This window comes from Momordica charantia (genome assembly GCF_013281855.1).
Source record: "Momordica charantia cultivar OHB3-1 chromosome 10 unlocalized genomic scaffold, Mcharantia_2.0 BLBB01000010.1, whole genome shotgun sequence".
In the NCBI taxonomy this organism is placed as follows: Eukaryota; Viridiplantae; Streptophyta; class Magnoliopsida; order Cucurbitales; family Cucurbitaceae; genus Momordica; species Momordica charantia.
This window is the reverse complement of record NW_028275158.1, coordinates 17,856,438-17,924,137: the sequence shown is the minus strand read 5'-3', so window position 1 is coordinate 17,924,137 and position 67,700 is coordinate 17,856,438. Positions and strand designations below refer to the sequence as shown.

At 32.9% G+C, this 67,700-nt stretch overlaps 2 protein-coding genes, 1 non-coding gene and 1 pseudogene across 7 annotated transcripts; 3 read left to right on the top strand and 1 right to left on the bottom strand.

Annotated features, from left to right (window-relative positions):
- Positions 1–2,047, top strand: part of LOC148208721 (uncharacterized) — a 2,997-nt pseudogene extending 950 nt beyond the window's left edge.
- A 5,564-nt stretch (positions 2,048–7,611) lies between these two features.
- Positions 7,612–17,778, top strand: LOC111013383 (DHHC-type zinc finger family protein). Of its 5 annotated transcripts, XM_088118860.1 has the most exons (13): positions 8,744–8,837; positions 9,641–9,870; positions 9,988–10,055; positions 10,485–10,609; positions 10,685–10,979; positions 11,854–11,948; positions 12,034–12,201; positions 12,291–12,363; positions 12,453–12,505; positions 13,164–13,255; positions 13,348–13,400; positions 13,568–13,693; positions 17,194–17,778. In XM_088118860.1, exons 5-13 carry the CDS (start codon positions 10,854–10,856, stop codon positions 17,467–17,469), a joined length of 1,062 nt encoding a protein of 353 aa, XP_087974986.1. In that variant the 5' UTR covers positions 8,744–8,837; positions 9,641–9,870; positions 9,988–10,055; positions 10,485–10,609; positions 10,685–10,853; the 3' UTR covers positions 17,470–17,778. The 5 variants fall into 5 exon arrangements, with proteins under 5 accessions (XP_087974983.1, XP_022143508.1, XP_087974986.1 ...); XM_088118858.1 differs by having other exon boundaries at positions 10,485–10,979; XM_022287816.2 differs by lacking the exons at positions 9,641–9,870; positions 9,988–10,055; positions 10,485–10,609; positions 10,685–10,979 and adding exons at positions 7,613–7,836; positions 8,163–8,373.
- A 3,714-nt stretch (positions 17,779–21,492) lies between these two features.
- Positions 21,493–21,564, bottom strand: TRNAL-AAG (transfer RNA leucine (anticodon AAG)). The gene has a single exon. It is a non-coding gene; the product is annotated as a tRNA-Leu (tRNA).
- Positions 21,565–64,996: 43,432 nt separating this feature from the next.
- LOC148208720 (uncharacterized) lies at positions 64,997–65,848 on the top strand. Its single transcript, XM_088118924.1, has one exon. The coding sequence runs from the start codon at positions 65,090–65,092 to the stop codon at positions 65,666–65,668; it is 579 nt and encodes a 192-aa protein (XP_087975050.1). The 5' UTR covers positions 64,997–65,089; the 3' UTR covers positions 65,669–65,848.
- The last annotated feature ends 1,852 nt before the right edge of the window (positions 65,849–67,700 follow it).

Here is a 67,700-nt window from a genome sequence, read left to right as displayed (position 1 = left end):
CTCGATACAAGATTGGGTAAATCAACCTTCTATCATTGAGTTGGAAAATTTGCTATCAAATCAGGAAGCCTTGGTGAAACAAATGTTTGGTGACAACAAGCGGTCTTCTCCCGACGTAGAAGGTATTCTTTATACAAGAGACAAAATTAAAGGAAGTTATGTTTCTGAATGTTCTTCAGATGATAGCAAGCATTCTAGAAATGGAAGGCAGTCCAAAGGTAATTCAAAAGGATGTTTTAGATGCGAAAAGTCGAGACATATCAAGGGTGACTGTCGAGTGAAGGTGGTATATAGTCGATGTGGGAAACCAGGTCAGATTAAACAAAATTGTCGAGTGAAACTTAAAGAAGCAGAAGCATATATTGTACAGGAAATTAACAAGCTGAACAACTCAATTGGGAACATTGTTTATCAATTAAAGCTATTGATCAACTCGTTAATTGTTGTATTAACGCTTATTTTAATTACAATGAGGATTGGTTTGTTGATTCTGGTTGTTTTCATCATACTACTAGAGATGTTTCTCTTCTCTCTGATGTTTGTACTTATCATGGAAGAAGAGTCAATGCGGCGGCTGGTAATTCCTTACATCCTGATGTGGTAGGACATGTCAATGTTGAAAATTGTGAATTAGGCAATGTTCCTTGTAGAGGTGGTTGCTACCGTCTAAATTTGAAGGATAATTTTATTTTAGTCTCGCAGGTTGCTGATACTAGGAGTGTTTCTAGAAACAAGTTGAATTGTGGCAGAAATTCTACTCATTCTTGTGCTAAAGATGGTACAAGCTTAAGTTGTTTAAATAATCTGAAGGTTAGCCTTATAGCTGGACTTATTGCTGGGTTAACATTTGGTTGTTTGGTCGGATTATTGTTTTTCTGCAAGGGTAACTATAAAGGCTACATATACTGAGTCTTTGTAGGTGTTGCAGGTGAAGTTGATCGAAAAGTTTCTTTTGATCAGTTGAAAGGATTTGCATGGAGGGAAAGCCTTGAGGGAGATGCTTTCCAACATGAGAATTTTGGTGTTGTCTACCATCTTGGAGAACTTAAGCTTGGAAAACTTACTTTGGATTGACCTACTCAAATGTGTATGTCGTTGGACACAACTTGAGGTTTAGAGTATTGTTTTGAAAGTTGCAATCCAAAGATTACTTATCGAGGTGTTGTGATTGCTAATGTATTGCTTGATGAAGATTTTGAAGCGTTCATGATTTTGGCCTAATGAAGTCGGTTGGTGTTAGCATGACTTATGTCACTCGAGTTTGGGAAATAATGGCCATATTGAATTGAAGTATTTATTTACTGGAGAATCTTCAGGAAGGATTGATATTTTTTGTTATGACATGATTCATTTGGAACTTGTTACATGTCAAATTGATTTTTTGTGCTATGAGGAAGAAATGATGTTCTACTCCTTGATCATGTCAAGAAACTGAAAAGGGAGAAGCAACTCAATGCAACAATGAATTATTTTTGTATGAAGGAGACAAAAGCGATTTCTACTCCTATGGAGGAATATTGAAGTAATCAGAAGTGCACAATATTGTTCCATGTATCTATTATGTTTGCACTAAAGGGGAGTGTTAAGAATTAGTGCAAACATGTATTAGTTTCTTTGTCAGTGGTTCCACAATTTTACGAGTTATGCTCGGTAATTAATTTCATAGTGGGTAATTTATTGGTTGGTAATTAACTAAGTAGTGGATGAGTGAATTTGTATGTTGGGAGAGTTTGTCGCTTAAAGGCATAGTGGAATAGTGGTATTGGGTTAAAGAGACTTTGAAGGGTCGTGGCCTAAGTATTGGGTTAGTGGCCTAAATAGTGGGTTAGTGGTCAGTTTTCTTAATTCCCTATAAATGCTTGAAACAATGATCAATTCAATGAATAGGAGTTCTTCCTTCGTAAAGTTTCTCTTGCTTCCGTTTTGTTGTTCATCTTCGTTTTCATTACAGAGCATTTTATTTTTAGTTTTTAAACATTATATAAGGATTTACGAAAATGGAAACAAGAATAGTCGAAAAAATCATGAATAAAAGAATGAGAGAAGAAGCTAGAAAATTAATTTCTATATTTTATTAAGATATATGGAGAGAGGATTTATTTCTAACAGTCTTATATGTGTTGTGACTACTTTTGCTTCATGTTTTTGTCGTTTTCCTTGTCTATCATTCTTGATGTATAGGTAATAATATAGTAAGATTTAAAATATTTAATTTTTAAAAAAATTAATTTTCATATAAATTTTTTACTTTTTGAATTTAAAAATTAATGATTATTTTCTTTTTTCCATCAAAAAAAAATAATTATCAAATGCTATCATGTTTTTCCTTTTTTAAAAAAGAATAATCAATAAACAATAAATGTTTTTTTGTTCTCATTTCTAATTCTTGAGAAACAAAAAAACATTTATTGTTTATTGATTAATTCTTTTTTAAAAAAGGAAAAACATCATAGCATTTGATAATTATTTTTTTTCTAAAACATATATAAAATTTTTTAACATTTTTTTACTTATAAAAAACATAATAAATATAAAAAGATAATTATAACTTGAAACTTTTTAATATTTAATTTGAAAAAATATAATTTCCATATAAATTTTTTGTTTTCTTTTAATTTAAAATTTATAGAATAAGAAATAATAAATTGTTACCGAACATATTTTTGTTTCTCTTTTCAATAAAAATAAAAATAGAAAGAACAAACAAAAATTTACCAAATGCAATTCTGGTTTTTATTTATTATTATTATTTTAAAAAGAAAATAAGAAATAAGAAACATGAATACTAGGCGTGAAATATCTTCTTTTAAAATACATACATATACCTATATATATATACCAAAGTTGGTTGACATAGTTATAATTTTCAATATTAAAAAATATATATATAGAGGTATAAAATATCTTCTTTTACAATAAATAAATATATATATATATGACATAGTTATAATTTTTACTATTAAAATATTAGGAAAAATACCCTACCTTTGGTCCGTGAGGTTAAGGTAGGTGTCTATTTGATCCCTGAAGCTTCAAAACGAACACTTTTAGTCCTCGAAGTTTGGTGTTGGTGTTTATTTAGTCCATATAAATTTCAAAATAGACATTTTTTGTTCTTAAAGTTTGAAAAATAGTTCTAAATGGTCATTTGACCGTTAGTAGTTTTCCATCCATCTTCTCTTTCTCTCTCCTTATCTTTCTCTTTCTCTCCCATCTCCAATCAACAATCGGCGACCATTTTTATCTTTACCTATCGCCTGTCGTCGATGACGAGTGGAGGCACCAAAAATGTTATTAGAAAAATTAAATTCTCTTGTACCAATAGTTTCATATAATAATTTTTTCCTCGTTTTAGAGAAAAAAAAATATATATCAATAACCTCCACGCTATGTATTGGACAATGGTCGGTCGTTGTTGGTCGGAGATTGGAGAGAAGGAGAAAGAGAAAGAGAGAGGAAGAGAAGAGAGATGAAAAACCACTAACGGTCGGATGACCATTTAGAACTATTTTTCAAGAAGGATAAAAAATGTCTATTTTGAAACTTAGGGAATAAATAGACACTTACTTCAAACCTCAGAGACTAAAAGTGTTCGTTTTGAAATTTCATGGACCAAATAGACACCTACCTCAAACCTTAGGGAACAAAAGTGTATTTTTCCCTAAAATATTTATACACAATCAAATTAATTATAATTTTCGGTAAAACGAACATAATTCAACGATAATTGGCATATATCTCCAACGAAGAAATTGTGAGTTCGATCCCTTATCTCTCATGTTGTACTAAAAAGAATTAATAATATCAACTATTAGTTTATGTATTACATTCTGACCATATAAACTATATTGTTTTGGTCAACTATTGAAAAACTAAATTATTGTAAGGGTGATTAATAATTGACTGAATATTACCAATCATTTTTAGCACCAATAATTAATTATGGATGGTTAACTCCATTATTTTCTTGGCAAGTTGAATATAGCTCACCTTTGTTAAGGTTTGTATCTCCGATAAAAAAGGTCGTGTATTCAATCTCTTATCTGGCTACTCTTTTGCACTACAAGTTATATTATTGTCGTTTGATTTAGCACATGTTATTATACTAAAAAAAAATCTATTATTTTCTTAATCAATTAAATACTTCATACATTAGATGGTGGCTAATCAGTACGTCTTTATAATAATAATCTTCTAGTACATCTTAATCAATTGAATCAATAAGTTTTTTGTTCTTTCTCTTTTTTCTTTAGTTCTGAATCGATTTAAGTTTGAACCGATCCAAGATTGAACTGAATATTGTACGGCTGACCAATTAATTTGTCTACATAGGTCTTAGGTGGCAATCATATCAAATTTTTGTTAAATATTAACCTAATAGTTAACCATAGGAATTAAATTGTTACCAATTTCAAAATACAGGGACTAAATTGTTACTTTTGAAAATTCATTGACTAAATCGTTATTTTATTAAAAGTATAGAGACCAAATGTATTTTTTAACCAAAAAAACAACTTTGATAAATATATTATTTAATGTTGTAAACTTTGTTAAAATTATACAACATTGTAAAATAATATCTTAAAGCCAATATGAGCAGCTCACCGGTAATTGACATATGTCTCTAGCTAAAAGGTCTTGAGTTTGAATCCCTTACCTCACTTATGTACTAAAAAAATAATATCTTAAAAAAAACATTGTAATTATACAAAATTTATAAAAAAAATATTAATAAATTAATTAAAATTAGTTTAGTAGTTTGTGGCTATTAATAGTTTACAAATATATTGCTAAAAACACGAACAATTTTTTAAATTGAAATTTAATTTTCAAATTTGCTACTAAATACATATCATTGTTTTCAGATTTTTGTTTTTCGATAGCCAACCAAATCCACCCTACCTGATTTGCAATTATTTATGATACATTTAGTTATTTTTATTTTGGTGGTGTAAATATGATTACTTCAATTTTTCCAAATTATGTCGGCTCGGATCAAAGTAGTGAAAAATCTGAAAACAATATATTAATATTTTCATATTTTCACTTTTGAATTGGAAATTTTAAAATATAAAATGATAAAAAATTTTGATTAATATATTATTTCATATTATGAACTAACAAGTATAATAAACTAAAAAAAAAAAAACTGAACAATTTTTTAAATTGAGATTCAATCTCTAAATCTACCTTCAAACGTATATCAAAAAAATACCAAAAAGGTGGAACAAAATTATGTTTTCATGGTATTTTTGTTTTCAAATTACCAACCAAATGCAGTCTAAAATTCTCAATCTAATATTTCTAGTGTTTTACTCTAACATTAAAACTAGAAAAAAAAAGTTTTTTGTTAATTAAAAATAGATATATATATTTTTTCAGAAAAGAAGAATTCGATCTCCCAAGTTCCAATTTTAAGGGCCAAAAAAGTTGTCCATATAGTTTTTTAGTTATTTCTTTAGTGCAGAATTTGTAAATCTACCTTAGTGAGTACTTTATTTGTATTACTTATTTCACATTTTGGTTTTTGTATTAATGTGTGGGTACACCTTAAGTTGTGAGAAAACACAATTGGTTTAGATCCTGAACCAGTTAAAAGATGGTGAGAGTCGTTGCAGTAAAATACCGAGTATTAGGGAGTGAAGTAGGGATTTCTCAACCACTATTAAAAAAAAATTTGGTGTCATTTCTCTCTCTACAATTTAATTTGTACATTTAAATTTCATTTGATTTTTTATTATTCTTAAAATTATTTTTTAAAATCACGAGTTCGTAAGCAACCCTATTCACCTTTGCTTGTCGTATCGATCCTACACTATTATGCCCCTTCTCATTTTCTTTATTTATTTCTCCTATTTTTCGATTTCGATTTTTGTCACTTTATTTCGATTCGAATGACAATTGATATACAACTCTAATCTCGAATGATTTTTTTTTATTTGGGTTTGTTGAAATTAGAATGAACATAAATCTCGTACTTGGATCTATATTGCATAAATCTCGTTCCCTTGATTTTTCTTTTTTTTTTTTTATATTTGGGATATGACTATTAATATTGAGCTTGAATATGATCCGAAATTTCATAAATCTCGCTCGAAACTCGTGTAAATTCCCCCAGAATTCATGTAAAACTCGGGTGAGTTCTAAGAAAACTTGTCCGAGATTCATGTAAAACTCAGGCAAGTTCGAATAACCTCCGCCCGAGTTTTGAAATTTCTAAATTCACGAGTGAATTTCGATAACTTGGGATGAATTTCGGATAAAACGAAATATTGTTATAATAATATGTGCGGACTATTTAGAAAAAATTTTGTTTGGCTTGTTGGTCTTGCATACGGACTATCATCTTTGAGAGCGGAGTTACGTCCCAACAAGATTCAAACTCAAACCCTCAATTATAAGAGAGATAATGTTTTGGATAAGCTATTTTGCAAATTTATTTTCACAAATGGTCCAATTTATAAATTTTACGGTCTTAGATTTCTGGATTTAAAACTTTTTTTCAAAAGATTAATATTCCAAATTTGATTTTGTAAACATTAAATTATTGTGGGACCTAAATCAATCATTCTCATAATTCCCTAACTTACTCGTTAATATATTCTAATGAATTTTATTACAAAATATTCAATTATTTTCATACTCCCCAAATTTACTCCTTAATATATTCTACTAAATAATAAAATTTATTACAAATATTTTTTCATTTTATTACATTTTTTTTTGCCAAATTTCAATAATATAGCAATTATAACATATACTTATATGGAAATATATATATATATATATCCGACTACCTTTTCAGTTATATAGAAATATAAACTATATCGGCTATAAACTTAAAGCAACATACACTTAACAATGATTATATAAACTTTAGCCATTATAACATACACTTATATGGAGATATAACTTATATCTGGCTATAAAGTATATATGACTATATCCCTCTACAATTAACAAACAAACCAAATAATCTACAAACCTTCCGGTCGGCGACTAGATAATGGCCGGGATAAATGGAGGGCTGGAATGATTGACGGGCGACCAGAGACGAAGGAGAAGCTAGACAGATTGTTTCGGCGACGAAGGAACGCAGACGGCGGCCTGAGACGAAGGAATGGACAGAAATAGAACAATAAAAGAAGAAGAAAAGTCGGAGGAATGAGATTTTCGAATTTTTTCAATAGTGGAGGATTTTGGGGATTTGATATTTTTCACTTTTGCAAAATCTAATTAGGTAAAATTTATGGGATTTAAAATGTAGTAGCCAATTTTGAATTTTTAAAATTAATTAATATTGAGGTGAGATACAAAATGATATATTAGTAAATTGGATGATGGATATCGTCATAAAATGAAGTTTTACTAATCCTATTGTAAGAGGTGAGTCGTAATCCACCCGGCCAAAGAATATTTTGTAACTCAAAATAACAACTAAAATATATAACTAAATTTTCTTGAGATACCAAGTTCAGTTTTACGAGTTTTTACATTTTTTCCGCCTCAAACTTTTTCACTAAATTAAGGACAATTTTGTATTTTGTATTTTCACATTTTTCTGATACGTCAGAAGAAGTTGTTTTAGGAAGTTATTTGAGCAAATTGATAAACTTAGGTTAAATTTGTCAATTTCCCAACAAAGTTCTCCGACTTCGATCTGGGCTTCAATTCCCAGACAGAAAAATAGCGCACAAACCAACGTTGAAAATTCTAATTCCCAACGAATCAAAGATACATACTGTCATCAAGATCTCATTTTTTCCACCTTAAAGCTTTCTCTCTTGCCGTTGGGCTGTTGATGCCTTCAATTCTCCAAATTCTCCAATTTTTAAGGTACCCAGCTCTCTGTACCTTCCCCCTTTTAAGCCTGTTCTGTGAAACCACATAAATTTGCTGAAATTTTATGCTATTGGTTCTGTGAATTGAACCCCTCTCTCCCACCACCCACCATGTAATTATCAGACTGCTTTTCCATGTTCTTATCTCTGTCAAATTGACTCTTGATTTTCGTTTCCCTTCGTGAAATTTTATATTCAGTTCATGTGCCTTGAAGCTTCTTGCTTTTCTTTTTCCCCATTTTCCATGTTTCTAATTGGGTCGCGGATTCTGTTTGATCAATCGTAATTCTCTTAGACGTGCGCTTGTTGTGTAATTAACAGGGGTGTTGAGTTATTGAACCGAGAAGGGGAACGAAACTAGCTCTCTCTCCATCCCCGTTGTGATGGCTGTACAGTGGTTGCTGTTATGCCATGGCTTGGTTACACTTCTAGTAGTGGTCTCTTTCCTTTGCGGTCAGTGGCCGATCTTTGAGGGCACTCCTATTCAACGTATTCACCATTTTCTCACTTTTGGCGCCTACAATTATTTCTCGTAATTTTCTCTCCTCTTGTCTGTTCATAGTTCTCTAAAGGTTGTATTTATTTAGTTCCTAAACTCTAAAAAGTTTTAACTCCTAAACTGTAAAAAGTTTTAACTATGTCATTGAACTTTGAATTGCAATTATATTGTAGTTTGCTGATCAAATTGTTTACTAAATTATGATACAAAATGTATATTGGACAAGCGTTGTCTGGTTTGACGTGGATAGATCATAAGGACTATATAGAATCGCAATTCAAAGTTTATAGACGTAATTGAAACTTTTTAAAGTTTAAGGGCTAAACAGAAACAACCATGAAAGGTCATAAATAAAATCTATAGTGTTATGCCACGTTTCTTTTTTATTTTGGTTCAAATGCAGACGATTTGTAGCTTATGTATTTGGGTCGAAGGGAACTAATGCGGTTCTAGCGATTGAAGGTTTCTGCTGCGACAGACCCAATCCACTTCTTCAGGTTTATAAATTATGTACTTTTTGATAAGTTGAAAGAACTGGGTTTTAATACACAAACTGCTGTCATAACATTCTCGTAAAGTTTGGATCATTGGAATTTACATATGGTTTGGATTCATGTTTATATTTAGGCTAAATATATGTTTTAGTCTCCAATTTTGGGGTTTTTTTTTTCAATTTTAATTTTATAATTTAGTCCTTATTGCTTAAAAAATTTCATAGCCCCTTATGTTTTAGTTACGTTCAATTTAGTCCCTCACCATTGGTAAAGTCAAAATTGGCTAATGATAAACTTACGACGTTATACTTGGTAATTTGATGGGAATTTAGAGGGAAAAAATGTCATTAATAGAGGAAAACTTGAAATTTCTACCAATTTCTTAGGAATTTGGAAGCGGAATTAGAAACTCTCTCTTAGGTGACCTTTTTCCTATTCTAAATTTTCGCCAATTCCCTAACTACAATGCATGTAAGTTTACCATCAGCCAATTCTTAACATTCACCAATGATGAGGGAATAAATTGAAAAGTGTTAAAACATAAGGGATTAAATTGAAACTTCTAAAGTTTAGGGGTTAAATTGAAAAAACTCCCAAACATCTTGGACTAGAACATACTACAACATATTTTCTTTTGTTACTGAGTACTAATTGTGGCACTAGTATGTCTGGTGTGTTTGACTTTGTTTCTTGTGATACATCGGTCCAATTAGGTTACTGATGAAAACAGTTAGTTTGTGATTTGAAAATTGACATATTGTTTGTTGTGGCCATTGATGATCATTTTATCTCTATGTGAAATACAGTATATATATATTTTTTGGATAATTGGGAGCTAGAGCTTTGCTCCCCTACACCTTGGGGCACCCGCTCCCACCCCTAGGACCGGTACTAGGAGGCATAAAGGGCTTTTGGTATTAAGCTCACCTAGTTCGAACTTTAGATCTCTAAGCCGGTATGACCAAGAGATCTCAGACCCCAAGCCCTTGCTAATGGGGCCGCCCCTTGGGGACTCATGAGTAATATATTTATTAAGGTATTATCTTATAGTCCAAGTTTCTTAAGCTCTAGCATAAATATAGGACTTTATACTTCTGCACATATATAGTTTGGAAGATTTAGTTTGGAAGATTTATCTAAACCTCTATCTCAGGGTTGAAGGTCAATAGAGGGAAGGGCTCTATCATTGATGTCAATCTCAACATAGCTCAACTGGTTAAGGTACCTATCTCCGATCAAAAGATCGTGAGTTTGAATATCCACTCTTGTACTAAAAAAGAGAAATTTGCAACAAATTTAAAGTGCTTCTCAGTTGGTTCATCAAATAAATCCCCATTTGGAGTTGTAGTACAGGAAGAATTTAATTGATGGGATCTATGTAGTACAGGGGGAATTTTCAATAAATAACGTGATAAAGAATTGATCATCAAATAAATCTCCATTTCAAGTTGTTGACATAAGAGGCTCTTGCTTAAAAGTGACTTTAGTGAAACTGAGGAGTTGACATAAGAGTTAAAGATGATGTAGAAGATCACTTAAAGAATGTGATGTAGAAGATCACTTAAAGATGATGAAATTACAGCCTATGCAGATTTGTTGTCTGCTCTTAACAGTTTTACTCCCAACTCAAGCCCTCGGGTCTTTTTTCAGTAAGTTCCCTCTGTAAACTCAACATCTCCTCCTCCTACACGTCCAAAGATCTTTATGCTGCCATTTGGAAGTCCAAAAGTCCAAAGAAAGTTGGGGTCTTGTCCTGGATCTTGATTAATGGTAAGGTAAATATGGCGACATACTCAAAAAGAAACTCCACACTATTGCTCTGTCTCCTACCATTTGTGTGCTATGTGCAGCCAGTGGAGAAAGTCAGCTCCATGTCTTTTTTCATTGTTCGTTTGCTGCAGCTTGCTGGGAGCTCTTATTTCACAATTTTTCCATCTCTTGGGCTTTTGATGCTGACGATCCAAGAAACACCCTCCAGCTTCTCTGTGGGCCGAGGCTGCCTCCCAAGGTTTGGCTTCTATGGGTCAATGGCATCAAAGCTATCCTCTCCGAGTTATGGTTCAAAAGAAATCAAAGGATTTTCGAAGGCAAAAGCAAGTCTCCTTTGGATTGCTTCAGTTTAGCCTAGTTCAAAGCATCACATTGGTGCTCCCTCTCAGACTTGTTCTCTAATTGTACTCCTAGCTTGATTTGTATGAATTGGGAAGCATTTATAACTTCTTCTTAGCTTTATCTTTTGTCACTTATTTTATCTTCTATCTCTCCTTCACTCCCCCGGAAGTTTGTATCTTTGAACATTTTCTATTCCTTTTCATTCATCAATGAAAAGTTCGTTTTTTGTAAAAAAAAAAAAAAACCATGCAGCTGTACATATAGCCACTGCAATTTTTATTTATTTATTTATATGTGTGAGTGTGGGGCGAGCGATTCAGTATCTATTTGTACGTTATTCAATCTCTTCCTTTTGTTTGAAATAACCAATGAGGTTTAGTTCACATGTTCTTGCTTAGTTCGTATTCTAGATATGTGGCAAGCAAGAAAAACGTATTCGCCAAAGTCCTTATGCTAGGATGGAGGTCTAGCTTGCATACACCTCAATTAATCTCATGGGATAACTACCTGAAACTAATATATTTCCTATTGAAACTCGTAGGATATCTAATCGTAGGTGATGATCATGGATTGAACCAATTCTCTCTAAGTCCTATATTTTTTTCGTTGGCCTCTAATAACCCCTCGGCCAACCCATGATGGTTAGCCATGAAAGATTCTGTTAGCGGTTAGCTGTTAGTAGTTATACAGCTAACTACATAAGTACCCAGTCCAGTAGTTATACATGGACACATGGGCTAATTTTCCATCATTGGCATTCTAGTTATTGAAATGAAAAAAATGCCTTGTTCCAAAGGTTGAGTAGGTTCTATTGATGGTATTACTTGAAGTTTCAATGTTTAATAAAGAGACATTATTGCGTCCGTTTCTTTAGTTTCCATTTATTCAATGTTTTTCTTTCTTGCAGGTCATTTATCTTGCTATTATTGGGGTTACCTATTACATTATTACAATATCTACCTTCAGCTATGTCCCTGGTTATTATTTAAGTGGAATTCATAGGTAACTATCCTAAAATCTGTACATATTTTGTGCTTTGCTTGCAGAGTTTCATCTTGAATTCCTTGGGCATTTTATGTTCTTGCAGGTATACAAGCTTTTTGGCTGTTACTGTTGGTGTTCTCCTCTTTCTATTAACCAGCTTTTCTGATCCAGGGACGGTGAATGCTGATAATGTATCTCGTTATCTGTCTGCTTATCCATATGACAACATTATTTTCTCTGAAAAGGAATGTTCAACATGCAAAATTCCAAAGTAAACATTCTTTTTTGCTTATATACTTATTCATTTATGGTGTTCTCCGGGCTTATAAGTATAATTTTTCTAATTTTTCATTGTCTCAGACCTGCTAGATCCAAACATTGTAGCATATGTGATCGTTGCGTTGCACGTTTTGACCATCATTGTGGATGGATGGTTTGAACAGCTACCTTAATTTTTTTCCTAATGTTTGTAGCGTTGAATTCAGCTTTCAATTTTCTAAGTTTTTTTTTTAATCTTTGCAGAATAACTGTATAGGGGAGAGGAATACCCGCTATTTTATGGCCTTCCTTTTGTGGTAGGTACTAGCTGATTTAGAAACATCTAAGTTGCATTAATGTTGTAGTTGGATGTAGTCTGATTTTGTATCTAGTGCTAAAATTTTTTTGAAGGTCAATGTTGAAAGAATATCAGTTAAAGTACAAGTTTTCTCACTTAACTTTTAGGATTGTGTTTGACAGATCTTTGAATTTTAACAAGTGTCTAATAGATCCCGACTGTCAATTTTGTGTTTAGAGGTTCTTGAGCTTTCAATATTGTGCGTAATAAGTCTTGAATTTTAAAAAATATCTAATAAGTCTTGAATTTTAAAAAATATCTAATATGTCAAGAACCTATTAGGTATGAAATTAGAAGTTGAGGGATGTACCAACGTTTTTTTTAAAGCTCAGGGACCATTGGAAGTATCAAACGCATTTTAAAGCTAGGAACCTATTAGACACAATTTTAAAAGTTGAGGACTAGACTTATAATATAAAAAGAATATTTCTTTGAAGTGAATGAAGTTGCAAATAAATTTGTAGTTTTGGATTATGCATTTTAAAGTTTTGGAATTTGAACATGATGGTCATTTCTCTTCTGAAATGTTAGGTACTTGCAACAGCATTTTTTTGACATGTTCGAGTTCTCGAGTCTTTGCATCATATGCATTTCTTTGATCTTTCATGTTATTACAGGCATTTCCTTCTTTGTGTATACGGGACGGTTGCAATTGGATTAGTTCTTGCTGGACAATTAAAAGAATTAAAAGTTATTTATATCTTGACTGGTAAATGTTAATTTTCTTTAGCTCCTTTATTTTGTATCTTTGGTTCATATAAACCTGAAACACAGCAATTCTTTCCCATTTATTTGATGCAGTTTATTATGGCATCGAAAATTCTTTATCCGGTTTAGCACCTTATGTTGTACAAGTAAGTACTATACATTTATTCTTTGTCCATTTGCTTTGTAACCTTTTTTTTGTTTAAATCGTGGATTCAAGATGAGTACCTTACATTGATTCTTTATCCATCTGTTCTGTAACTTTTTTGCTTAAATTGTGGATTGGAGATGATAATTGTTGTTTGGTTTGGAACAGTGGATATTGGGCTCCTACAATACTCAACTGCTACTTATGGTGTTTCTGGCGATAGTTTGTCTGCTATTGGGAGGCTTCTTTGGTTACCATGCCAAACTCTGTCTCACAAATACTACAACAAATGAGGTGTGTGTTTTTATTTTTTATTTTTTAAACTTTTTGTTCTTTTCTTTATTTGCTTTTATGACGTCGTAAGAAATGATGGCTTCTACCCCATGGTTGTAAAATGAACTTCATACTTTATTTGAACTAATTTCTACTGAAGATTAAAGAACATGCGATGCACTTGACTTTGTTTGTAAATTGTTACCTACATAACGAAACTTCCTTTAATTTATAGCACGTAGAGAAAGGATAAAGGATCCAGCTAATTAAATTTGTAGAAACATTTGATTCTGTTATTTTCACTCAACCCATGACTGAGGGAGGTCATACGGAAGCTGTGTTTTGGCAAAAGCACACTTCAGTTAAAAGTGTTTACTGACAAATTACTTTAATGTTTAATTTTATACTCTTAAAAGTAACTTTAAAGTGCTTCTCTGTTGAACATTTGGGCCAAAGCACTCTACAAGTGCATTTGAGTTTTTCTTAAAGCACATCCTTTGGTTACTTCCAAACGTAATGATTGCAGATGGGAAGTAATTTTGGCCCGTTTGGGGTGCTTTTAGCATGACAAAGAAGTTTTGCCAAAGGAAGCTCTTTTTATCAGGTTGAGCCAAAGCTTCTTTGCCTTCTTATTGAAGGGGTGATAAGTGGGGAGAGAAGGAATATCGGGAAGAGCACCACCTGAAAGAGGATAGGAGAAAAGCATGATTTAGGAGTGAACGAAAAATGTGGTCTGATTCACATTCTTACAAAGAATGCATATTCTTGGAGAGAGCCAAAAAAGGACTCCTCTGAATCTTGTCTATGGTATTGATGCTTTCGTATAAAAATTTCCAGACAAACATTTGACCTTTTTGGGGTATTCGCCCTTCAAAAATATAGAACAAAAATTGAAGTTTGAAGCTGATCGAAACCAAATAGCTGAAATAGATTGAAAGAAAAAAGGATAGGACTACAATAATCTCCGAGTAATTTGAGGTAGTTGGACCCTCTCCAATTAAGATCACTCCAGCGTAAATCACACTAAACAATATACCTTCCTCCCTTCCCCTCACTCTATTTATAATCAGCTCCTAATAACAAATGCTTTGGCCTTATTACTAATATGCCTTTAATACCCTGATAATATTCCCAATTATATCCCATTAGCATTCCTATCAAAAGCCTTTTTAGGAGGCTTAAGATCTCGAAGGAGGGAGCTTCAAGTGAACGAACTTGATGGATCAAGGGCCAAAACCACGAGTATTAGTCATTATAATTTAAAAGAGACACCTTCACCACTACCTACGAGAGAAGGTCAATCCTTGAAAATAATTCATATTTCAAGTTTCATAAGAAATTAAGGGCTTGTTTGTATGTCATTTGGATTTTGTTTCTTGTTTTTAGATTCATTGAATCAAATGGATCTAGTGAATATGGTTTGGTAGATTTATTTTTGAAAATTGTTTTCGAATTCTATGATCCAAACTGTGGAAATTCTGAAAACAACATTTTTATGTTTTCAGTGTTTTCATTCAAATTTTGAATTTGAAAACTTTAAAATGCAAAATTACATTAAAAAAGATAAAACTTTGACAAATATATTATTTCATGTTACAAATTCATTTCATTTTTGTTATACTTAAAACATCTAAAATATAATATATTGTAAATTATATAATATTGTAAAATAATAATTCTAAAAAATTTATAACATAAATGTTAATAAATTAATTAATATTATTTTAAAATATTTAGTTGGTAACTACACTAGTTTAAAACACACATTGGACAATTTTTAAAATTGAGATTCAATTTCTAGTCATCTACTATCAAACACATTTGAAAACACTGGAAACAAATAATACAACTCTATTTTCATTAAATCTCTTGTTTATCAAACCCACCCTAAGGTTCTAAGAAAGACATTCCTATTACAAATTTGAGGTATGGTCTTGAAGGAATCAGTAGAGATGACATGAGGTTGGGGTAATGGAGAGGTGAAAGACATTGCTATTAGTATCAAAAGTTGCTATCCCTCTCAGGAGTTGGTATTGAGACAATTTTGTGCTTCAATAGAAATTCTCGAAGTGAGGAGGGTTCTATAAAGGCAACATCCCTCCAAAGGTGTTTGGAAATTTAACAGCATGCTCATGAGGCTGCAAATTCGTAAGACATGAGTCAAATTTAGCCACAGCAACTTTTCTCTAAAATTGCATTTTTCTCGAGGGCAAAGCACCAAGTCCATTTGGCAAGGAAGACTAGGATTTTTTTGGGGAAGATCTCCGATTCTGAGCTGCCAGAAAGGAGAGGGCTAGAAAATCCCTCCAATTTTTTTCCGAAAGCTCCTACAACCTTCTTTGCCATGTTGAAAAGAAAAAATGTACATGGTGAGGTCTTAGAGAGAAGCTTGAATCAAAGACACTCACCCTTGAGAAAAGGGACCTCTTCCAACCTTGAAGCTTCTTCCTAGAACTGGTGGGTTGCCATTGAAGGGAAGCCTGAGATACTTGCTATGCGAAGAGCCAATAATGCAACCGAAGAGGTTGAAACTCTTTTGGATTAGAGAAAAACCATAGTAAACTCCAAAACCTTTGTTTCTTAGAACTCAAGGACAGAGTAGTACAAATAGGATTGTCCCAAAATCTTTGTTTCTTGAGGTTGACATTCAAAACCAGAGGCCGCCTTAGTAATCTCGATGACCTTTAGAAGATTCACAGGCTTCATTTTGAGAGGAGGTGGACAAAAGAATGTTGTCTGTGTATTCGAGATGGTTGATAGGAGAGAGAACAATCCCCCACCAAAGAGCCTTCAACAAAGCCACAACTCTGACATCCAAGAAGCAAATGGCTGAAGAAGTTCATAATGAAACAAATAAAAGGGAGACAAAGGGGGTCTCGTTTTGAAGACAAAATTTAGCCTTTTGGCATTGTTAATAATAAATAAGTAATTATAATCAAGTAATTGGAGCCCCTTCATGTAATTTGTTTGTCTTGTTTTATTAATTTTTTTCTTTCTTTTGTTTTGGTTGTTTCTTGGCTCCTTTTTGGCTTGGGCTTTCCTTTTTTAGTATTTCCCTATTGTATCCTTTCATTTGTTCTAATGAAAGTTTGGTTTTTCATAAAAATAAATAAATAAATAAATAATTGGTGCTAGGATGCAAAGCCCACAAATTTGCAACTTTTGAATAGCATCCAAGCAGCTCCAATCCACACCTTATCAATGAACGGTTTGTTTGATTTTTTCAAAAATATATTTTCACTGAATTTTTGTTCTAAGAAATGAACCACTATTTTAAAAATAGTTCTCTGACAAGTAGTATGTTTTCTGTTTCTTTTTCGGCCATGGTTACGAAGGATTTCTGGATTATCCTTTTATTTCTCGTTATTTTGAATTATATGGGTTTAGCTTTTTGTTTTTGTTCTCGGCTCCTTTCTTCAGCGTTTCTTTTTGTATTGTCCTTGTGTATCCTTTCGTTTCTTCCAAATAAAAGTTGGTTTTCAAATAAATTTTTTGTTTGGTGATCTTATGGGTACTGCTAGACTTTTAAGTGGCAAGATTACATTAGCTGGCAGAGGAAGGTAAATGAAGCCAAGGCAAGTGCGGCAGCCTTAAAAACAAGCATGGATTCTCTGAGTTCCGAAAGAAAGCCTCCAGAAAGCAAATGGAGAACGCTTTTTCGTAGATCGCAACTTGAACAAGTGCAGGTTGTGAAGAACAATATTTACGACCAAGGATTGTTTCACAATATTAATGAGGTTATTTTCCCTTTCTCATCAAGACCCTCATTTTCACAAAGTAAATCAAAATCTGGCTGAGACCACTGTAAGTAAATACTCTGTGATGATGAACTGTGTTGTCATTTCATTCAATGTAAAGATTTGATGGGTTGGCTGGTCATGCTGATTCTCCTTTAGCTTTGAAGGCCGATGGGTCGGTCGGTCATGGCGTAGGGTGGCCCTCTGGAGATTGTACAATTTCATATGCTCGTGCTTTTGCATTTCTCCATGGCTTTGTGAATGTTGCTTTTTATGGTATTTTGTGGAATGCTGAATGTTATGTTTTTAGTGTAAACTGATTGAGAAAATTTTGATTTCTAAGCAATTTGTGAGCTTCTGAATTGCATATATCAATTATCTTCATTACCCTGTTGAAACTATTGATTTTAATGAACAAAATCTTTCATGTAGTCTAATGAGAATCTATATTGTATGTATTATTTTCGAATGCGATTAATAGTCTTTTTGAGGACTGTTGTGTTCTTTTAGTATCATGTTGGATGGAGTTTTGAACTCATGAATTTTTGGTCGAGACTGAGACTTTATACTTTAATCAGTTGAACTATGTTTAAGTTTATTGAAATTTTATGTTTGTTTATTGTCGAAATGGTATACCTAGTTTGTTACGATTTTTTTATTATATATATATATATATATATTATGGGGACAATTACTATAGTTTTGCTTGGGTTTACACGAGTGAGATGCCAAAAAACTCAATTATTGTAGGAGATTTTTTTTTTTTTAATGTTTTTGGCAACCTTTAGTCGGCTTATTCTCTTTATGTCAGTGTGTCAAATTGTTACCGGTCATGCTACAAAAGTATTTAAATAACAATATCAACAACAAAAATTTATTAAAATAAAAATTGAAAGTTCAAGAATGTTTTTCGTTGGGAGGGATTGTGTTGTAAATTTTATTTTTCTATTCAATTTTTTCTAATTTACCTACTAATTTTGAACAAGGTAAAAATCTTTCAAAACTTATAAATTGCAATGAAAATAAATTAAGTCCGATCATTACACAAAATCGAACATGGAAAGTTTTATTTTTTTTATTTTTTAATTATTATTTTTTTCAATCAACACAATGTGCTGTCGTAGCTCTTTAGGGTAGACTAGTAGACTAGTAGGGGTTGGATTGGGATGGGTTTTGCATTTGACTTCCTACCTTCAACTCCATCTGGGTTACATTTTTTTTATAATAAAAACACAAAATTTTCTTTTTTTTTTAATATAATTTATTTTTATTTTTATTTAAATGTCTTCCTCATCCGAAATGTTGCTCATATCGATATCGATAAACTTGTAACTTGTGGAGATCAATATAAACTACTTAAATTAGTAAATGAGAGTTTAATTGTATAATTAGGTTATAATTGTCAATTTTTAATCATCATATCTCAACATTTAAGTAATATTTATATTGAAATATTGATGTCAATAAAAATTCCATAAATAACCATAGAGATATGTGAAAATTGGTGAAAATTGTTTCAATTTACAATTGAGAGTTTAATTGTGACTTAATTATGTTATTATTTAAGTTATAATTAAGTATATTTAAGAAAGATTTAAAATGTTGATATCGAGCTTCCAATTTTACGAAGTACATATCGATGTTGGCAAAAATTTTGAGAACATTTGTGGCAATCACAAAAACTTATAGAAATTATTTAGTTAATAAATAAAAGTTTAATTGTACCTTAATTAGACTAAAATTAAACCATTTCAATCTCCAAATTTGTAAATTTATGTTGATATTTTTAAAATTATTAAAAAATAAAATAATTTTATAATTTTACTACATGATAGAAAATAATTTTAATATTTTTCTAACCATAAATAATTTTAGTATAAATATATGAGTAGAAATATTTGAATATCTAATATAGAAATTACAAAATGAAATATAAAAATCTGAAAGAATTTGTTTAAATCATTATCTTTACAACAGCAAATAAGGTAAAAAGTAAAATCGAGAAATAAAAAAAATAATGGGAATGTGGAGGGAGAGAGGAGAGAGTAAATTGAGGCTAATCTCATCCACACCCGCATAAATGTTAATTATCTCCTACAAGATTGTTTATAAATTTAACTAGTAAGTATTGAACATTTCCCTAGAAGAAAAAAAACAGCTAAAAAAATATTTGACTACACAAACTCAGACTACCCAACCGTGCACTCCAAACACAAGCTACACAACCCTATACTCTAAACACAGGCTACCCAAACACAGGCTACACAACAACCCAACATCAAACCCCCAAGCTTAACAAATCCAGGCTAGTGATTCCGAACCCGTGGGCCAAACATCCCGTAGTTCCTAGTCGTTTGATAGTGTCTAATTCTCATGTTATGACAAATTAATTGTGTAATGATATAAATACCATCGATGTAATTACCTTATCTCTGTTAGCCCTTCATCATTTTTCCTTTTTAGTAAAATATATAAAGGTCAGAATTTGAATTTGCGAAATTTTAGTAAAGATAGATAGCCAAATCGTGACAAATTAGTTTGTAATGAGCCTATGTAAGATCATCCCTGGAATAAAATAGCATGAAGGGAGTATTTGGTATTGGATTTTGGAAATAATTTCACGTTTTCAAAAATATTGCATACGGGATACGTTTGGCAGGAAAAGTAATGGTAAGTATTTCAAAATTTCTTTGGATCTTACACTTTTTTTATGTTTTTATTAAAAATTATCGAATCATATTTTCTTTATTTATTTTAATATTTAATTGAGCTCTAATTTCAAAAATAATTTTATTTTGTTGTTCAAAATTTCTCATTTTTGACATAAAATGATTTTTAATTTTTAAAAATATTTTACTTAAATTTGAAATTGTTAAAAAGTTTTACAAACTTATTGTGTCACATTATATTAATCTTATATAGCAAGACAGTGATGGGCCTATAATTATTGTTGTGGTAGTAAATTCTATCGTTAAAAGTATAAACTCATTTTTATTTTTGATAAAACAAAAAATAATATTATAATTTCTAATATATTATATATTATAAGTTTTATAATAATATTTTTTAATAAATTTTCAAATTCAATTAGATTATATAATGTGACCTATTCTATTTTAATGATCAGGAGCATATTATCACATATTCAACAAATCCCAAATCCATATTCAATTTCTCATAAAAAACAATGTATATATAGAATATAATTCTTGTTTCATTGAATCTTTTGTTTCCAAATTCATATTTTCAAATCACCAACCAACCTGCACCTAGAGTTTTTTTCTTTTTCTTTTCGTGAAATTTCATTAATTTTCTATAACGATTATTTAAATAGAAACATATCAAAAAAGTAATAATTGCATATTTATTCAAGTTGTAAATATTACAACACTTAATATATGTTTTAGGGAGCCAATCAAACTATTAATCTAATAAGGTGATTATATTAAAATGTGATTTAAATTGAACTAAGAGTGAGATTTGAAACCACTCGTTTCCAAACGTTCCTATGATACTTTAGACCAACTTGACAATTTTAACATCATTAAAAATAATAGCTAAATAATTTTTATTAATCAAAATGAGATTTAGAACTAATTTGTCAGAGGCCTGGCCTGGTAGAACCTTCATTTAGAACTTAGATCAACTCACCTATCTCAACATTATTAAATAGTATTTAGAAAATTATTGAAAAATAAAAAGAACCATAATGTTACCATGATACTTTTAGACCAACTTGACAATTTTAACATTATTAAAAATAATAGCTAAATAACTTTTATTAATCAAAATGAGATTTAAAACTAATTTGTCATGCTGGTAGAACCTTAATTTGAAACTTAGATAACTCCCCTATCTCAACCTTATCAAATAGTATTTAGAAAATTATAAAAAAATAAATAAAAGAATGTTAAGAAAATGAGATTTAAATCCACGCCCTTGATCAGAAGTTGTCTTAGACCAACTCGGTCTTCTCAACCTGATGTAAATATTTTAAATTGTCATTTGAAAATAAAATTAGATTTAACTCTAAATTATAATTTTATAATCAGGTTCACAATTAGCTTAGTAAAAATATAATATTGTTGAGAGTGGGATTTGAACCCACGCCCAGAACCTTAATCTGGCGCCTTAGACCGACTCGGCCATCTCAACTCATTGTTAATAAAGATATCTCTGTCTAATAAAAAGTGTGAGTAAAAACTTATAATTTAGAAATTTTAAAATATAAACTAAATATTAATTCATTTGATGCAATTTCATAAATATTGTATCAATAATATTTTTAAACTTTAAAAAGTTTCAAATATATTTCTAAATTATTTATTTTAATCTTCATCAGTCTAATTGGAAAAAAAAAATCTACTATTATCAATAAAATGTTGGATGTGACATTTCTTAAAACATTACAAAAACCGAAGTGCTTCGATTAAGCCATGTGTTGGAAAAATTATTAATAATAGAGGTAATTTTAATAACAAATAGGTAAACAATTAAGGTATAAATATTTTCTTTGAAGATTTAAACCTCTATGGTGTGTATTTATTTATCAACCACAAGTGCAGCAGGCCTGGCCTGTCCTTTCTAAAATATAGCTTAAACCACTCTAAGCTCAAAGCTCCACGACAAATAAGCTAAATTGTTTTATTGCTAGAATGTTCCCAAGATTATCACAACCTCCGACTCATACGTATGTTGGTCGGAACGGAGTGAAATCAAACTAGCTTAGAAAATTACTAGAAAACACAAATTGAATAGAGAGGGAGATAAAGTGAATGGACGGCAAGAAAGAGTACTGAATTTATAGTGCTGTAAAGGATAAGAATATAATTTTATTTTCTTAAAAAATAAAAATCTTAAAAATCCATGGCCTTCTACGTGTCCCTTGATTGCCGCAACTCCTTCTCCGCGTAGGCTTCCTTCAACATACATTTGAACAAGCTCAATTCCCTCCTAATGTTTCACATGTGTTTGACGAGATCAGAAAACCGTAGAGATTTAATTTATAAATGAATGAAGTACAAAAAATAAATTCGTGCCGGACGACGGTGACAAAGCGCGTGTGGGCCATTATTTAGGCTTATCCCAAACCATGTTTCCAAGCAAGACGTTAGCTTATACAACCTCTCCCCAAGGGATAATCTTCTCACGTGGGACAATTTGTGGTGAAAGGCTTATTTACAATGTCGACGCATTCTCAACGCACCACTCTCGTTTGGCCGATTAATCTCTTTTAAAAAACAAAATAGGGAAAGTAAAGATGATGACAACCCTAGACGGTGGTGAATAGAGTATAATAAAAATTTATAAACATTTTAACAAATGTGGGCCTAATTAAACAAATTAATACACTTTTCAAAACATGCAATTTGATGAGATATGATATAATAAATCTCACAACCTCAATAGATAAATAAGTAACTTTATGCCATAGAATTCTAAAATTAATTGCAAAGATAAATAAGAGATAGTTATAGTTAGAGAATTGATACTAGAAACTTTATAGTTGTCTAGCATAACCGACCTATTCCACTCCCTAAGCACGTATTGTGTATTCTAGAGTAGAGTCAAACTGATACACTGCTTTTCTCGAGAGAAAAACAATCATTTACATTGCAGTGGATCACACCTGTAGACACCGTATTTGGTCCGGCTTCATTTTAATTTTAATTTTTACTATTTAATTTTTGTTTTATTAAGTTTTATTTTTGTTTTGGTTTAAAATACTATTAAGATTACTTTATTATTGGTTATAATCTAAAGTTTGAATTAAATTAAAAAAATATAGATTTTGTTTTAAAGATTTTGATTTTATTAATAATAAGAATTAAAAAAATAAAGATTTTATATTAAACAAATGATTTGATTTTTAAGAATTGATCTTTTGTCAAAGTTCCAGCCACGTGGTGTCTCCTGCGCTTTCCTTTCCTTTTTTTCTCTATGGTTTTACTCGACTCACGCATTGTTACTGTTATTTTTTTTGTGTATTTAAACGGCACACAACTCACATAAAAGCAGACAGTATAGAGAGTTAAAAATTCACACCCTCACCTTTTCTTTCTATCCCTCTATAAAACTCGTAACCACCATTCCATCTCTTCTCCTTTCTTATCCCACCACCTTTAGAGAGGAGAAAAAATCAAATCATTCACTTTTTTTTTTACTTTATTTCATTTTTTTATCATTGTTTTAACCAAATAATCATTTTAAATAAAAGTTTTTTTTCTTCTTTTTAAATAAATGATTTTCGTTTAATTTTTTTTACACAAAATTCAAAAATAAAAAGTTTGAATTATAAAAAAGAATTTTAAGTTGCATCTTAAGGTGTTAACACATTGGCAAGACACTTGGGTATTAATATTCATGGCTCAAGTTTGAATCCTTGCGGGCCTTAAATTAAATTTTATTTCATTTTTTTAATCATTTTTCAAAATAATTATTTCAAAAACTCTAATGATGGGAATTGGAACTTTCCAGTATTCTCGAGGTGCTTAATTTTTCTAATGGCCTTCGTGCCGCTCATACCTATTAATTCATATCTTATTACAAAATGTGAATTAATATAATATGAGACATTTAAAATAAAATAAAAAATATTTCTTTTTTTTTGGGACCAAATAAATAATAGGATAATTTTTGACAAAATGTGGTACCGTTTTCGAACGGGTGTCGTAGGGTGCTAACACCTTCCCTACGCTCAATCGACTCCCGAACCAACAATCTGTTTTCGAAGACCTTGTTTTTATTTTTAGGTGACCAATCACACCTTGTAGATGATTGGTGGCGACTCCAAACCCTTATCTCAAAAGAGACCCTTCAGGGGATGACGTCGATCGCTCCGTGTGGCGGTGACGTTGCGACAGTCTGGCGACTCCATTGGGGACTTTAGAGAGTCAAGCCATTATTTTTGTCATTTGTTATCCCATTATTTCTTGTTGGTCCGCTTTGTTTTTTTTTTTATGTTATTTTAATTATTCTATTGTATAGTGTAATATTATCTTTGCATCATTATGCATGTCACACACATTTACAAGCCTCCTACCCGGGCTTTACCCTTAAGATTAGATCAGAGACTGAGTAGTGTGGCCTTCGTGGAATTTCGGTTCCCGTGCAGGCGCATGAAATTCTCCACTCAAGTCGACCATACTACCAAGCATATGGAAGATTTGGGGACCATTATCCTCTAGGATACATTAGTACATAACTTCACACCATATTCATATTGCATTTTATGTGGCTTGTTGTGTCATTCATGGCATATTATTTTTAATTTTTAAGGTTGATTTGGAGTTTTAATCATAAGGTTTTGAAATTAACCATTTTTTTTTAAGAAAAGAAAAAAAATCATTTAACTTTTATTTACTCCCATTTGTTCATTTGTTATCAACATGCATCCATATCACATTTATTTTACTTTTTTGAGTCACACATTTAGTTTACTTCTAAGTGAATTTAGAAGTGTTACCTTTCAAAGAGACTATAAAATTCCCTTTGTAGGCCCACCAAAAACTTTCGAATTTACTATCGAAAACTTAGAAGTTTAGCTTTATAACCCTAGAGTTTAATTTTATATACATATTCATGTTTCTCTTTCTTAGGGTGAATTAGAGTCTATCATTACATTTGCATGCAGTTAGAATGTACTAATTTATCTTGGGGCAATTTGTAGCATATTTAGATAACAATCTTTTTCCTCCTCAAAGAAAATAAATTAAAAAAAAAAACATATTCTTCCTATGCATCATTTTACATGTCTATATCATAAATTAAAAAAATTATCGTTCTAATACATCATTTCATATGTCTAAATATATATATTAAAAAAAAGGAAGCAATATTTTTGCAGGCATTGTTTCGCATAATTCCTCTAATTTATATCGAACATTTGCACAATATCGTCTCATGCATATCAATTTCTATCTTTAAAAAATCAAAATTTGTGCATTCTCCATTACATCATTATTAATACGAACTCTTAGAAAAAATAGCTCAAGAACCACATAGTTACTATTCTTTATATACAAGGTACATAAAGGAGCATAACATGAAAGAACTTAATGCTGAGCTAAAGAAAATTAGAGACGAAATCCACGAGCGGGTCATGGAAGAATTGAATACTGAGCTAAAGAAAATAAGATACGAAATTCAAGAACAGGTCATGGAGGTGCAGAATGTAGAGCTAAAGAAGATGAGACAAGATATCGATAAGATTCAAGGACAAGTCACAGAAATTTTCAATTTCTTAAAGAATATTGTTACAGTTGGGAACATTTCTCAACCTAACAATTTAGTTGAACCTCATAATAACTCATCACCTAGGGTGGACCCACCTCTTTGTCAATCAACAGTGGGCTTCCCCCAGCATAATTCGTTACATGAAGCTCAGCTTTCCAAGAAAGGCCAACAAGCTCCTACAAACTGTCAGATTGAATTCACATTCCAAGATGCACAAACATCAAAGGCCAATTACTCAGATAATTTAAAAGGTAAAGAAAAAGAAAATGTCACCAATGGAAATGCTAAAGAAGTTGGGGAAATTTCCTTTATAAACCAACACAAGCATGACATAGGTATGACCCATGCGGATGAGGGAATAGAAAAAGAAACTGTAGGGAAAGAAAGTGCACGAAGATGGAGATAGGCAAACGAACAACTGACAATGCCTTTAATTGATAAAGAGCCACAAAATAAAAGGTCCATTAAAAGGAAAAATAAAGTCCAGACAGTAATCTCGAAGCGCAAGTGGAGGCACTAACAAGGATCTGCGGTATACAATCCGTCTACAGTATCCATAAACTCATTGACTCTACAGAATGGCCCACATGCAAGATCGCCAACATTACCAGACAATCATAGTAGTCGGAGACAACTAAAGCGAGAGAGCTTTCATCCAATCCCAATATATTATACCGAGTTGTTATCCCAATTATTTCAAGGTAATCTATTAGCTCCAGTACCCGTAGAGCCATTACGACCACCTTATCCAAAGTGGTACGACCCGCAAGTCTGCTGTGATTACCATGCAGGAACTGTAGGTCATTCAATTGAGAACTGTACTTCACTAAAGTATAAAGTGCAAGTTCTAATGAAGGTTCAGGATGACTAAAGTTTTCAAAGGAAGATGGTTCACACATGAAGCACTAGAATCATGAGTTCACGAGACTATGGAAACCAATGTGGATTTAATATTTTCCCACTATCAATAAAGTCTATTTCTTATTTGAAGTCATCTTTGAGATTGCTTGCTAGTGTTAAAACAACAATGAAGCTTTAGTCACCCATAATTTAGCTAAGTACTTATAAAAAAGAATGTAAGTGTGTGGAAATTGAGCTATTTTCTTAAAAAAAAAAATTTAAGTCATACATTCATTCATGCATCACTCATATCATATCATTAGTTGAAAAACAAAAGAACAAAAAAAAAAAAAACAAAAACGTTACATGTTTTGAGATTTTCAATAATAATTTTAAAAATGTCTACTCTTATCACTTTTGTTAGTTAAGACCTTAGCAAGAATCATAAAGCAACTACAGTAAGTCACTTGGAGAAAAAAAAAGTGAGAAAATGAAAAAAATGAAAAGGTGAAAAAAGGAAACAATGTAAAAAAAAAAAGGTGAAAAAATGAATGTCTTCGATACTCTCAATGAGATACAAATTTTTGCCAAGTCTCAACCATTTTTTTTTCTCTCTTTGAAACATATTTCTCAAAGCTTTGTTGTCAGGCTAAATCCCTAAACCAAAATAGCTTTACCTTGGCCTTCCTATTTCTTCTCATGTGCATAAACCAGTAAACCATCATACTAGGGCAATGATGCCTTTTTCAGGTGAGAATCCAAAATTACTCACTCCCTATAAAACTTTGAGCCTAACCTGCTTTAAGCCTAATCTACCTTGAGTCTAGCCTATCGATATATGGTAAATATGGTTAACATTGAGAGTTGATCATTTACTGCAAAAGATCCTTTGCTCAGTTCGTCACATACAATTTTTGTGATGAATATCAATACTTGTCTACTTACCATAAAAGTCTTTTGTTAAGCCCGCCACATCTAATTGTGTGGTAAACGTCCAAAATTATCCACCTAGTGTTACCTTGAGAACTTTGAAGGTAATGAAATAACATTGGGCTCTTATGATTTACTGCTTGATGAATTGGTACTTGTAGTTGCACAAACATCTCCCTATTTTGACTGCCTTTTATTCATACATAAATTTTTCTTCTCAACTCTCTTCCATCTTGTTCTTGAAAGCTTAATCCTTTGTCTGGTTTTTTTTTTCTTTTGAGTAAAAAGTGATTCCAATACCGAGTGCGCAACGTCATCACGACGCGGAGCGACCAACGTCATCCCCTGAAGGGTCTCTTTCGAGATAAGGGTTTGGAGTCGCCACCAATCATCTACGAGGTGTGATTGATCACCTATTTTAAAAACTTGGTCTACGAAAAACAGATTTTGGTTCGGGAGTCGACTGGGCGTAGGGAAGGTGTTAGCACCCTACGACACCCGTTCGAAAACAATACCACATTTTATCATAAATTATCCTATTATTTTATTTGGTCCAAGAAAAAAATATTTTTGTTTTGATCAAAATGTCCCATGTTATATTAATTCACACTTTGTTATAAGATATGAATTAATATGTATGAGTGACATGAAGGCCATTAGAAAAATTAAGCACCTCGAGTAAATTGGAGGGTTCCAATTCCCGTCATCGGAGTTTTCAAAATAATTATTTAGTAAAAAAAAAATAATAACAAAAAAATTTTATTTTAAGGCACATTCAGACTTGAGCTTTTGACTTGAGCGTTGACATTTAAACATCTCACCAATGTGCTAACACATTGGAATATAAGCTATGACCCCTTTTAAAATACAAACTTTGTATTTTTGAATTTTGTTTTAAAAAAAACAACTCTAAACGAAATCTTTATTTAAAATAATTATTTAGTAGAGACAATGATAAAAAAAAATAATAAGAAAATGAATAAAATAATTTTAATTTAAGGCATGCAAAGACTCGAACTTAGGGTCATACATATTATAACCCAAGCATCTTACCACTATGCCAACACCATAAGATACAGACATTGTACACTTTTACAAAATCAAAGCTTTTAACTTATTTTTTAAAACTAAGAAAAAACTTACGAATTTTGTTTAAAAACAACTTTTTATTTATTTCGAAATTAAAGAGATTCTTTAAAAGAAAAAAAATTTATTTCAAAATAAAGTCAAATTTACTTTAAACAAAATTTATTTGCTAAAACTGATTATTTTTGTTAAGATTATTTTTCAAAAGATAACCATTTATAAAAACTAAAAAGATCATCTTGAAATCCTTTTTTTATTTCCTCTCTTTAAATCTCAAAAAGAAACTCGATGTCAGGAGAAAAAGAAAAAGTCAGACTTGGAGAAAGAGAGAAATTTTTTTTTTACTTTTACACTTTTTAAAAAAATTATTTAAAAAGAAAACTTGTCTTTTCAAGCTTTCTTTATTTACCTTAAAAAAATCATTAATTTTAAAATAAATTCTATTTATTTAAAACTTTGATTTTGAAAGGTTTATTCTCTTTAAAAATTTAACTACTATTAAACACAGTCTTTTTATTTTAATTATAAAACTTAAAAAAAAAACATAAATGGTAAATTAAATTCAAAATCTACCAATTTAAAAAAGAACAAAAGAATAATCTACCAATTTTAAATAAAAACTGCCAAAAAATCTATACTCAAAATATGAAATTTTTAACAAAATACAACCCCTAAATTAGCTCAAAAAACTGCCATTTATAACAAAACACAGATCATAAACCTTCAAAAATCAACAATGAAAAACAACCTTAAATAATGGGGAAAAAGGGTTCCAAAAGCAATTGAAATCACAATGAAAACAGTGATTATAAAAACACAAACACAATTTACTCACCTGATTTCTAGAGAGAGAATAAGTGAAAAAGGAAGGGAGAAGCATAGGGATGACTGAAAAAAAAAATCTTTTGTTCTGCTCTTTTCTGCACTCCTCAATGCTTACTCTTTATATCCCTGCTGGTCCCTCTATATCCCTGCGTGTCCTCACTCTACAACTTCCCTCCCTCTTAAATAAGAAAAAGTTGTAACGATAACATTTGGGAAAGTCAAGTAAAATTAAAGAAAAAGAAGGAGGGAAATAAGGAGGGAGAATAGAGGGTTTGACAAAATAATTCAAACCGTTAAAAAAAATAAAGAAAAAACAAAATCTTTTAGTTAAAATAATTTTTTTCTATTTCTTATCTAAATTTAAGTAAATAAATTTGTAGTTATTTTCTTTTTCTTTTAAAATGAATAATTAAAAAAACAAATAAAAACTAAAATAAAATTTTTTTAATAAATAAAAAAATATATAAAATAAAGTGAAAAAATAAAATAATACGATAAAATAAATTTTGAGTCGGACGAAATTTGGTGTCTACACCGAGGATAATGATTTTGACAATTGGGAAGTTAGCGACCTAACAAATAGTCTCAAGATATCAGTCTTCTTTGATGAGTCTTGCTTGGGACCAGTTTCATCATGTTATTGGAGCAGCAGAAAAGAAATAATTTGGAATTGTAGTCAAGGTTGCAAAAGGCGACTACGCATGATCAATTTTTTTTATATGTGATTGCACCCTATTTTGTTTGTAAAAAAGAGTATGTCTGGCAAAAAAAAAAATGAAAAATGAAATGTCTAAGGCCATGACAATTCCTTAGTTCAATGACTAAGGCAATCCATATAGATCGATGATATCAGTTCCAAAGACTTCAAGGTCCTTTCTACAAATCTTCAAGCTGGGGTAAAATCAAGCAATGCTACATTGGGGCAAAATTGTAGCTACATTATACAAAACTTTGAAACAAAAGGCGTCTTCAGACTAAGAATGTCTCATTTCTCTCGCAGATTATCTTTCAATTTCAAAAAATCCTTCATTACACAAAGTCGGCTGTTAGACAACATTCCATAAAGAACTTCACTTTAAAATTGAAGGGTGAAAGGAAAGGTCATTTACATCAAGAAGCAGATTGCAACAATATGCCTGTGAAAAACGGCACTTCGGAGCTAAGGCTAAAAGACAGTCTCTACATTCAAAGTGGACAACAACATTTTCGTAAAGAAAAACGTGTGGCTAGAAAGATGATTTCATCAAGTCTCTCTAACTAAGCTCAAAGAAGGAGTGCGGTACATGAGATGAACTTTTGGGGAGTTACGCAACCAATTCTCAATGTTATTTATCCAAAGAAATTGAATCACTTTTACTCTTCTATCATAGTCTCTAACCCAAAGCTTCAATAAAAAAAAAAAATCAATCTCTTATTGTTCAAGAGATTTGACAGAATATCTTTGAACTCTTGGTTTCCTTTTCTTTAAAAAGGAAGCTCGTTGACTTTTCCCGTTGTGAGGCTTGATGGAAAATCATGATTTCCATCCTTGTTTGTTCATAAGTCAAATTCATGTTCTCGTATCCAATCTTCTTGTCAATTACAAGGCTAAGGTTATGAAGCAGTTTAATCAAGCAAGATATACAATGTTATAGATTACTTTTTAATAGTTCTCTAAACTGGCACACGTGATACCTCTACAAAAGAATTCCCTTCCAAACCTGATATAGTTGATAAGTTATCTTGTATATCTCCTATCCAGTGAAAGCATTCATTAAAAAAAAAAAAAAAGCAAAAGGAAAAAAATAACAGTTGATGTGTTACTTCCAATGTTGACATTACCTTTTCTCATTTGATTCTTTGCTAAATAATTGCTAATAAGAAGGATGAGAGTAGACAAAAAAGATAATATCTTTGAAAAATATTGAAAAACTTCTTATTCTCTCAATCATATTTTCACAAATCATACATTCACTTCATTTTTGCATACATACATATTCTTCAAAAAAAAAAAATCGTTTTCATATCATGGTTAGATTATGAAATTTTAAGTATCATGCATTGTGCATTCATAATCACATTCCATTAATATCATGCATATATGTTGCATTCTAACTTTCAGTAGGCATATACATTAGTGCATTATGCATTGAAGATCAAATTCATTGGTTAAGCTAAAAAAAAAACAGATCATATACTGTCACACATTGTTAAGTGATAAGAATAAATGGAAAATAAAATGGAGCATCATTTGTCATATATTGGGACAATACACATTTGTAGATGCACCATCCATCCTAAGACAATTGTGCTAGAGGTCGTGCAGCAGCTTCCTGTGAAGCCTCCTGCGGATCTCTTTAGCTTTTCCTCGGCCTGTAGAGTTATAGGTAGTTCATAGGCCACACTCAATTGTTAGCGACAGGGTACCTGATCTTCATTAGCTATTTCTGGCAGGAGCTCTTTCGTTTACTAGGGGTCGCAATTTAATATGAGTACAACTTTCCGCTGCCTCCATTCCTATCCCATCCTTTATGATCTATGGACGTTCCAATCGTTAGCTCCTTAAGCCGCTGCAGCCATTTCTAGGACCAACCGATGCCTCACCTGCACAGGTACCTATGTAGTGTAGTGTCGATTACCAGGATTAATTAGATTGGTCTGACCTCTCGCTCGGATGTCAGACTCCTGCTACGATAAGCACTGCATACTGCCATTGAAAGTTCGTATTTGCATGAACACGTGGTTTTTGTTAGTCTTATCGTCATGCATCAAAGTGCATATCTCATGCACTTAGCTTTTAGGAGGATTTTCTAAGTCCTGTACTTAGGTAATAAACTTGTTGCGCCTCTACTTAATAGCTAGAGGGTAAGTGCAAGTGCACACTGTCACAAGTAATAATCTGGAAATATTTCAAGTTCGTCTCCACAGGGACTAGTTTTTCTTTTGAAACTGAATTTAAAAACTGTTAGAATGAGCAATCAGGTTTGTGAGAAAAATTGGTGAGATTGGTTGAAAACGAAAAACATACAAAAATTATAGAATTTAAAAGATCAACCCCTACTTCTGTTTAGTTTTAAAATGATGAATTACACCTACCAAATGTGCCCGTAATTACGCTCAATTTATGCAAACTGGTTCAACTCCTATTCCATACCGCTTTTGGTTTGTTTAGAAGTTTAGGCTAGTGTTTACATATGTCTATGTAACTCTAGAATCCTAAATAATTTAAATGCCAACTTACGTTTAACGGGTAAGAGAGCCTATGTCTAGGATCTTGTTTTAGTTCTTATTTCTAAGTAACTTCCCGTTTTACCTTGATGAGATCCGTTTGGCTCTAACCTTCTCAGAATTAAATTCAAACTAGTGTGATTTAAACAAGTGGCCAGCAAGTAAAATCAACTGGATAAATTTTATCAATCAAGATAAGCAAAGAAAGCGTAATACACCGTGCTCACTAATAGATGCAATTTCTAGTGATAAGAACTAAATCATTCGTAGGAGGGTTGAAGAAACAATTTACCTACTCATGGAATTGAAAGAAATTAAAACAGAAGAGAAGATAACAAAATAAAGAATTTAATTAGAATTGGAAAGAAAGTACAAAATGGAACAAATTGAATTGCAATAAAATAAACAAGAGTAATTGTAGAAAAATAATTGAAAACAAAACTTAAATAAAAAACTACAAAACTAAAGTAGAAAGGAAAACCAAAGCATGGAAAATGAGATGTCTTGAAGTGATGTTTGAGAGCTCTTTTTATAGGCTATGGAGGTAACAAGATGTTGAGAAATGCATGGGAGGTTGGAACCAAATGAGGTTGTAGAGATTTTAGGAACTAATAAAAAATCTTGGACCAATTACTTGGTCAAAAGTTGTATTTCCCGTTTTGACAATCTAGGCATTGAATGTGGCTGAAACATTGTGAAGTTGGAACTTTCAAAGCAACTTGACTGGCTCATTCCTTTAGTAAGCTAGAAATTCTGGCCTTGCAATGTGCCTGACGTATTGTGATCATAAATCTTTATTTTTCCTTACAAAATAAGCATATTTACACAAATTAGCCTTCATTTACCTATAACTGAATTCTAAAGTCCCTAATCACAAATTATGCACATTTTTCCTAAATTATATGTATGAACATACATTTTCATCCCAAATATAAGTTACTTAAGCATGCAAACCTACCCTTTTTTAGCCTTTAATCAAGGCTTATCACACCCCCAAACTTAATATTTTGCTTGTCCTCAAGCAGAAACAACAATTATCAAATTAATAATAAACATGCAAAATTCAAGAATAAACCAAACATCAAGCACAGTCGAGTAATTTGTTCATATGGTGTCTCAGTAGGAACGTCAAAGCTTTAGTCCCTACTACTTTTCTCAAGCAAAATCATCATAAAACCACCTTTGTTTAAAAGATAAAAGCTTTTCAAATTCTTCTATTGTCTAACTCAAAAAACTTTTTCAAATCTAGTAGAGACTACGCACATTCCCTTTAATGAAAATTTTCTAGGACAAAAATGACTTAAAAATAGGACAGTCACTCAAGGGATTCTCTAGGCTGGCAACCAATCCGAGCTTGTCGATTAGTGAGTTGCACAAAGTCAAACTAAATCAAAGTTGCTACCATAAAATTACGAGTATCCCTAAGTGAGACTCTTTTCGCAAATAGATTGGGAACTGAGTTAAGGCAAGCTTCCTTACTTTTATTCTCTCATTACGTTCCTTTCACGCTTTTGTCTTTCCACTCTTATTTTCATTTTGCTTTTCTTTGCAAAATTTTCAATCACTTTTTCCTTTTGCCACTCTTCTTTTTTCAAGAACACAAAAATTTTTCTTGTTTTTTCACACTTTTTCTTACCTCCCTTAATTTTTGGCTCACTGCATCTTAACATTCTATTAGGCTTGCTTAAGCTACTCCCCCAAACTTGAAGGAAGCAACTCCCCCAAACTTGAAGGAGACAGTGTCCTCACTGGTTTTAAGTGTGAAAAATTTGAAGGTGCGTAAAAATTTTTTACCACTAAAGGACAAGGATCCTCTTAACAGATGTAAAAAGTTTAAATGTTAAAACTAAAGAAGCAGAAATGAGTTTATCTTAAAACAACGTGGCAAATGAGTCATAGCTTGATCTAAATAATAGAAAACAAAGCTCATGCATATTCCTAAATATCATCATTGACATGAGAAAAAAACGAGAACCTACTCAAAAGATGGTAAATCTAAGACTTGTCATGCGTAAAATTGATAAGACAAATTGTGCATTCACTTGAAGATTCACAAAAAATAAAGTGGAGCAGCAGTAATCTTGATATGCATGAGAATAAAACTCCAGGCCAACACAAAAACACAATCCACAACTGTTTGCAGCATGCTTCCAGATAAACAAAATCAAAACTACAACATACAATCATGCATAACTAATAAATTACCTAGCAACAAAAAAAAAGTAATAATAATAATAATCAAAACTAAAAAAACAAAAGAAAAGAGTAAGGGGATTAGAAACTCCCTGATTCTCTATCATCTTCAACTGGTTCGGGATTGGGCGAAATCAAACCCACCCATGGACATGTAATGAGCGGCCGTCGACCGTGGTGTGCGGCGGTGTTGATGAGTGCAGCCCCTCGGGATTACGCAGACCACCATGGACTTTCTTCATTGGACGATTGGGAATACCGGCGACCCACGAGATAAGATGACAATGAAGAATCAAAGCTCCGGGGTGAGATGGTGAGGTTCCCATGGTGAAAAGATGGAAGAAAGAATGAAGGGTTTTGTTTAAACAAAACAAACCCTAGGTAAAAAAAACCTTGGCCCAATTTATTTGTTTTCAAAAATGAAAAGCCCAAAAAAAAAATAACTCTCTTCTTTTTTTTTCGAAAACTGTTATGCTCTTTTTTCCTCTATTTTTTTTTAACAAGATAATGCATGAATAATAAAAAGAAATATATTGGGTTAAAATAACTTGGCCTTAACAGTGGTTTTGTTTAACAAAAATTGTTTTAGGAAATACAAGCCAAATTTCGATTATCTACTGAGCCAACGCCTGTTATGGTCGAGCTGACCAAGATCTCATTTGGTTTCATTCCTATTCTTTGTTTGAACCGACCTAGATGTGTCTTGTTTAGCCACATATTCCGACAAACTCCATGACAACATGTCCTAGTTCACGCTTACCTTAGCCGTTGAGACCCCTCGGGAATCCTGTCGGAGACCTTTCCAATATATAGAAATCATTTGCCTCTATCCCAGGTCTCCTGCTCAACACATTTAAGCTCGTCCTCAAGGTCATCATTCTGTCCTAGCCGAGTTCGTAAGCTTAGTAATTTTTGTGATCAACATTTATCTTCGATTAAATCGAACCCGATCAAAGTCGAGGTCGAAACCTGCTGTTAAAGTCAGGTCCGTTGCATTTATCTTTGGTTAAATTGAACTTGATCCAAGTTGAGGTCGAAGCCTGTGCTATAGCCAGGTCCATTTCATTATCATTCGGTTAAATCGAACCCGATCCAAGTCGAGGTCGAAGCCTGTGTTAAAGCCAGGTCCGTTGCATTATCATTCGGTTAAATCAAACCCGATCCAAGATTGTGGTCGAAGCCTGTGTCAAGCCAGGTTCGTTGCATTTTATCATTTTGTTAAATCGAACCTGATCCAAGATTGTGGTCGAAGCCTGTGTCAAGCCAGGTCCATCGCACTTATCATGTCGATTAAATCAAATCCGATCCAAGATCGACTTTAAAGCCTGTATCAAGTACGAGGTTCTTTGCATGTTGGGATCCCACCTAGTGTCCAGTTTGGTCCATCTCTATCCTGTCTTTTCTGAATAAAATTTTTGCCTTCCCAAATACTTTATCTTTTGCCTTTGTCTACCCTTTTAGTTCTGCAAGGATACACAAGGGGGGCAAGCTGTAGACATCATATTTGGTCCGGCTTCATTTTAATTTTAATTTTTACTATTTAATTTTTGTTTTATTAAGTTTTATTTTTTTTGGTTTAAATACTATAAGATTACTTTATTATTGGTTATAAGCTAAAGTTTAAATTAAATTAAAAAAAATATAGATTTTGTTTTAAAGATTTTGATTTTATTAATAATAAGAATTAAAAAAAATAAAGATTTTATGTTAAACAAATGGTTTGATTTTTAAGAGAATTGATCTTTTCGTCGTCAAAGTTCCAGCCACGTGGTGTCTCCCACGCTTTCCTTTCCTTTTTTTTCTCTATGGTTTTACTCGACTCACGCGTTGTTACTGTTACTTTTTTGTGTATTTAAAGGGCACACAACTCACAGAAAAGCAAACAGTGCAGAGAGTTAAAAATTCACACCCTCACCTTTTTTTATTCTCTCCCTCTATAAAACTCGTAACCACCACTCCATCTCTTTTCCTTTCATATCCCACCACCTTTAGAGAGGAGAAAAAATCAAATCATTCACTTCTTTTTTTTACCATTATCTTCTCTTCTTCTTCACCTACACCAGCAACCTTCGACCACGATCAACTTCGGCAGTGGCGCAAATTAATTTCGGCGAACCCGTTCGGATATACACCTCATCGATCCGCAACATTCCGGGAACCTCTATTTAAAACTGTCTAGGTGAGAAGGTGAGTTCAGAAATAGGGAACTTTTAGCTTTAAACAAACATTGTTTTGGAAAGAGAGTTTTTTTTTTTTTAAATAAAGTTTTTTTTTATTAAAAAGAACAAAGTTTTTTTAAAAGGAAAGAAAATAAAAGATTTTGACAATTTAAATTTTATTTTAACATAGTAAGATTTGTTTTCTTCTTTCCAGTATGATTTTTTTTAAGATCTTGTTTTACGTTTTAAATAATATTTTTTAAAAAGTAAGTAAAGATTTGTTATTTAAGTTTTGGAAAAAGTGAATAAGATTTCTTTTAAAACCAATTTGATTTTAAATAGGAGATTATTTTTTTAAAATGAATTTCAAATCCCTAAAATAAAAGATTTTTTTTTAAATTTTCGTTAATATTTTTTCTTTTTTTCTAATAAAAATTTTGAAAATAAACTTTTTTGTTAAATAACATATCTTAGTGTATGGCATAATGGCAAAAGCATTGGGTATTGACACCCATGTTGCAAGTTAGTTTCTATGTACATCTCAAAATGATTTCTTTTTTTTTAACTCTATTTCATTTTTTTTTATCATTGTTTTAACCAAATAATTATTTTCAACAAAAGTTTTTTTTTCTTCTTTTTAAATAAAGGATTTTCGTTTAATTTTTTTTACACAAAATTCAAAAATAAAAAGTTTGAATTATAAAAAAGAATTTTAAGTTGCATCCTAAGGTGTTGGCACATTGGCAAGACACTTGGGTATTAATATTCATAGTTTAAGTTCAATATTTCTTTTCTTTTTTGGACCAAATAGGCCAACATGAAAGTTTTCAACACCCACTCTTCATGGAGAGCACCCAGGTTATCTCTCTCTCTCTAAGAAATAATAATTCAACGACAAAATGTGGTACCGTTTTCGAACGGGTGTCGTAGGGTGCTAACACCTTCTCTACGCTCAGTCGACTCCCGAACCAACAATCTATTTTCGTAGACCTTGTTTTTATTTTTAGGTGACCAATCACACATCGTAGATGATTGGTGACGACTCCAAACCTTTATCTCGAAAGAGACCCTTCAGGGGATGACGTCGGCCGTTCCGCGTTGCGATGACATTGCGACAACACCGTTTCAATGTTTGACAATGATGGAACACATATAAAAATATCTTGGTAGTATGGATTTACAAATTGAAACTCACAAACTAAATCAATCCACAAAACAAGAAAATCTCTCACAAGAATGATATGAAAAAGAAATAGAGCTTGTTGGAGAGATCAACAATGAAAGCTTTTTGGGTGATGGAGGATTGTGTTGGCTTTACGAGCTTCAACATACCATATGTTTTCATGATAATAAACTTAATCTATTAATGATTTTATTGTTTGAAAGTATCCACGTAGTGGAGCTTCAAAAGATGATTGCAATGCGATTTGAATCATTTGAATCAGAGTTCAAACGAAGAAGTTACGACCAAAATAAAACCGAAAAGGAAAATTCTACGTGGATGAGATGATGTTGACAAGCAGACTTATCATAATTTGGCATGTGGAATTTTTCTCACGTGAACTAACAAAATTTTTTATGGCGTGGCGCTCAACAGATATAGTTTGCTGACTAGCAATGACATTTGGATGCACACTATGTGTTACTGCCTTATCTTTCTATCTTTGACCGGTCAACATACATGCGGCCACGACAGGCGGCAACTGGCTCATACATGCGGCATACACCAATGAGGCTATGACACGTGACAACTAATAAGTTGGTATTTCTAAAATCATTATTTTATTAATTAATTTTAAAATATTGACCAATAAATGCGCACCACATGTCATTACTTTTCCTTCCATCTTTGACACGAACATGCAAATATTTTATCATTACTAGTATAAAACACGTGCATTGCACATGAAATTTCATAGTTTTATTTTAAACTATAAAAACATAAAAATTAATTAAATAGTTAAAATTTATAATATAATTGAGCTCTTTTATATCTCAACGTTTACTTCACTTCGTTTTTTGTATTTTCTATATTTATCTCATAAAACCGACATCTCAATAATTCTCATGACTCACTCATCCGACTGATATGACTAAAAAAACTGAGAAATATCGATTACTTGAAAATTTCTCATAAGTAAAACAAGGTTTTATTGAATCATCGTGGTTCTAGTATAAATCTAAGGTTGAAAAGACATGAAAAAGGAAGACTTTAAAAATATAACCCGATTCGTCCAACTTGATATGTATGGTGGAATCAAATTGATTTTGACTTCAAGCATTAGATTCCTGTCTCAGTTAAGAGAAGTTATGAAAAGAACAGGTTCAAAATCATGATCAATTCCTTTTTCAAATCTTGCGACAGCTGCACGAGCCCCTCTTGCATGCCATAAATGACCTACGAACAAGCAAGAATAAAACTTAACACATATTCATCGATTACTTTATTTTTTTCTAAAAAAAACACATATTCAGGGATTTTTCATCATTTTTTGTTTTTAAACATAACGATGCATAAAAGAATAGAAAATTTTGTTTTGATTTCTGATTTGAGTCATTAAAAATGAGAGTGACACAGAAGGTAAAAAAAAAAAGAAAAAAAAAAAGAAAGAAATGCAAGTATGTCAATCTTGTAAGCTTTTTAAATAAATTACTTATATATTGTAGGTAATGATTGCATTGAAAGAAAACATAAAAATTAGATCAAACAATCAAACTAAAATATAAGAAAAATACAAGATATTGACTAAAGGAGAAAAACATAACGAAGAATAAAGAATGCTCGAGAGTAGGAGAAAACTCTTTATATAGTTGGAGAAGATAAATAATTACAAAACTTTTGAAATGCTTTATTAATATAATTAAAAATAAGTTATAATTTTTTAATTAATTCATAGAAATTAAAAAAACAATATTATACATATACTAACTCTTTACGTTCCAACATTTGACATTATTAAATAATAAAAATAAAGTGAAATTAAGAGAGGGAAAAAAAAGGAAAAAAGAGAGAAATGGGAGGGGGTGGTGTGTTGAAGAAAGAGAAGGGGAGAATATGAATGAGAAAAATTTTATATTTAAAGGACAAAATTGTCCCCAAGATAACTACGAAAATATTTAAATTAAAAAGACAAAACAGGGACAAAAGGTTTCTCCTTGACCCATTTATATATTACCAGTAACAGATACGAATATGCACATAAAATTTTATAGTTTTATTTTAAAATATGAAAAATATAAAAATTAATAAAAGTTAGAAATTATAATATAAAAAATGTTGATTTCAACGTCTTATTATTATTTTTTAAAGAACCTATTAGATATTTATTTTATATTATATGAATAAATTGTTTATTGAAATTTTTTTTATAAATATTGTTTATTGAGATTTAAATAAAAAAGATACCATGTTTAGTGAACGTCATATACATTATATTATGTTTTATTGTGATTAAGCTATATTATTTAATTATATTTTTCCATATCTGATTAATTAATTGAAAATAATGAATGGATAAACAAATATCACAATAAACTATTTACTTATAATTCTATGAAATTTAATTTTTATTCAAATTTATGGTTTAAGAGAAAAAGTTAATTAATTATTATGCTACGAAATTTAATTTAAACATTTTATTCAAATCAATAATATGTTAATACTCACATGTATTGTATGTATTTTTCAACCGTTAAGTTTAAATTAAAATTGTATTGATAATTAATTTATAAAATACCATACATTATTTGTTGTAATTTATTTCTAAAATTAGTCAAGTTACTTTACTACTTATTTTTCTCTTTAGTAGCCCAAAATAATTCCATGTAGCCCAAAAATAAGATTTAGTTTATAACAAAAGACTACCTATAAGTTACCATTTATTTTTTCTTGAATAAAGACTGACTATATAAATTACAAACCCTAGAAACCTATTTCTCTCCTTTCACGTCTGTTCCGCCCCCTTTACCTCTCTCTATTGCTTCACTATGGCTTCTACCTCTCACAAATCGCTTGTCGTCGTCCCTCTTATCCACTATAGTATTGCTCCACCATCGCACGCACCAACAACTATCTCAATCTCATTGCCGCTTAGCTATCTCAATCTCAAGCTTGCGTCGTAGCATCAGAGTGAGACTCATGAAGAGTAAACCTCAAACCTCAAGCTTGAAATGAGATATTAGATGCAACACCACCTTCCTAGGAAAGAAATCATACCATTTGTCACACCGAGTATAATTGAATATAAAATGTAAACACATCACAACAAGTTTGCAACATCTCAATAATAAATCCGAAAAAAGTTAAATTTTTACAAAATCACAAATCATTCAAAAATATATAAACTAAAACTAAACGTTATAATAGAAACTTCAATTTCCTCCTTTAATTCATGATGCATGATTCTTGAAAAAGAAAAAGAAAAAGAATATATGTTATCATCAATCAATAACTAAGTTAATTAAAATACACAAACAAATCACTTACCTCATCATCTGGATCCGATCCTCCAAAATAGTTGCCACTTCATTTTCATCAGAGGCTGTATCTATTTAAAACAAGTACAAAGATAACAACATATATTCAATATTCAATAAGACATTTAATATTTTAAAAAGTAAATAGCATGACTTTGTAAAGATTTACCCATACCTTGTGCCCATAGCCAATCTTGAGCGCACATCAAAGCCCCAAGTAAGTTAGCATGAAGTCTACGACAATATGGACTTACATGTCTACCACCAATACTAAATGCAGACTCCGAAGCAACAGTAGTGATAAGAACAACTAAAATATCTTTGGCAATTTGATACAAAATAGGATACTTAACCCCATTTAACTTCCACCAAGTCAAAATCTCAAAGTCATCGGATCGTGGCCAAAGACTTTCCTCTAAATAAAGATCTAGATTGGATTTGGCATTGTCAGTATTTGCAATAGAACTAACATACTCATCGAACTTGAGAAATCTGTCTTTCTCTTGAACAACACAATTATTCACATCTCGCCTTGGGGTCAAAGAAGTAACTGTAGAACTTGAAGATTCTCCTGCCATACTTGAATTTGATTTATAATACCTCACTAAGTCATTGCACATGTCCTGAACACGTTGAATTTCATCTGAATATTGAGCTCCATAGATTTGAGAATAATAAAATTCAATCAATCTCATCTTAAATCTAGGATCCAATACTGTAGCTATTGCCAAGACACCATGAATCATACTCCAATATTTTTCAAACTTAGAAATCATTCTCGATGCCATCAATTTTATCTCATCAGTATCACAGTTAAGCCACTTAGAAAGTTCTAACCTGATATCACAAATTTCTGGAAAAAAATACATTGGAAGTTGGATACTTTGTCCCAGAAAATAACTCAGTCATATTGTAAAAGACTTCCAACCTATCACAAATTTCACTTGCAAAAACCCAATCATTTTCCAAAGGGAGACATTTGTATTATGTTTCGCGTTGCTTCAAGCGAGGAAAAACAGTTTTGAGCATCAAATATGTAGAATTCCATCTAGTCATACAATCAAGAACAAACTTTTTGGTGCATGTAATTTGCAATTGACGAATAGTTTCTTCAAATATTTCCACCCTCTTCGGCGTTGAAGCCCAAAAAGCAACATTGCTTCTAATTCGTTCTGTACTATTGATAACTCTTCAAAAAAGAGTTATGTGTACAATAATTCCATATAAATTAGCTAAGAATAGCCACACCAGCACCCACTCTACACTGATTTTGTGCAAATAATGTTTCAAATTCACTATCATCCCTGCATTTGCAAATGATGTTGAGAGTTATGAAAAATGATCTAATTTTGAATGTTTTGTTGCAGCATTGTTGATGCTGCAACATCAGAATAAAAAAGGCAGCAAAAGATAGAGTTGACAGTGATAGCTTTTACCGAGAAATTACTGTAGTATAATAGAAAAATACCTGTTATGGTCAGTTGGGCCCAATTTATCATTTGTGTTGCCCTAAAATCAAGAGGGGTATAAAAGCTTGCATTTGAGGGGTGCCTCCAAGATTCCCCATCTCATCACTTCACTCTCACTTGAAGAAAGCTCCCAAGAAACCGTTGAAGAAGACAACAAAGGAGAAGGGCTGCTGCTATTCTTCATTTTCTTCTTCTTTTGTACTCTTAAATGCATCGGTTTTGTATTTTCTTCTTCTCTTTTTTTTTATGGTATTGAGTGGCTAAGTTTATTTGTAAGAGGGAGGATGTTGTGAACTTGTTCTTGGACTATAAACTTTGCTTTGGCTTTAATGATGATATATATACTGAGTTGAAGTTATTTTTAACGTTTATTTTCAATGTGCTTGGCCAATATAGTGGAATATCTTCTTATTAACTCTTGGAAAATTGTAATAGGAAGTGTTTGGCTTCAACTTGTGCTAGATCTACTTGAGTTTAGTGTGGGTACTTAGGAATAAGGCTCACCTAGAAAGGTTATAAATTGAGTATATAAGTTGTCAAGTTTGTTTAAAAACATGAATAGCAGAAAATCTGGAAATCTGTTTGGCCAGTATATCAACATCGTTAATACTGCAGTATCGTTAGAGTAGCCTAGAAAAAGTCACATAAATTCTTCCCCCTTTTAAACATTAGTATTTAATCTCTTATTTGCACACTTTCCTTTAATCAGTTTGGTTCTGCTTGGTTCTTACTTGTTTTTACTCAGCAAATCATCTATGCACTATTTTGTTTGAGTTCCTTTAGTTTTTCTTGTTCAAAACATATTTTGTTTACTTGCTTATTTTCTTAAGTAATTGTTGAAGTGTTTAGTTATCAATCTATGTGGATATGATCTTTTTATCACTTGCTACAATGGTTGTGTATACTTGCACAAGGGGTTCTAAACGGTACCAACAAGATTTTGGCGCTGTTGCTGGGGATTGATTCAACTTTACACTTTATATTTTTTCTTAAGAAAATATATGCTAGAAAGATTTCTTTTAACTACTATTTGGTGGATCTTGAAGGTGGATGCACGATCTGCAAGGGCTTGAATATCTGGCTCGACAACAAGATATAACGTACCTTTCATCAAAGGAGAAAAGCACAACATAGACAACAAGTAGAGGTTGGCCCTATGGATCAACTACCGAGAATCCCTTACCATTGGTCATATCCTAGAGCCTCAAGTGACAGAATTGGTCAAGGAGCTAATAATGATGATTCAATTGCTTCACTGAAGGCTCAAATTACCAACCTGACTAATATGGTCAAGAATATGAACAATGTTGCAGCATCGTCAACTAGCCATGGAATCAACAATGTACTAGCCATCTCCTGTTCTTATTGCGAGGGATGGAGGCAGCACTCCACTTTCAGTTGGGGAGGGAACCAAGGACAGCATGATGCCTCTCAATTTCAACAAAAGGCGATTCACCACCCTAGGCTCATTATGTCTAATCAATAGCAAAAGTGAAGCCAACAGCAAGTTCCTCCAATTCTATGGAGAATCTAATGGGAGAATACATGGCGAAGAATGATGCAATACTCCAAAACCAAGCAGCTTCTCTAAGAAATTTGGAAGTCCAATTAGGGCAAATGGCAAATGAGTTGAAAAATAGGCTCCTTGGTACTTTGCCTAGTGACACAGAAAATCACAAGAGAGAGGGGAGGAAGAGTGTAAAGCTAGAACTATAAGGTGTGGTAAGACTTTACCCCAACTGCGAGCAGACAAAGCAGACTGCTATGAAAAGGAAACTGTAGAATGTGTGCTGGCTGATGATAAAGGAGTGAACGATGCTGGAGCATCGCATGAGCAGATTTCATAATAAAAAATTCACACAGAGACAGAAACTCAGCCTGAACCTGAATTTAGTAGACGAAAAAGAACAGTAGAAATAGAATCAGTGGAAGAAGCAGAACCAAGTGAAGCACTAGTCCAGAAAAATGTGGAAACACCAGAGGAATATTGACCACCACCTCCCTATCCTCAAAGGCTTCAAAAGAAAAACCAAGATAATCAACTCAAGCATTTCTTGGATGTGCTGAAGCAACTCCACATCAATATACCCTTAGTTGAGGCTCTTGAGCAGATGCCTAACTATGCAAATATTTTGAAGGATATCTTGACTAAGAAAAGAAGGTTTGGAGAGTTTGAAATCGTAGCTTTAACCAAGGAGCACAGTGCAATTTTAACAGACAAGCTTCCACAGAAAATTTGGGATCCAGGGAGTTTCACTATTCCAATCTCTATTGGTGGAAAGAATGTGGGTCATGCTGTATGCAATTTGGGTGTAAGCATAAACCTCATGTCATTGTTAGTATATCAGAGGTTGGGTATTGGTGAAGTAAGGCCCACCACGGTGACACTACAGCTAGCTGACATGTCAATCACTCACCTAGAGGGCAAGATCGAATATGTGTAAGTGCAGGTGAACAAATTCAATTTCCCAGTTGACTTCATCATCCTCGATTATGAAGCAGACAATGAGATCCCAATAATTTTGGGGTGGCCTTTTCTATCCACCGGTAGGGCGCTAATAGATGTGCAGAATGGGTAGTTAACCATGAGATTGAACGATCAACAGGTAACATTTTCTATTTTTAATTCTGTTAAATTCCTTGCTGATGTAGAAGAATGTTCTCTCTTAAGACTTGCAGATGACTTGCAGAGTAAACAAATAAAAAAGGAGACCTTGTTGGATCACTTGGAGAAAGAACTTATCATAGCCTACGAACATGTAGAGGACACTGTCGATGTTGTAGCATCTCAGCCCACGAGCAGCTCCAACGATGAAGAAGAAGAAGATTGACTGAGGGGAGTTGATTTCCCCTGCTTGACATTTTATTTTCCATGCTAATTTACTTTCTGTCTGTCTTATATTTGCTTGCATGTTTTAGATTAGTGTTTAATTTCTAATTGTTGTTAGTTTGTTAATTCCTAGGGTAGTTTCTTATGTTTTTGTTTGATGTTTAGTGGAATTCCATGAAATGAAAGGAAAATGAAAAGCAAGGTTGAAAATGAGAGGTCCAATGCAGAATGGTCTGATGATGCATGCTGATTGATTCTTAGCTTTTGCTTTTGATGTCTGGTCTGTGAAAATTTACAGGATTTCTACTCTTGCTATAGTCAGAAAGGAAAGATACAATTCTTGCCCTTTTTCTAAGGTGCTTTAAAGTAGCATAGGATAGCTTCATTTTGTTAGTATCCCAGGGCTGTCCTAGAAATTTAACCTTTAGTAGAATTTCAATAGCTGATTATCTCTATCCAACTTGTCAGTAAGTTACTGACCTTAGAAAAGTAGCAATAATTCACCCTTCTAGAAACAATCATGATAGGCAGTATTCCATATACCGTTTTCATCTATCTTATCTTCATTTTAAGTTTGGGGGAGTTTTGTCCTTATTTATCCGATATCATTCACCAAGCATTGAGGACAATGCTTCACTTTCAGTTTTGGGGTAGGGACTTTCATTTTATTGTAACATTCATTCTTGTAATTCCCTTTGCAGTACATTTATTTGTAAAGCTATGTCAAATTTTAGACCCTATAATTCAGCTCTATAAAAAAAATAATAATAAATAATTCCAAAGAGCTGTAGGGTCCGGAATGGCTAGTAGCCCATAGCTGTTAGCTAAGTTAGTAGCAAGCTAGCATTTAAAGAGAGTGGAAGTTAGCTCAAGAAAGGAAGTTGGGAAAAGTTTTGAAGGCTACCAAGGGTGAGGGTGAAATGAAGTGATCAGATGTGAATAAAGCACCTTAGTCTTAGTGCAAGAGTTGTTTGATTCCCTTCTGGTTTGATGCTTGAGTAGATTGAGAAACTCTTAGTCAACAGTAATGGATCATTGGCAATTGGTGAAGTTGTTAGCATGCATTGTTTTTCCATTCTATTGAGTGTAGCGTCGGGAGTAGCATTGCTTGGGGACAAACAATAGTTCATGTTTGGGGGTGACTAAGTACCATCAATCCCTCATCTACTATCAAATTTAAGATGTGCGCACAACAACACATGTGAAACAAACTTCAATGTAAGATCAATCTCCTTAACTCAAACTTCTCTAATAACATATCAACCATTGCATCATTTACCGAACAATTATCTACTGTTAAAGTAGATAATCTACCATCTATATTCCAATCAAGTAAACACTCTACTAATTGATCATAAAGTAATTTTCCAGTGTGTGGATGTGGCACATATGCAAACCTAGTATTAAATGATGACATGTTAAAATTGAACTCATATGTTAAATTAATTGTACTAAAAGAAATGTTAAGGAAAATTAATAAGTTACCTAAGAATTATGCTCTGCAAGACCCAAGATTCATCAATGAAATGTGCAGTAATTGTCATATATCCCTTTTCTGGTTACTAGCTGTCCACATGTCAGTAGTAATGGCAACTCTACCTTGAGTGTTTTCCAACAATATCATTGTCTTAGATCTCTCTTCTTCATAAATTTTTAAAATATCTCTCCTCATTGTGCTTCTCAAGATCATCTTAAACAAAAGTTGAACACTACTCATAAACTTTCTAAATCCTTTGTGTTAAACCATGTTAATTGGATATTCATGTAAAATTATCATACAAGAAAGATCTCCCCTAGAAGTTTCATTGTTAAAATTACCTGCATTAAGCTCAGTCTTTCCATCCTTGGTTTTGGTTGGTCTCAAACACAATTGTTTAATGTCTCTTTGTTTCCTTTAAAGGACATATTTTGAAATGATCATGTAAATGCTTTGTCCCATTTTTTGTTTCTCTTCCTAACTTCTTCCCTCAATAATTATATATCACTTTCATGTTGTCATTGATTTTTTGTTTTTGTAATGATTCCATACTACTGATTTTAATTTACGTTTCGAACATTCTTCACCATTGTCATCATTGTCTAGTTAAGCATGGTAGAGTAGAAGTTATTATAGAAAGGGCAAACGATAGAGCAACTACAAAAATCAATAAATAAGGAATATTAAATAAATTAAACCAAAACAAAAAGTCTTGCAGCTCATATATAATATTTATAATGGCATCTATAATTTCATCAATTTATTCCAGTTTCTAACCACAACCTTCCATGATTAATAAATGAGAATAAATTTTGAATTCTAACCCCTTGTAACCTTTTTCAAATATTTATTATTACTAATATTAATAATCTTATGTATTGGTTAAAAAAAAGAAAAAAATGGGAGTTGTGGTATTACAAATCTTTTAAAGATAGATATGTTGGGTCTATTTCCATGTTCTGCCCGTCTGCTCTCTTTATTTCTCTGAAAAAAGTTAAAAACTTAATTGAAAATATTAAAATTTTTCTTTATTTGGAGTCTTTGCCATTTAATTCATTTTTGCTTTGAAATCGTTTTTAACCCTATCATTAGTTGAACGAGACAAAAAGTTGTAATTTGGAAACGAGAAGGAAGGGATAGGAGACAGTTATGAAAGCACACGGAAAAGGCAAGGGTCAGAAAGATTTGACCTTCTTATTAAAAAACCATTCAGTTTCAATGAAACTTCCAAATAGCATATTCACGTGACTCTGCCACGCATTGAAATCGTAACCAATTTTGGGACACTCTTTATTTATACCCTTTTATTGGGGTGCATTTTACTCCTAGTCACCCTCGGCGAGGGGGAGCATCAGGTCACTACTGTGGCAAAAGTCGTTGTCATTGATCTGACCTCAGAATGTAACACGATCGTCGACGACCCCTTATACATGAGCTACAGGCCATCCCTTCCACATTCCACCAGATGATGAAGTACTTGACTGCCGTCAGTATTGCCACAATCCGAGGTGAGCAGAAAGCCTCGAGAGAGTGCTGTGCTACTGCATTCAAAAGGATGGTAGCATGCACAGCCATCCTCGAAAAGGCTCGGCCTCAAGTGAAGATGAGCTGATGAACCCCCACAGAAGAGCTAGAGCTTGTGCCCTTCTTGAGCCCAGACAATCAAGTTAGCATCAGCACCAATCTGTGCACCGAGACGAGGAAAGAGCTGATTACTTCTTACAAGTCAATGCCGACGTGTTCGCCTAGTCGAACGAAAACATGTCAGGGATCAACTTGAACATCATGGTACATAGGGCTTAGTGTAGATCCCTCTTTCGACCTTTAAAGAAAAAATGTAAGCCTATCAATGTTGAACGTAATCTTGTAATAAGTAGGGAAGTTGATAAGCTCTTACGAGCTAACTTTATAAAAAAAGTCCATTACCCCACGCGACTCTCTAATGTTGTTTTAAGCTGATAAGCTCAGCTCTCACTAAAGAAGACGAAGGACGTCAAACCTCATCTACTATACCAGTAAGTTAATGACTGATGTCGATACGAGATATCTTTGCATTGAGAAGCTCGCTTTAGCCTTAGTAACCTTGACTCAAAGGTTACGATGTACTTCTAGGCTCATCATGTCACAGTCCTGACAAATTTTTCATTAAGGCAAGTTTTCCACAAGCTTGAAACTTTGGGAAGGCTCATGTAGTGGGCCTTAAAGGGTCAGGTCGTAGCTGATTTCATCATCGAGCTGACCCCATATCGACAGGGGGCCGACGCTTAGGATCAGTAGATCCTATATGTAGACGACTCATCCAACGAGAAGGATTGCAGTGCTGGAATGCTCCTCATCAAAGTTTAATACGAAACCCTACTAGTAGAATTTTGAGTGGCACGAGGGATGAGAGTTAACCACCTCCTCATCCTAAGCTACTTGCAGCTTATTGTGAATCAAATCACAGAAGAATACCAAGTGAAGGACAATTACATGGAAAGGTAATTGAACGAGGCTCTTGAGCTCTTCAACCAGTTCAAAGAGTACGTTATGTGTCAGGTGCCTCGTTCAGAAAATTCCAATGCTTATGCATTAGCTCGCCTAGCCTCAGCTTATGAAACTGACCTTCTACGGTCAATTCCGGTAGAAGTTCCGACTGAGCCCTCCATCGACCAAGTTGAGGGGATGGATATGCAACCTAGCACACCAACTTAGATGGACCCAATATAACAATATATGGGAGGGAAGATCCCACTTGACTGAGCTAATGCCCGTAAGCTTTGACGGAAAGTAGCGCACTTCTTAATGCAAGATGAAAAGCTCTACAAACGAGGGTTCTCACTCCCACTACTCAGATGCCTTGACTTGGACGAGGCAAATTACATCATGAAGGAAGTGCATGATCGGGTATGCGGAACCACTCGGGAGCTCAGTTAATGGCAGTAAAGATAGTCCAACAAGGTTATTATTGGCCGACCATGGACCACGATTCCAAACAGTTCGTTAAAATGTGTGACCAATGAGTTTGCCAACATACCGCATCAACTTCCAAAACTGGTCACTCCAATCTCCAGCCCGTGATCGTTTACTTAGTGGGGCCTAGATTTGATTGGACCACTACCCAATAGTAAGGGACATACCAAACACACCATAGTCGCTACAGACAATGGGAGAGCAGTTCAACAATGCCTACTTAAGAAAATTTTGTAGCAACCTAGGCATTAAACACTTCACCTCATCCCCAGCTTATCCTCAAGCAAACGGACAAGTTGAAGCCATAAACAAGATAATGAAGCGAAGGATGAAGATGAAGCTTGAGTCATTACAAGGGCGATAGGCCGAGGACCTTCTCGAAGTCTTATGGTCGTACGACACCACGACTCGTCAATCCACTGGTGAAACCCCTTTGGTTTGGCTTTTGGCTCCGAAGCCGTAATCCTAATCGAGATTGGCCTGCCGACCCTTTGCACTGAGAACTTTGACGAACGAGCCAATGATGAGGCACTACTGCTTAACCTTAACTTGTTAGAGGAGAAACAAGCCTGTTCCCAGCTTCAACTCGTAGAATACCAGAACCACATGACATACTACTCAATGCAAGAGTCAAGCAGTGAACATTCAAGGTTGGCGACCTCGTGCTAAAGAAAATTATAAGGGATGTTAGGGCATTAGAGCCGACCTAGGAAGGGCCTTTCAGAGTCCGAGAGGTAGTTCGACCTGACACCTATACTTAGGCCGACCTTAACAGCAACAAACTACCTCACCCATGGAATATCGACCGCTTATGCGTTTAAAATCAATGAATGTAAAACAATCCTCTTGTAAACGGATTGTTACGCATCATTAATAAAAAACCACCTTCGACATTCAAGTCTACCTCAAATAGTTGTGCTTCTCTCAAATGGTGGCCGAGGAATAATGCCTGAACTGAGTACGTGAAGGGGATGTGAATCCCAGAGCGGAAGCAATAGAATGCGTTCTTGAATTTTTTTTCAAATTTAAAACAAAGAAAAATATAAAATAAGGAAGAGTGTTGGATTTAACTTTGAAGATTCTTCTTTGTGTGATCCCAATGAGACAACATCACTTGATCTTCCTTGCTATGTCTCTCGGTCGAGAATCTAGATTGTGGGATCCAATTGCAAAGGATTGAGAGAGTAAGAGGGTTGAGAGATTTCAAGTCTTTTTTTTTTTTTTACCATCCTTCAGGGTTCAGCTTATTGTTACATTTATAGAGAGAGAAAATACTAAGACCATTAGGATATCTTATTCTTTTGGATATAGGATATCATCTTCTAAATCTATGGGAAATCCAAAGGCTATCAGGATATATTATTCTTTTTAATTAATAATAAATTAATTAATTAAATCAATTAATAATTAATTAAATTATTAATTGTTAATTTAATTATTAATTATTAATCTAATTAATAATTAATTAATTAAAATTTAAATATAAATATAAAATAAATAAATTAATAATTAATAATTAATCATTTAACTTTTAATTAAATATCACATATTTAATTAAAACTATATATTTGAATCATAGTCAAATGCATATCTCTTGTATAACCTATAGTTCTAATATGAATCCAATTCATATTAATTATTTGAATCCTATTCAAATATTTTTCTCACAACATATAGTTTAATTTGACTCTTTATTAAAAAATAAACTATATATATAATGTATCATAATATATATTATATACATCCCCTGATATATAATTTTGAACATTTCAAATTCTCTCAAAATCTTGATTCTCGTTTTACCCGTTGTGAGCTAACAAGGGGATTTAATGGACCTACTGATCAGAAGCTCCAATAATACGAGATTAATCAGTTAAACTCATTAACCGAGTTAAGTATCATTCGTTAACTGCGGGTCACTCCATTAAAGACCCACAACTACACTTTTCTTACTGCAGAATATTTTCGTGTCTATAGATGTACGACCATTAACGGCAAGTTAGTCCTTCATGAGTGCTTGTAACTCTAACTAGGTCAAATTACCGTTTTACCTCTGAGTTACATCTTGCTCCTTAAATACCACTGCTTCTTTAATGAACAACCCAGTTATGGTCCGACCAATAACCGGAATTTCCTCTCCTGCCAGCGAGAGAGTGGGGCCCCTTGTTCAAGTCCCGGATTCAGCATGTAAGGGAACATTTATCTACTTCCCTAAAGTCGGGAAAAAGTGAATTCCATCTTACGTAGTTATGTTCCCAGCTCCCTACTTGACCTCGTCCCTAAACTTGTAGGATTATTGAGTCGGCAACCCAGGCCACTCTCACCAATACAAATCAAAAGGTGATCCCTTATAGGCAGGAGTCCATAACTCGCTTAAGATATCGAGTTACATAGTCATCCTCTGAGATAACAATCTATTGACTAGCGGTGTTAGAGCCAATGATTAATTATTTCATGGTCCGGTCTTATACAAACTCATGTATAGGATACCCCCCACTCGCATGTCTCTACATGAACGACCTGGATAAAGTCGTTTGTAACTATTACAAAGTAGGTCTTATCCATAGTGTTACCAGGATAAGGTACCTAACGTTATCCATGTATTATAGATCGTTTAGGTTTTTACTAGAACGTTATCCACTTGTATATCGAATATATACTGTATATAAAAAATATACACTGTATATTCAATATATATTGTATATCAAATATATACATTGTATATTAAATATATATTGTATATCAAATATATACTTTGCATATTAAATATATACAGTATATCAAATATATATTATTTTCAGTTACATTAAATAACCTTGTATCTTGCAAAGAAATAATAAGGTAACTCTTTATTGAATAAATAATTTGTTCATAAATTATAAATACACGAGCTAAGAGCACCAAACCCAATAGCAAGCACGTCGCTTTAAACTCAGTTTAAAAATACTTGCTAAAACGGTCTAATGCGTAGCTCAGTTCGAATTAAAAGGAAAAACTGAGCGTTAAAAGTTGATATATCAATTTAACACACAAAGTAAAGAGTATTGAAGGTCGGTTCAGTGAAACGTAAGTACATACAGGAAAACTGTGTTTCATTCATTGAAAAGGAAAAACTGTCGAGGCGTATATGCCTTGATAGAAATTACAAGAGCTAAAACATATGCGAAGCCAAAATACAAACACCTCAGCCCCATTGCAAAAAAAAAAAAAGTCAGTAAAAGACAAAATTTAACAAACAAAAGAAGGTAATAGTCGCGGGTGCCTCACTGGCCCTTCTCCTGGTCAGTCTCAACACCAGCTTGTCCCTCTTCATCAACCTCTTCTTCCATCTTGGCTTCTAAAGCCTGGTAAACTGAGGAGAGCTCAAGATTAGGAGTGATCTTCTTCACTACGTCTATGGTGAAGTCAAAACCCCGATCTGCCAGGTAGTTCCTTAATGGCCACTCAAGCTCATTGTAATTGGACCATCTGTCCTCCAGGGCAACCTTTTCAACAGCATGATCTTTGGCCTCCCGAGCTAGCGTGATATCCTTCGCCCTCATCTCAGCATTACTCATGTCGATCTGAGCCTGGCTCAAGAAATTCTCAAGAGAAGAAGTGGAATTCTGGAGTTCGTTATTCTCGTTTTGAACCCTCTCTAGCTAGCTTTCAGCTACTTTATGGTTCTTATAGCTTCACACTTGCTGATAACTCTTCATAAGAGAGTTAATTATGTAAGAAAATCACCTAGAGTAGCTAAGAATATTCATACAAACACTCAATTCATCTTGATTTTATGCTCTTGTGCTTTAAGTTTCAAAGCATCTTACAATGCTAGTTGACTTTTGTGATTTATGTGATATGTCTTAACTTTTGATGTTTTGGTGCAACCAAGGTTCGAAATGTCGATATCGATGGATATTTGGGAAAAAATTATGGAAATTATGGAAATTAATAAAAATTATTTTAATTAGTAAATAAAACTTTAATTGTAACTTAATTAAGTTATAATTGATCACTTTTTATCCATCAAATGTAAAAAATATGAGTAACTTACTTATGAAAATGTCGATGTCAATAGAAATGTCGGAACAAGTTAACAATGATTGATGAAAATAATTTGAATTAGTAAATTGAAGTTCAACGTTGCTAAATTTTATGTTTTATTAATAATTTATAACCAAATCCAATCTTAGTTACATAATTGAACAAAATATGAAATATTGATACATATATGATTAAATTGAATTATTAGAAATTGAATGATAGGTTTGAAAATTTGTAATTATATTAGAAAAGAAAAATAGGTCTAACGTTAAAAAAAAATCAGCATGAATAAAAATACGATGACCAATGGTAAAAATTGAAATAATAATAATAATATTATTATTATTATAAAAAAAGAAATGAAAAAATAAAGAAAATGAAAAAATGAAAAAATGAAAAAATGAAAAAAAAAAAAAGAAGAAGCGTCACAAGCGCTTGTGCCCCATCCCACATCGGATGGGGTAAGGAGGGGGGAGGGGAACACCCCTATAAAATTTGTGTTGGAAATTTTAAACAAATCCTAATTCATGATTATTCTAAAATAAAAGCCATAAAATTCTAGAACAATCAAGGCCAAGGATCTAAGCATGGAAGAAAACCAAGATCTATAAAGATATTAGAATTACCTGAAATCATTAGATAGATTGACCACGATCTGCAAGAAGTTGTAGTTTGTGGTCTTCCTCAACTATACAACCCAGACCAAATATGGGCAATACTCTCTGTTTGATGGGGGAACAGGAGGCTCAAGAAGCATAGTGTATTGGGGACCATATTTATAGGTTAATCATAGGGTTTCCAATAATCCCCTAGGATTAATGGGCTGATTTCTACTCAGCAAGTCACACCACTAAATGGGAAGTCATGGGCCCATAATTAAGATCACTTGTATACCCATTAAATAGCTCAAATATAATTGCTCTATAATTTGTTACTCACATATGAATTAATTATTAAATTAATTCCAACAATCTCCTACTTGGGTAACAATTTTCTTTATTAGCAATTATATTAATTTAGTTCTTTAGTGCACATCTCAATGCTATTAAAATAAACTTCCCTTTAATAACAATCTGGTTCATCTCGTATATCGATGAAGAACCAAAGCGACTGTTGTCACATGTATAATCGCGACTCAAACTTCAATGATCACCACACCAAATATACTCCATGACATGGATCAAGTGTGAAAGAGCAGCATGAGAATTACATGTAATGTGATCTAAACATGTCTATTCTCAACTGGTCCAACTTTATTCTTTAAAAAGATCCAAATTTATATTTTCTAGCTTTATGTTAAACTACATTTAGAAAGAAAATCATTCAGAGTAACAAAATAAATCATCTTCTTTATTCTGCAGAAAAGAAAAACAACATGTCTAATTTAAGAAAATACAAACTCTCACTCAACTGACATACCATAATTTTCACATCTATATGAGCATTATGCTCGTAAAACTTTTGTGAAAATTCTTAATGAGCGGATTCGCAATGATGGAGTTGCATTTCTTTAAACAAAAAAACTCTGAATTTTCTTTATCAACTAAAGCTTAAATATTCATACAAAAGCTTTTGTTGCTGTAATATGGAAAAATACAAATCTTTGTCAAAATAACCTAATGACAAAATTTGATAACCATATTCTTATGTTCGTTGCCACATACAAAATGCTATAAATACAAATTTTAATGGTGAAAGGGACTAAAGTGACTCTCTACCACGAGATAGTAGTATCCTTTAACATATTAGTGAATATAGCTTCAAAGGTGGATCTAGATGACAACTCAAATTATCAAAATCAAATAGCCTTATGATCTCTAATTAATATGATTATGATGAGTTAGCATGCAACTTTTTTTTTAACACCTTATAACTCTTTAGATCCAATTAAGAGTTATCAAAAATTGTCTTTCATTCTTGATATGAATACTGCAACGGAAGCATATAGACTTTAAGCATGAATTTTTTTAATTTTACTTTATTATTCAAGAGACCTCTATTGACAGTGAGTTTATCTTCACTAGTGATTCAATATCCCTTAGTGCATAAATCTTTATGTTAGAGAACTTGTAATATCTTTCAACATAGTTATTTTGTGAATTCTCAATGTTCCTTGAGATTGATCTTACTATCATTTCACAATATAAAAGAGATATGTTCATGCAAGTTTTCATCCTCAAACTAGGTAAATAAATTTACTCCCACTAAACCTATAATTCATAATTATTACTCCTATTACCTTCCGATATTACATATGATAATATCAATATTTAATGAAAATTATGAAATTGCAGATAAAAAATTCTTCATTGAGATCACAGATGAATATAGACCTTTTGAAACGTTGTGTTACTAGATCAAAAGTTTCCAAAATATACAAATTTATTGATTTCATAAATTATACAATTAAGAAACCAATCTTTATATTCATCTGACAAAACTCAAAAAGTTATAAGTATTGTCATTTACTTGAAATAACTTTTCGAGAAGCCATAGAAAAGATCTCTAAAAAATTAATGTCAGCCTTAAGATTCGAAACCATAACAACTAGATGAGCCTTATATTTGTTAACATTGCCTTTGAAAAGCAATATAACAAAATGTAAAATATTTTCGTTGTTTGTTGTTTCAACACATTCTTTATGACATTCAGTTTTCCTTTTAAGAGATAAGATTTTGTTTAACTGAAGAGAATATACTCTTTTTATCAAACCTTAATCTTTATAATCATATTTCTCCTATCTCTTCTACTTTAGTCACATTTTTAACAATGTTGAGCTTGTTTTACTAAAATGAGGAGAATCTTTATTCTTTGCTAATATTGTTATAAAGAGAAAATAACTAAATTTCTCTTAAATACAACATTCTTTACTTTATCTTCCCCCAAACTCAACATCCTTAAGAAACTTTAAGATCTCATCTATATTAACTTTAAGTGGGAAATAACTTTAGAAATTATATGTATTGAAAGACTAGTGTATCTAGAGTGACAACTAACAACCTTAAGTCCAAGTCTCGTAAAACCTTGAATTGTAAATGATTTTAGTTTTTTCTTTATTTGGTACACCACTTAAACTTTTTTATAACAAACTTGAGTGCTTTCTCCAAATAGACTCCAAATAGACTGAGGGTAAGGAAAAATGATTTGTCATATTTCTTACCACACATTTTTGAGCTTTGAATCATTTTATAAGCAACGTATATCTCAGGTTTGCCTGAAAATATATATTACGTATTAGCTCTATAAATTCTTAAAGGAGTTAGCAAATGACTTAGACCTTATCTTTTCAATCCATCATATTTCCTAACAATTTCATTCACTACGAATTAATATATGATGACTTTTAAGATATCCAGGAATAAAGGCCTTTCCTATATCAAATATCGGTGCCCTTAACGAGAGTAAATTTAATTTCTTATAACTTTATGCAATGTTGTTAAACATTTAAAGAAGCCATATTGAATAGGCTATAAATTGATGTTCTAAAATACTAAAACTCTCAATAGCACCTAATTTGACAATTCCAGTTATGTCCTCTTGATCATTCCTAATACAGACTTGAATGTCTGTTTAATCTTGAGAACCAACAAGCAACGAATAGAAATACCAAAGTCTATTCAACACATAATATAAGTTTTCATATGCAAGTCTAGCTTGTTAAATACCCTAAGTGAGAAGCCAAATTTTCTTTATACCTCATGTGGCAATGTATTTGGAACATTTTTTTGTTTTTTCTTATATATGTTCAAATTTCCTAAAAATATCAAGAGAAGTTCTAAGCTTGATTCTTTTGTGGTTTAGGCCAACATATGTTCCAAATAAACCTTAGTACCAACTTTAATATCTTTCTTTAAGGAAATAAACAATTAATGAGTACAATTTTATCTTTTTCTTACTTAACCCATTTTCCTTGAAACATCAGTTATAAGTATCATAACCCACTACATACCTACTGTATAATGTCTCAAATGGTATCAAATGTACAAGTAAATCCTTGAATATTTTAAATTTTGTGCATTAGATCCTTTAGTGTACTCACTAGTGTTCCTTTATTCTTTATTAGAAATAGTCAACAAAAATTTAAAGTCTATTTCTTTTGTACTTTTCAAAACAATCCTTAAGAAACTTTCCTAATTATTTCCTCATTAAATATAATCCCCTTGAATGTTGCAAAACACCGTCATAATACTTATGTAATTAAGGTTACTCCGACTTTTCAAGATCCCAATTAAACCTTAGAGGGATATTGATTTGCAAAAGTTGAAGTGTTTCCTTTCTTTATCAAAAATTCATGCAAACTTAAATAGAAATTATTCTTAAATATACAGTAAGACAATTAAATAATATTTAACAATAACTAATTCAATAATGAAACATGCTCGAAATTAACCTTAAGTATTTATAAAAATACTTTATAATTAAACTCAATGAGGACAACAAGATACCTAACACAACATTGATAGCCTTCCTTTGGGCCGACAATATCAACTTGCAAGTGGTACTCTCCATGTGGTGATCAAACATTGATAATCAATCATGTCAAGTGAAAGCCTTCTTTTGAGCCGACAATCACTCACATGACATAACTTTATATTATCCATGTTTATCACCATCTAACTATATGTGGACTTGTTATTTGGCCAAACTGAAGTCTTCCTTTCGGCCGACTACAGAGTGCATAAATACACAGATCCACAAACATTTGATAATTTTGAAAGATATCAATATCGGAAATCAGAGGCTACTTTGGCAGCATGATTCATCAAATTAACACCCACCGAAAGAATCAGACAATTATGCAACATATATAACTTTAATTATTATTAATTTTATCTTTATGAAAATAAAACTACCAAAATTATTTCAAAATTAATAATAATATCTTTATATGCATAATTTAATAATTGGGAAAAGTCCTCTAAACAATTTATTAAATCCAGAAAAAAATAAAAATAAAAACTGGATTTTCCCAAAACGAATATTATTGATATTATAACTCATCAACAATTCAACATAGGCTATGGTGCATTAATTGCAGCACAATAATCTAATATCAATAATTAATTCCATAATTGTAAGTGTATTTGTTATTTGGCCAAATTGTGACCTTCCTTTAGGCCGATCACAATTCACATAAACAACAATACTCAAATCTCACAAAATTATTACTTAATTATTCTTAATTGTTTCCATATAAAAATAAAATACCTAAGTTATTTTCAACAATTAACAATAATATTTCTAAATCAAAACATTCATAGAAATTTAAAAATTGTGCAAAGTATTGATTAAATTGTTAATTTATTCACCATAATCAACAATCTTTAATTAGCACAACATAAAAGGAAAATTAGATCAACCTCCATATATAAATTCACCTAGAATATTCAAAACAGAATATAAATTGATAACTAAATAAATAATTATTAAAAATTAAATAAATAGGCACAAAAAAAGAACATCCGTAAGTTTGCGCACTGCAACATTTAAAAATAGTTGGTGCTAGGGCATTATCTCCATGCACCAGCCGTTATCTTCAAACGACACCTTATTGGAGTGCCGCAATTTCTTTAATTTTTCTTTTAATGAAAACTAAAGATTCACCATCACAACTAATTTGTTAATAAAAAAAATTAAACTTTATCAAATTAGTAAGGGATAAATTCGAACAATTTTCAATCAATTAAGAATTTTAATCATGTGAAAATTGTTCAAACATTTTATCAATACAAATAATTTTAATAACTTGTTGTTTAAATAAATAAGTTATTAAAAGAACAATGAACTTAACTCTTAAAGATCCAGTAATCATCCATGCAAAACTTGCTCTGATACCACTTGTTGGAAATTTTAAACAAATCCTAATTCATGATTATTCTAAAATAAAAGCCATAAAATTCGAGAACAATCAAGGCCAAGGATCTAAGCATGGAAGAAAACCAAAATCTATAAAGAGATTAGAATTACCTGAAACCATTAGATAGATTGACCACGATCTGCAAGAAGTTGTGGTTTGTGGTCTTCCTCAAATATGCAACCAAGACCAAATATGGGCAATACTCTCTGTTTGATGGGGAACAGGAGGCTCAAGAAGCATAGTGTATTGGGGACCATAACCATATATTTATTGGTTAATCCTAGGGTTTCCCATAATCCCCTAGGATTAATGGGCTGATTTCTACTCAGCAAGTCACACCACTAAATGGGAAGTCATGGGCCCATAATTAAGATCACTTGTATGCTCATTAAATAGCCCAAATATAATTGCTTTTTAATTTGTTACCCACATATGAATTAATTATTAAATTAATTCCAACAAGCCCCTCCTCGCCCCTCTTCTCTCTTCGACCATCTACAGAATCATGGATGGGCTGAGCCCATTCTATGGGCCCGATCATTTAAGTTTTTTTTTTAATTTTAGTAATATATCCATATATATCGTCGAAATATCGAGATTTTCTTGATATTTTGACGATACTTTGAATATCGTCGGTCAGGGGGAAACGATTTTTCCCCCTGTGTTGATGTGTCGCAGCATTGTTAATGCTATAGCAAAGGAACAAAAAAGCAAAAAAGGACAGAGCTGAAAGCGACAGATTGTTACTCAAAGAATTACTGTAGTGAAAAGTGGAGCACCACCAGATTTTTGAGTTAGAGTCCATTTTATCCATTTTTTTGCCATAAAATCAAATAGGGGTATAAAAGCAACCAATTAAGGTTTCCTCCAATCGGATTCCCATACATTCCATCTTGTCACCCCATACAAATCCCTAGAGCTCGAAGAAGACAAAGGAAAAAGAGAGAATGAGACCCAAAGGAGAACCCGAAGAAGAAGGAGATAGAGCTGTAGTTAAATCCGTAGTCAGGGGATGATGTTGTAAACCTATTTTGAGTTGTGAACTTTGCTTCGTTTTATAATGATGATGTGCACTAAGTTGAAGTTTGTTTCTATTGTTTAACTTTGAATGTGCTTAATCAACATACTGGATGAGCTCTTTATTAACTTTTAGAAAATTGTAATAGAAAGTGTTTGGCCTCAACTTGTGCTAGATCTACTGTTGAGCTTAGAGTGTGGGTGCTTAGGAATAAGACTCAACTAGCATGGCTAAAATGTTATTGTTCTAAGTTTAAATCCGAATAGCATGAAATCTGGGCATTCTAGAACGATGTCGTGTTTGTTTGGCCAGTGTTGCTAACATCATTATTGTTATCATTTACTTGTACTTAAAATAGATCATATAAACTTTTTCTCTCTTACCTTTCACACGTAAGTTGATCTACCTCTTTTGCACGATTTGTGTTTGAGCTGATTCCATTGTGTTTCTCATTATTTTAGGCTAAATCTCTTAGGCTAAATCTTTTGGTCATTCAAGTGTCTAGTTATCAATCCTTATGGGTTCGATCTTTTATTACTTGCTACATGAATGTGTATACTTGCACAAAAGTTTTGAATTGTTAACACTAACCTTTATCACGGTTAGTTCTTGGCTGATAATGGCGCCAGTATGACAAGCCGTGAAGTACATTTGAGCCAATTGTTAACACTAACCTTCTCCAAGAACGCTTCTTCACTTTGACGCAGCATCCCGAGCTATTTTTGTAAGCTGCCAAAGCTGCGTCCTACATGGCCTCGTCCTTAAAGCTAAGCTTGAAACAGTAGCTGAAATCCATTTTCAGAGCAATCGGAGGCCTATCCTCCTCTTCAGATGCGATGTTGATAGCCTTTGGAGGTGATCGAGATGAGGCTTCACCTAATCTCCTCCCCTTGGTGTTAGAAGATGATTGACCCTTTCTTTGAGAAGAAGAGGGAATGGTCAACACGGTCTGTATTGGGTCAGCACGAAAAGATCGAGAAGATCCTTTGGAGCAGCGAGGAGCCGAGGCGTAGGCACGTTACGACCTTTCCCGCTTCTGAGCAGCTTCGCTGGGGGTGAGAACCTCAGCGGAACGCTTGCGGTTCAGTGGTGAGAACAGCTTTGATACCATACTGTTAAGGTTGGAAGCACGACCTGGTTCAAGTTTGGCTAGATCGCACTGTTGAAGATTAACTTCGTCAAGCACCCCTTTGTACCAAATCTCATCTAAGGTCGGCTATAAGATCGTGAACCTCCCCGTAGTAGTCGCTAATCCGAGGGGGTGGCCTTGGAATAGTTGTAGATATAAAATATAAGCTAAGTCAATTCGGTATCAAAAAAGCTCAATCACCCTACCCTTAATGGACCTAAAGCCCACGACAGATATACCTACTTCCCCAAACTCATTCAAGACTTCAAAATATTGTTTTACGTCCTTAGTTGCTAGCCCATCTCCTGATATGAGGAACTGCTTGTCTCGCTAGTATTTGTTCACAGAGGGCACATGAATCACCTTGCGGAATTGGTTCCTTGCCGACACGACCAGGAGACTCTTTGTATGGCTTAACGATATGGGTAGCGAAAACCTAGCCTACATCTAAGAGTAGATCATCACCCGCGCTAAACCCCCACCAGGTGTACCATAACTCTAGCAAGGTGGCCCACTCGTTGAGCGTGAGTTGACTAGGGGCCACGTTCGTGGCCAAAAGAAAGCGTTGGATGAAAGGATGAAGGGGAAGACGTACTACGCGGTCGAACATCTGAGGGTAAAAGGCTACCTACCCCGAGGGAGGGTCATCTAAGCATTCGCTAACCTGAGGTAGCCATAAAGTTATATTTTCAGGGATCCTATGTAAACTACGAAGTTCTGTAAGATCTACTTTTGAGCAGATCAAAGGTAAGGGCTCGGGATTCGATTCACCTCGGCCAGAGATTGAAGGCCGACCTATCTCAGACTCTAACCTAGAAAGGCCTCCCTCGCTGTCTTTCCAACCTGCGCAGGGCCTAATGACTATACCCTAAACTCAAAAGATGACCCATTCATGCTGTAAAATGCAAAAGGAAGAACTAACCTAGAGGGTTTGTTGAGCTCAGAATTAGTGAGAATTTGAGAATCTAAAGGCTTTTAGAAGTGGAGAAAATCCAAAAGTGAGCCCTCCTATTTATAGTAAAGTGAAGATCAATTAGAGCCATCTGAACAATTCAAAATCAATGGTCCAAATCTAATACCGCCAAAAAGCAATTGGCAATGACGTCAGCCTACGTCAACTCAGACATTTCCTTTCCAACTTTCAATATTGCAACACCCACTTTAGATTAGGGGTACTGCAAGATACCAGTCACTTTGTCGAGCCAAGCATGCAGCTTGACAAAGTGGGGCCAATGTTGGAAGTGATTTCTCACTAACCACGTGGCAGTACCTGATATGATAAGGATGACGAGTCAACATAGACCAATATGAAAAGGTTCATTACCTCAAACTTTGCTTTCTAGGCCGAGCCGAGCTGATTCCAACTCAACCGCCTTAATAGTTGTTCGAGCCGACCTTACCCTCACACATCAGCAACCTAAACTACAAGCTGTATCGATCAATGGATACTTTGTCAGGATTGGCTCTTCGATACATTCTACGACAACATGTTGTGATTCCTGAAATCATAAAGAGATGTTGGAGGCTTATCGGATGACACCCTGTCGGAAGCTCCACCTACGAATAAAAACCTCCTTAAATTTAGACAAGAGTCATAAAAAGTGCCTGCAAACTTTACCACCTTAAACTTCAATAAATATTACCATTCTTAATCTTCAGATGGATTAATAAAATAACAACATTGTCTTGTCTAATATAAATTAAATAGATTTTTATAGAAAACGACACTGTTTTTTCCTTCTTTTCAAATTGGTGAGTTTTCCTATAATTTTTCAAGGATTGATTTTATGCCTTAAGTAGAAACCTTGATTTCCTTTAAATTATTGATTTTTATATTGTTTTTTCTTTTGTTAAATTTAGTAGGCGAGCAGCAATTATTCCTTATGTACGTTCGTCTAATTTATTTAAATTGAAAATTTAGACCCATAACTAATATACTTACTAAGTTGGATAAAAATGATTTTTTTTCGAAAGAAAATTTATTTAGACACGTAGATTCTATGCCCTCTGAAAAATTTCTAGTCCTATGGTATTTGGGAAAAATTTCTGGTTATACGGGATTTTCCCTTCTTAACAATAGAATCCATTTATTCTAGAGTGATGACACATAAATTCCCGAATAAATTAATTGATATTTTTGTATACATTAAAGGCAAAATTAAATGTTTTTTCTTTAGAGATTATTACAAAGATTTGAAACATTTGATATATTTAGCCAATGAAATAAGTTCATTTACAAAATGGTCTTTGAATCTTTAGATTTGTATTTTTTTAGAGTTGTATTTAATATGTCATTGGAATTTAAAATGTGTCCAATATTTCCCTAAACTAAACAAATAGCTAATAAATAATTGAACTTTCAATTTGGTGTCCTAATTTATTATGTAGTTTTTTAAAATTTTAGAAATTTATTATACAGAAAATTGAAAATTGATGTACTTATGAAACAATTTTTTTCAAACATACTTAATAGTTGACACACAGTAATCATTGTTTTTCATTTTTAAAAATTAAGTTTGATTTCTTCATCAACCTTATTTAAAAACACATTTAAAAATTTAACCAAATTTTAAAAAACAAAGACAAAATTTCAAAAAATTTTAAAATTTAATAATAAAAAAATAAAAAACAAAATGATTATAAACCTACGCTTTCTAAAAAGTCCAAATGACAACTCAAAAATTTCGTAAACTATATTCGTAATTCAACTTAAAAGAAAAAAAAAAGTAGCCGTTACATTACTGATTACCCACCAACTCTGATACAGCAGCACAGCAACGTTTCAAAAGTAACGGTCAGAATTCAGTAATATAGCCGTTGGGAATGGGCCCTCCAGAATTCCACCCGCTTTATAAATTATACCCTTCTCTTCCTCCTCTTCTCAACTTCTCAAAAATCCGCCATTAACAATCTTTCCATTTCCCTTCCACCGACTGATTAATTTAATTATCCGACCAATAATTCTTGGAGGATGGGTCTGTCCATAGCCGCCGCGGCGCCACCGGGTTCGGCGAGCCGATCCCACCACCGCACCCACAAGATCTTCCTTTTCTGCAACTACGTGCTCCTCGGGGCCGCGTCGAGCTGCATCTTCCTCACGCTCTCGCTCCGCCTCCTCCCCTCCGTCTGCGGGATCTCCCTCGTCTTCCTCCACGCCATCACCATCGCGGCCGCCGTGTCGGGGTGCACGATGGTGGGGTCGGGGTCGGCGCGGTGGTTCGGGGCGCACATGGTGGTGACGGTGATGGCGGCGATATTCCAGGGGTCGGTGGCGGTGCTGGCGTACACGAGGACCGGGGAGTTTCTCGGGGAGATGAAGACGTACGTGAGGGCGGAGGATGCGGCGGTGATTCTGAAGCTGGCCGGAGGGCTGAGCGTTGCTATGTTTTGGTTGGAGTGGGTGGCTCTGACGCTGGCGTTTTTCTTGAGGTATTATGCGTTTGTTGAAGAAGAACAAGGAGGAGGAGTTGTGGGTTTGAGGAGGAGTTGTGCTAAAGTGCAGCAGGATGATCAGGATTTGAAGGACTGGCCATGGCCATTTCAAGTTTAGAGTTCTTCATTCTGGATTATTTATTGTTCATTTGATTGAATTAATTCTATTCTTTTGCTTTAGTTTGTTTATATGTTTTTTATTTTTATTTTGGGTTGATGATATTGTATTGGGATGTTGGAAATTTCTTAGGTGAAATCTTTGAATTATATACTACTAAATTCTTACGCTTTTCTTTTATCTATTCTCTCTGTTTCTTTTTTTTTTTTTTTTTTTTTTTTTTCTTTTAAGTATTGAATCAGAGAGGAGGGAGGGAGAGGAAAAAAATGGTGTTTTTGATGATAATGGGTTTCCATTCATCGCCTATATGCATCAAAATCTGATGATAACTCGATTATAAATCAAATTTTGTGACAATCTTACAATCATGACTCATCAAGTCTAGGTATTGGTTGTCTATGTTTAATTGTGGTTTTATTAATAGCCTTACAATTCTACAGACATGCGCCAAAATCCATTACTCATTAACATAAGAAGCAACTAGTTAGAATACAAAAGCGGTCTTTATCTTACTAGAACTTGCCATAAGAGTCACGACATTTTTACTTTTATTATGGGCAATACATTTTTACCATGATTTCATTTCTAGATACTTCAATTTTGTTTAGTCCAATTTACACCTAAAAGTGACTAAAGTGCATTTCCTTCGAGAATCATTAAAGGCATATCAATTAAGAAAATCATGGTAAAATACCTTCTTATTAAATTGCCACGAACTCCACAAGCTTGGTCACAAGCATGCATAGTAGTACTATATTGGAGTTTTGATATCTATTGCTCAAGATGGATACCTATGTTTACAAAGGTGTAGAGAGTTCCCATGGTAGTTTTGCTAGAAGTCCCTGCTTATTGAGTTCTCTTAATCCTTTCTCACTCATATCGCCAAAGTCTCATGTGCCAAAGTTTGGAGTCTTACTGGTATTTTAAGAGATGTTATAGTCGTTGCCCCTATTACAGTGTTCCATTATATATTTTTGCAAATCAAAAAATTGCATGCTACATTTGCAACTAACTATTAATTTCTTGCTATATTTGCAAGCAAACACAATTTAATTTCTATTATTTCAACCAAACCCTATAAACAAATTAAGGTAAAAGAAATAAATTTCGGATAGACGAAAAACAGTTTATAAACAATTTATAAGGTTTAATCAAATTATAAACTGGTTTAACCAAACTATAAACAAATCAACCAAAGGCCAAATCCAAACTAAAATTTCCAAATCATTAAATTTTTTTTAGTTCAACCAATGGGGGAGGGATTGTTCAAACTTCCAACTTTTGAAAACGTAAGTAATGCATTGATAGGTCGATCTAAGGTCGCCTCTGGAACCATTGATTTAACCTAACCAATACCAGAATTTACATAAATTTATGAGAAATCGGGCACAACCAGACCAAACCAGAACATCCAAAAATATAGTAATCCCACCCACAAGAAATTTCGGTGGCCAGAATTTGATGGATGATAACAGCAGCAACAGCCAAACACTTTTTACAGTGTATATATTAATGGCTCCAAATTTCAGTCCTCCCTCTCACACAATCCCTGTTTCCGATGGCCGGAACCCTCTCCACCACCGTTCTCAGCCCACTCTCTCATTCTCGCTACTCCTTCACTCCGATGATTACGCCGGTGGCATGCCGAGCTTCCGTCAAAGCCGATTCCGAATCCAGAAGATCGGCGTGTCCGTACGAGATTCTTCGGATCAAACGGGGCGCCTCGCCGATCGAGATCAAGTCAGCGTACCGGAGTCTGGCCAAGCGTTTCCATCCGGATTCGTCGCCGGAATCGGGAGGGCATTGCTTCATCGACATCCACGATGCCTACGCTATGCTCTCCAATCCGGCGGCGAGGTCTGCGTACGACTCATCGCTGCAGCGGCGGCGGCGGACGTTCGATCTCTATAGAAAAGAGCAAGATACTTGACATTTAAAAAAATTGTCTAAAATGACAGAAAATTTTGAAGTCTTCATATTTCCCCGAAAAAAAAAACAAAACAAAAAAACAAAACAAAAAGGTCACGAAAAG

Bases quoted from the DNA above. Each gene is read 5' to 3' on its own strand.
- LOC148208720 (XM_088118924.1), top strand. From the start codon at position 65,090: ATGGGTCTGTCCATAGCCGCCGCGGCGCCACCGGGTTCGGCGAGCCGA.
- LOC111013383 (XM_022287816.2), top strand. From the start codon at position 8,225: ATGGCTGTACAGTGGTTGCTGTTATGCCATGGCTTGGTTACACTTCTA. The intron at 12,364-12,452 runs GTTTGAACAGCT...TAATCTTTGCAG, and splicing joins ACCATCATTGTGGATGGATG to AATAACTGTATAGGGGAGAG. The intron at 13,401-13,567 runs GTAAGTACTATA...GGTTTGGAACAG, and splicing joins TAGCACCTTATGTTGTACAA to TGGATATTGGGCTCCTACAA.